The sequence below is a fragment of the Adiantum capillus-veneris genome, chromosome 5, assembly GCF_014529385.1.
Source record: "Adiantum capillus-veneris isolate H3 chromosome 5, ASM1452938v2, whole genome shotgun sequence".
Taxonomy (NCBI): domain Eukaryota; kingdom Viridiplantae; phylum Streptophyta; class Polypodiopsida; order Polypodiales; family Pteridaceae; genus Adiantum; species Adiantum capillus-veneris.
In genome coordinates, this window is record NC_140935.1 from 131,045,463 (window position 1) to 131,117,551 (window position 72,089).

General features: G+C 42.6%; 1 protein-coding gene and 1 long non-coding RNA gene across 2 annotated transcripts; one reads left to right on the forward strand and one right to left on the reverse strand.

The window, feature by feature from the left end:
• Positions 1–8,399: 8,399 nt before the first annotated feature.
• LOC147458119 (uncharacterized) lies at positions 8,400–43,443 on the reverse strand. The gene is made up of 4 exons (XR_015188017.1): positions 43,349–43,443; positions 42,919–43,072; positions 10,021–10,121; positions 8,400–8,571 (listed from the first exon to the last, which is right to left on the reverse strand). It is a non-coding gene; the product is annotated as an uncharacterized LOC147458119 (long non-coding RNA).
• Positions 11,774–15,483, forward strand: LOC147458120 (nitrate reductase [NADH] 1-like). The gene is made up of 4 exons (XM_086512864.1): positions 11,774–13,234; positions 13,383–13,514; positions 13,603–13,835; positions 13,931–15,483. Exons 1-4 carry the CDS (start codon positions 12,142–12,144, stop codon positions 15,332–15,334), a joined length of 2,862 nt encoding a protein of 953 aa, XP_086368990.1. The 5' UTR covers positions 11,774–12,141; the 3' UTR covers positions 15,335–15,483.
• Positions 43,444–72,089: the final 28,646 nt, after the last annotated feature.

Below are 72,089 nucleotides of genomic sequence, written 5' to 3' on the forward strand. Positions count from 1 at the left end.
ATGCCAATCACACAATATTGTGGCTCTAAATTTTATCTCTAGGATACATCCTAGTGGTTCTCTCTGGTTTTATCATGTCATGGTTCCCTAGGGTACATCATGGAGATTCTTAGAGGATTCAACACATCATGTTTCTCTTGGATTAGATGAAAGATGAAATTGCAACAAGACCAAATGATCCTTGCAAGTTTGACTCTCTTTTGGTGAGGACTTTTATGGAGGACATTGTTGTGACTATGTGAATAGGTGCTTTTTCAACCTTGAAAGAGAAAAGAAATGCATGTAAGATTACTAGTGGAAATAAAATGTCAAGCAAATGTAGACACCTAGATGCCATCCAAATTCAAGCTTGCCTATGTTTTGGTGCTCCACCAAGGAGAAGCCTTGGATGGGAGTACTAGAGTGTCTAGTTCACATCCATGGAGGCCAATCAACTTCAAAGGCTATTTTTGGCCGATTTCTTCTATGTGCACTAAAGGGGATCTCACACGTATAACCCTTGGTTGCTTCTTGATTGGAATAGGAGGCCTTTGAGTAGTTAATTAGGGGTTCTCTACACTAATATTGTATGTGCTCTTGATTGGTTACTATTGTCAATCCAAAGCTTCCTGGCTTAGTCGCTTTACGAGTTTATATTAATCAATATTATGTGCTTTCAGCTTCAAATGGTTTTCACTATCATAGCAAGATTAATACACTAGTTATGAAAAGAAAACCTATGAGTAATGATGAGGAAGTGTTGGCATATGCTATTGTGTGTTTTTGTGTGTGTATTCTGAGTGCAACCCATGTTGTGTACCCGCTTATTTTGATGTGTCTGATGGTGGCTGAATTGGCAAGGGAGAGGACACGTGATATTTCTGTGTGCCAATTTAATATTTCACCTTGAAGCTGACTCTACCACAAGGGGTAATGCGCCTGAGAGCTGTTGGTCACTTCAGTAAGTAGCATGCAACCTTAGCTAAGAGCTAAAAAAATTTTATGATAGTGTTAATTAATAGCCCAAGAGTTTCAAAATCTGATACCATTTGTAGGGGTTGAGTAGATTTGGAGGATGATAGCAATCAGACTCCATCAAATAAATATCAATTGCATTATGTCTCATGACCAAACTAGTAAAAAGTAATTGATGAAAACAAGGTTAGATCGAAAAAGTTGACCATGCTTGATTAATAAAACTAATAACTTACCAAGCCAACATTCCCTCAACAGACAGATGTATATCAAGTGACCATAGTTACATTAGCCAAAGCTACAAAGTGTATACTTTGCTAGGTTTTCTTGGAGCCAAGCTTTAGCTCTCACATCTATAAGAATTAAAGTGGATATTGTCAATTATGACCATAATTAAACCTTAACATGAGTTTAGAGGTATTGATCCCAAGATTGGACATCATTGATATCTACCACCTTTTTTCAACACTCTAGAAAAGTGTGTCATAAGTTATCAGTTATAAAAGAGCAAGTAATAAACTCAAGATTAGAGAATCAAAAAACTTTATGAGTTTAGAGATATTCATTCCAAGATTGGACAATCCAAAAACTTTATTGTTACTTATCAAAACACTAAACAAGCTATAGTAAACCTTATTTCATTAAGCTTGTCATATATGAGAATTTCAAAAAAACTATAGAGTTTTTGGTATAAAAACCAACAATTATGTGCTCAAGAAGCATTCCCAATAAGCAGCTAAGGGCAACATGACAATTTTCAAGTAAACAATTATAAGACATGCTATTGTAACGGTATCCCAACATTATGTTCTTGCCAGTAAGCACACAAAGCTAGAAAAATGAACTCAAGAAACTTAAAATACCTAAGAGGTCGAAATGGCCACAAGTTCTTCTAGCTCTGCCATAAGTGCTTGGTTTTGGCGAATGAAACAATGTGTGAAATGTAAGACTAAGTGAGTAGAAAATTGATCACCTTAAGTATCCTAGAGAGAGAGAATTTTAATCGTGCATAACTCCTCCTTCCATGATGATTGAGCAAGTTCAGTGTGAGTGTATGTATTATGATGCCTCCAACAATCCCCCAGAGGTAGGTGTTAGAGTTTTGGCATCTCAAGTAAATTGCCCAATGTGAACCCATTATTTATTTTGGCTTTTAGGTATTTATTTTACTTATTTGTCAAAGTCAGGGTAGAGAAATTTATTGAGGTTGGTATATATGCAACCCCTTGCCTCCATCGTATTACACATTCAGTTATTCATTGCCAAGGTTGATTGGCTCAAGAGACTCTCTCTCTCTCTCTCTCTCTCTCTCTCTCTCTCTCTCTCTCTCTCTCTCTCTCTCTCTCTCTCTCTCTCTCTCTCTCTCTCTCTCTCTCTCTCTCGCTGCATCATCGACTTTGACATGCTATCAGAGCCACTTGCTTGAAGATCCTTGGGGGAGGAGGAGCTACATAGCTGAGACCAAGAACCTTGTCGTCAACACCTTTGCCCCCAACCCTCTGTAGCGGCATCTCAAAACACTGCATTTGCTAGCCAATGTCGGTTCTCTCCCCCCTTCTTGTTCCTGCAAGCGTGTTGAAACGCCCGACGGGCGACAAATTCCATTGTGGTCAAAGACAATGTTTTGACACGCTGTGTCTTTCGCTAGTGACATCCCCCGTGCATTTTAGCACTCTGCCAACCGGTGAACTCTCCCCTCGTCGAGCATTTTGGAACGTTGCCTCCGAAAACCCTTAGCGACGTTGGTGTAAGTCCCCCATTGTCGAGCGTTTTGAAAAAGCTGCCTTGTAGAGCTAGGCAACGGCACAACAAGTCCCCCCTTCCCTCGTTGTAAAACGTTGTGCCTAACCTTCCTTTGACGACGATGATCCGTCATTTTCCTCGCCCACTATCGCCCCTTCTCTCATGGTGTAGTTACGTTATAAAACATTGTTACCAGAGGAGTGGATGCACCTTAGGGCAAAAGAGAGGGACTTGTTGGCATTGTCTTGAATTGAATTGGACGGGTAGTGCCAAGCTTTGAGCGGCAAATCAGTGAGATTTTGGAGCGGTTTGGAGTTTCAAACTTAAGTGAGGGATATCAGAGTTTGCGGAGCCCACTTCATGTGGAGCCTCTGTGTAGAGGAGTGGAGCAGCATGGAGGTTTATTTTGTGGCTTGGTTAGTGTGTTACCCTCTTGGAGTGCGAGAAGATTAACAAAGTTCCAAATCTTGCAACTTCAACATGCCCCCCCCCCCCCCCCCCCCCCCCTTGCTCGAGTGCCAGCAACAAATTGAACGGCTATAACTACACTCATTGGAATTTTATCATGCGACTCTCGTTCTCACAAAAAGGCTTACGGGATATTTTCGACAGCTTGGAGCCCCGTCCTACGAGGGATCCCAAGAACAAGTACACCCGCCTTCAGGATGACTAATATCTCAAATTCTGTGTTGATTGAGATGCTGCTAATACAAAAGTAATGTTGGCCGTTGCGGAATCTCTTACAAAGGACATTTCTCCAGCCATTCTGTAAAAGTCATATCTGCCATTACTTATTTTAGCCCTTACTTATAAGGTTTAAAGTCTAAAGTCAATTTTTGACCTTAATATTCATGTGGTTGTCTTGGGAGTCTCACCGATCATGGAAGTTACACAATCTAGTTTTCCTACATAACCTCCTGTAATCTTGTTCCGCACAAGCAATGAAGGAGAAGGGTTTTCTTGTCTTGTCTCTATCTATGTAGATGTTTGATAGCATGTGTATTTTCAGCTTATATTTCACTATAGTTAACATGGGCAATTGTGTTGGGCTTCAGCCTTAAGGGATGATTGGGAGAAGGCTCAGGGTCTTGGGGAAGAGGCTTGTTGCCATGAAAGTTGATTTTGTATAGGTGGATCTTTTGCAGCAGACAGAATGCTTGTAATTGGAGGCGTAGGCAGAGTTGCAATCTAAATTTCAGACAGCCAATGGCTATTGCAGCAACAAGAAGCGCCGAATGATGAAGGGCGAGAAGCACATAAGGGAGTAGGCATGCAAGCGTATAAGGGAGCAAGGGCAATTGAAGTAGAAATGAGATGGGATTTGCATTTCAAGAAGCGTGGATTTGAGGTCAAAAAGAGACAAAGTTAAACAGCATATGGGAGGCGTCGTCTCTTGCAAATCAGACAGAGAAATCTGAGGCTGAAAGGGAAGGGCAATGCTCTTGAGAAAGGTGTTTCCTAAATGGAAGTGTGCAAGAAAGGCGACAACTCGACATTATAGGTAGATTTCTCTATGCATTTGAGAGGCGATTCATACCCAAAAAAAATTATACTGCATGACACGGTTGTGGGGGGAGCGGGGTAATCAGTTATTTGGAGCAAACTCGGAAGTGGCAGAAAATTCAACTTGGTAAAATTTCATGATAGGAAGTAGATAATCCAGCATCTCAAAGCAAACAAATTCAAGAATGGTATTTTTACTGAATTTTCCAAACACAAAATACATCACTGTTCTAAAATATCTCATTCAATTTACACAGACAATTAAATGAAGTTGCTTGGAGCATCATGCTATAAGAAGATGGAAAGAGCTAGATGATTTTGAGGATGACCTGGAGAAGGCATATGAATGGTTAGATGATCACAAAGAGGAGATGAGAATATCATGTTCTAGCAGAAAAAAGGTTTGCATTTTGCAAAAAGCATGTGAAAGGTTGAGGGATGCATATGATGATGAGCTCAAAGGGTAGTCAAGTGATGATGATGATGATGGATGGGTTTGCATGTTCCCATGGAGCCATGAAATGGGGATACCAAAGATGGAGGAGAAGGAGGTCCAAAAGGAGGTTGGTCAAAAGAGCCTAGAAGAGCCCCTAGATACCCGTACCCTATCACTAGATTATGCTTATGAAGTGGAAGTGGAAGAACCATTGGCCAAATTCATGAGGGTCATGTCATATGGGAAAAGTAACCTTGTTTGTGACGAGAAGCATGTCATACATAATATGATATTCTTCATGTTAAAGAGGCAAATAGTGAGATGAAAGGAAGGAGGATGTGATTGAGTTGTTTCTAGGTTCCATAGATGATGTGTACAAAATTTAGGATAAAGAATCAAATAAAGAGACATTCTCTAAAATCAACTTTTGTTGAGGAGGAAGTTTTGGGAAACATATCTGTTCAACTGGAATTTCCACCAGAAAGATCCACATAGGAGAAATTTATTGTAGTGAGATCCACACAGGAGGATATGCAGCCAAAGGATGCTTCAAAAATTGTATCTAAACCATATAATCAGAAGTTGAAATCAAAAAAACAAAAAGAGAAAAATAAGCAAAAGCAGGTGGAATATCACAAACAACAACAGGTGGAAAATCAGAAAAAGCAACAGGTGGAAGGTCAGCATAAATAGAAAAAAAGTCAACAAAGAAAGGGGAAAATATCACAAATAGAAGAAAATGAGCAGAAGGAGTTGATTGAAACTAGGGAGGAATTTCCAGCAAGCAAGTTTATTCAAGAGGAATATGGAGGAATAGGAGCAAAATCTATTCTTGGACATAAAAGCATGTTTGTTATAGATAATTGTTATGGTTACATTTCAAGTGTTGCAAGAATACCAAAGGAGTGGAGAGATGTTGATTTTGATAGTTGGCAAATTTGGATGGAAAATCAGACCATTGTCTCAAATGTTACGGATGATCAGGAGAATCAGAATTTTGATTCCGAATGTTTGGAAGGACATATTTTAATGTCACAAGTGGATATCAAGCAAGAATATGTTTCAGTTGCAAAGAATTTAACCAAGTACATTGATCTGGATGAGAATGGCTCAGGCAAAATCCTCACTGAGAGCATTCAGCAAGTGGATTGTCAAGAGCAAGTTTTTTAGGAGTTTAAATCAAGTTTATCAGGTTTTGTGGAGCAGCGAAAGATGTTTGAAATGTAGAATGATAAAACTTCAAGTTTAAGTTCAATGGATGTGCTTTCTGAAATTGATGTGGGTCAAGTTGTTATCAATCCAAACATACTTATCTTAGAAGACGTGTGTTTTAAAGCTAATGAGACAGTAGAAGTGGATTCTTATAGGATGGACCGTCAGATGTACATGGTGGATTATCACAAATAAAATTTTCATGTGCTGCAAAATTTGGACTTGCTGATTTTTGGAAGAGGAAGGTGTTACAATGTACATAATGATCAAGATTTATTGTTTGTAGATCAAATTACAAATGAACAAGTTCAGAGGATCTCTATGGATTAGAAGCAGCTTATTTACCTGATTGTGGTGGATATTCAGAACAGACAAGCGTAATTGATAGATGGATTAGATGGAATGTACCTTACACAAAAGGATAATCAGATTTTTAAAAGGCGAAGTTGGAAAAATTTCAATAGAAGTGTGGATATCTTGCAATGCGAAAAGTCAGCAATGCAATGGATTTATCAAAAATCTATAGAGCAATCTTTTACAGATGGAAAGTCAGCAGATATATAGAATTTCAAAGAGGATGTTCCAATGGAGTTTGTGTGGAATTGTTTCACCAAGGAGGAATGGTTGTCTACACTTTACTTTTGGAGTAGAGAACGCATGTTTTGGTTGCATAAGTTTGTTTTGTATGAGCTGATTTGGATGTATTTGTATATGATAGGTTCCCAACCTTGGCATATTGTAATCAAATGGAGTACTTGTATTTCACATTTGAGTGTGAGGAGATGCATTGTATGGGATTGCACATGTATGGGACTTGATGGATCTAGGAGGTGTAATTGTGAATCTTGGATTAAGTTCCAAGCCCTTTGCTTTGCACACTCTAGTCTATCTAGTTAGATTACAAATCAAGGGATTGTGGGAATCGAGTCAAATTTTGAGAAAATTTCAAGCCACCGAGCAATGCTTGTGTAAAAGGCATATCCAGCTTTTACTTATTTTAGCCCATACTTATAAGGTTTAAAGCCTAAAGTCAATTTTTGACCTTAATATCCGCGTGACTATCTTGGGAGTCTCACATGATCACGGAAGTTATGCCGTTCAGTTTTCCTAGATAACCTCTTGTAACCTTGTTCCACACAAGCAATGAAGGAGAAGAGCTTTCGTGTCTTGTCTCTATCTACGCGTATGTTCCGGACCCTGTATATTTTTTGCTAATGCTTCACCATAGTTAACACATTCAGACTTTGAAAACTACCAACAATATGTGGTTCAAGCTCATTGGAATGTTTGATCGGGATTTTACGATGTGAGCAGTCACCCTTCTTAGACAGCAATATGCCATCCAGTTTCCACAAGGAAGTTCCATGAAATTGTTTCTTATGAAGGCTAAAGTTATTCATGATCAGCTATGAAAAGTACACTAACAAGTACTCAGTTAGCTGCTTTGGTCCTCACATAGTTTCTTGAGGCATATGAAACCGTTTCTAGGACACTTTGGCTACAAATCACAAAGGAAAAGCTGGAATTTGATTATCTTGGGTCTTTTTGCATTGAGGAGGAAGCTGTGTTGATAACTCAAGGTATAATTTAGATTTTTGAGAAAGGTGTGGAAGCACTTGCTGCTTTGGATTCCAGAAAGAAGACCAAGAACCGTTCTTACAATTGTGGAAAGCGTGGTCATTTGGCTAAAGATTGCAAATCCAAAGGCAAAGACAGAGATTCTACAAAGGACAAGGTAAACGCAAGCACCATGAGGAAATCAGTGATAGTGACTCAAGGAGGGACAACAAAGAGGCTATTGGTGTAGTGGAGTCTACACTGACACGGACTCCCTCCTTCTAGTCACATGGAGACCAGTGCATCCACCAGCTTCTTCAGCCAAAGAGAGGCTTGTGAGTGACAGAGAGGGGTAAACAGTGCTCCGTATAATTAATTTGGACCCTTGTGTGGAGTTCAAGTTATCAGTGTTTGAACTTGTTGCAAGGAGCAAATAAGACGTATCTAAAATACTATGGATGAGTGCACCAATCCATTTTTGTTGGTCAGATCATGGACAGGATGTGTTCCACAATTCATTATCTTGGAGTATTTTGGACATATGTGCTCACAGTTAACGAATGGGGATTCTTGGACGTAGTGTGGTCTACAGTTCAATTTTTCTAAAAGACAACCAATGCTCAAGATGGCATTTTTCCTAGGTACAAAGTTGAGGGTAGCAAAACCAAGGTTTACCTAATTGGTGGCCACTAATGGGGTGTCCATGATAGCTTCTTCATCGACTTGGTCTCACTAATTATGTCCACTATGAGTTGTAGAGAGGATCTTAGAGTTTTGGCATCTCAAGTGAACCGCCCAATGTGAACCATTATTTATTTTGGCTTTTAGGTATTTATTTTACTTATTTGTCAAAGTTTGGGTAGGGTAATTTATTGAGTATGGTATATATGTAGCTGTTTTGTATTGTTTTTAAACTAATTCTTATACACAATAGAACATATCAGTTCAAAAGACAACTCGCTTTAGAAAAGAGTAAGAGAAAAGCACAAAAACAACTCAATCTTTGATTCATTTTTGCACATTACAGTGAGAATGAAGTGTCATTCTAATGTTTTTGTACAACGGATATTCAAGAGTAGTGGTATCTAAAGTGACAGGCTTAGGTACACCAATGGCAGACAGCAGCTTTAAGCCAAAAAGACCCTAAGTAAAGATAGAGTCATCACCTGCATCCATATAAACAAGATAACAGATTTGTTGGCCTTGAATTACAAGTGTCAAAGAACTTATCAGTTGTCATCTATGTCCTACTTAAAATCTTTTACCTTAAACCTACCACCCAATATTGTATGAAGTCGTCTCACTGAGTTTTTCGAGAGGATTTTATCCATTTTAAATCATTTTCAATTTTTCCACGATCCGAAGGTCATCACTCCTTCAAATTCAATGAAGGAGATCATAAGTTATAAATAAAAATAGTAAGTATATCCATTTTTTAGAAAGAATTTATATTTATTTAAATAAGATAAATTTTGATCAAAAGGCCACTACCCTTGTGATCCAAATGTTTAACCAAAATCATTGTTTGATCAGAAGACCACTACCCCTTGTGATCCAAATATTTAACCAAAATCATTGTTCTAGAAATGTTAGAGGTAAGAGGTCTTTTGCCACATTTATGATCTTTTAATACATAAACGCTATCAAGTTAGCAAAATGCTCAAACTCTGCCATGCTTTGCTTTTATTGAGATTTTATGAAAACAGAGAATTTAGCGATGTAAAAAGAACTACTTAAAGTAGTACTGATCCAAGAAAGCACTCGGGTACGTAGACAAAGTGTGGTAAAAGTTAGCAATAATCTTTCCTTAGTAAGATAAATTTACTAGATGTAGTTAGGCAGGCACCTATATATGAACAATGCATGAACTATAAGCAAGATAGTTATGTGCTCTAGGGTTTTTTTTATAAGTACCATACAAGTGTAAGGAAACCAAACCTTTTTTGTGTGAACAGAAGTGGTAGAACGAACTTATTTAACCTAAATTATCAAACAAGATGAGTAACTTTTAACATAGGTCATGACCAAGACATTAGTATTACAATGGTGTATATTATTAAAAATTGTGTCTAGTTGAATGCCTAACAGCTAGGTGATCAACAAAATATCAATCCTCTAAATCATTTATGTTAGTAAGTACTATCAAAGACGATTACCCCACTCAGGAGTTTTTTGAATAAAATCAGCAAATCAAATATCAAACTTCACCAAAAAGCCATCGACTTACAACCAAATCAAGGGGAGGGAGCCACATTTGCTTAATCAATCCCCACAATCATAAAACTTTAATACAATCGCGATCGGCAGATCACCCACAATGCTCAAGAAAAATTATATACACCAAACGACAGAATCAGCAAGAGCATTTTAATTTCTTTTTTCAAAAAAATGTTGTGAAACGTTTAGAAAAACAAAAAAACAAATGTTTTGCTTTCAGAATATATGCGGCACCAACCTGTGAAGGAGGGTTTTGATCAACCAACTCCATAGCGTTTTTTTGAACAGGAAGTCAAGATTTAGTTCAAAGCGCAGCAGCAAGCACTCACCCACACTCAACTCACTTTCCAAAACACACATACATGTCAAGGCTAAGTGAGGGGAAAAGCATCCCTCACCTCTATTTATAGTGGTTGAGGGAGGTAGCACCATCAATTCTGAGAGGAGAGAAACCCTCAAGTCGAGCCTCCACAATCGGATCAAGGCCCGAGACAATCAGCTACACAGAGCAAGTGATAGGGTGAATAATACAAGTACAGAAAATACTAAGTGGCGTGATACCTTAGAGAGAAATGCCCGATGCATGCAGTTTGCAAACCACCAGGGTACAAGAGTAAAGGGGAGGGAAGAGACTATAGGTTAAGGGGTAGATTTCAAGAGAATAATTACCACGACAGTTCAGGGGGAGTGTATTCATTAAACGCCAAGTACCTATCAAGGTCAAGGTAAAAAAAACTCCCACCCATCTTTTTACAAGGGCTATAGGGTTTGTACCCATAGGAGAAAGAGTTTTTAAGAGATATTAGTACATGTAACAAAGCAATCATGCGAGTAGTTTATTATAAAAATACTCACCCATTGAATCCCACATGGCGCAGATTTCTAAGTGGGAAAAAAATGGAGGGGAGGAGGTGGGTTAATGTTTGTAACTAACATTCCCATTATCAGTTAGTGCCTTGCAAAACTGAAGAGAGGTCTTCCATATCTTTAAAGTGGGATATTTCGATGTGTAAGTTCCAATTTAAATAACAAACTTTAATATTGTAAGCAATAGTTAGTAATTGACAAATGTGTGTGTGTGTGTGTGTGTGCGCACGCGCGTGCATGCGTGCACACTACATATTTAGATGCACGTTTAGTATAATGTGGATATCTCTCTATATACTAAACGAAATTCGTTTAGTATATAGGGTTGGGAGCTCACCATCTGTCATGTGTCGCTCTCTCCCCGTCCAAAAGACACGTAACGCACTCGTTTATATAATATACAAAATGTGTCTACAATAAGTTGTGTGTGTGTGTGTGTGTGTGTGTGTGTACAAGCATGTTGGCACATGTACATTCATTTTGAATCACTCACAAAGTGAGTGGTCACAACCAATGTGAGGAAAGAAGCAAATAGGAATGGAGTGAGTTGATTTTTTGTGGCTCAATTTTCCTCTTAGAAGAGCTCTATTCACATTAGCCAATTACGTGTCTTGAATGCCTAAAGCTAAGGCCTTGGAAGTTGAATAGTAGCCAAGCCAAAAGAAAAAATCAGAAAAAGTATACTTGACGCATTTGTCTTTTCAAAAAGCGAAGGAGAGTTGTAATAGAAGAAGGTGAAAAGAAAGTTTATTAAGATGCCCTTTCAGACAGCCAACACAAAACGTTGCTACAGAGAGAGCCACACTATTTTTTTCTCTTCTCACATCATGCCTCTTACTTCATGGTAGGGTCAAAAATATGATCAAATCTATTACATTTTTATCATAAGGTTGCATCTCTCTCTCTCTCTCTCTCTCTCTCTCTCTCTCTCTCTATATATATATATATATATATATATATATATATATATATATATAATATATATATATATATATAAAACACCCCAAAACAATTTTAAAATACCTCTTTGTTTGAGATTTTGACTCCAATAGAAAAACTAGAAAACATTATAAAATTTTGACTTAAAAAATAGATCCTGATTCCTATATTACAAAATTTGACCTCTCAGAGAGCCACAAACAAAATATCTGGAAAAAGTGCGGAGAAAAGTGCATCCAGCGTGTCGCTTTTATTGGCCTTTTTCTACTTGTTTCCTTTTAGAAAAGAGGGTTGCCCCAAGAATGTGGGAGAACTTGGCCCCCGCGCATTTTCAAAGGTATGAGCTGGGACAGCAAATCGACACACGTTTTGCAGTGGAAAGACTAGACGCTCCACAGAGTCCCACTCCCACATACATACATACACTTTTGGTGGAACGTCACCACACACATGCACGCACAGCGCAGGGACGAGCCGCTCTCGCAAAGTATTATGATTGCAAACTGTCCCTTCCAAATGCGGGAGGGCGTCCTCGGAGGAGCAATAAGAAGCGCCCACTTCCGCTTTAGAAAGCATCGCTGCTTGTGATCAACTCACAACAGCAGAAAGCTTTCATCGCATACCACTCTCTCTCACACACGCACACACACAGATCACCCAATTGGGAATTCCTGCCACCTCTTCTTCTAGCTTTGTGAAATTCTGCGGTCACCATGATGACGATGATGCACACCGCTGCCCTCAGAGATGGCGTCCCCCCTACTCACTACCATCATGTTCCATTAAGATCTTCCAAGTCTCTTGCAGCTGATCATGAAGTAGTGGCTGCGTCTTCAATGATGAAGGAGCTGGCACAATTGATTTTCAACGAAGAGGAAGATATTGCTGCGGAATTCGCCAGATTCAATTCAGTCACAAAAGTTTCTGATGAGCTGCATGAGGACCCTGATGAGAATCCGAGTGATGAAGATGATGAAAATGATGATGATGACCAAGAGGATTGGAAATACCCAGAAACAAATTTCAGCGACTGCGGCATTGATCCAAGAGATGAGGGAACGGCGGACAAGTGGATCAAAAGGCACCCTGAATTGGTTCGCTTGACAGGAAGACACCCGTTCAACAGCGAGCCACCCCTCTCTTGTCTCATGCAGCATGGCTTCCTCACACCGACCAGTCTTCATTATGTGCGTAACCATGGGTATGTGCCACAGGCAGAGTATGACGAGTGGCGTGTCGAGATTTCTGGGCTCGTCCGACGCCCTCAAAGCTTCTCCATGAAGCAGCTGGTAGAGGAGTTCACACCTCGTGAGCTTCCTGTAACGCTGGCATGTGCTGGAAACCGTCGCAAGGAGCAAAACATGGTAAAGCAGAGCATTGGCTTCAACTGGGGCCCTGCTGCCATCTCCACGTCTGTTTGGCGAGGTGCTCGACTGTGTGACATATTGCGCCACTGTGGGGTAATACAAAAGAGATCAAAGCAGCATCAAGAGCTATTTGTGTGTTTTGAAGGTGCCGAAAAATTGCCTGGTGGTGGCGGCTCACATTATGGGACAAGCATCCCTCTAGAGATGGCCCTTGATGAGAGTCGGGATGTGTTGGTAGCTTATTCGCAGAATGGGCGCCAATTGGAGCCAGACCATGGATTTCCGGTGCGCATGATTGTACCAGGATTTATTGGCGGCAGAATGGTTAAATGGCTCACTCGCATTTATGTATCCGATGGCGAATCCAACAGCCACTACCATGTCAAAGACAACCGAGTTCTTCCTTCGCATGTTGATGCGGAGAAGGCCAACGCTGAAGGTAATGAACATGTGTCGCATGATTCATTACTGCTGTAGCCTGTACCTTCTCAAAGTTATCCTGCATTGTTAATAAAGCATTGACATAGGCTCAATAGTGCTTCTGTTCATTCATTTGAATTTACCTTCCACTTCTCCTTCTTGTTCAGACTGGTGGCCTAGGCCTGACTACCTCATCAATGAGCTCAATATTAATTCTGTCATCACCTCACCAGCCCATGGAGAGGTGGTGCAAATCACAATGCAAACTCCATACATTGTGCGCGGCTATGCTTACTCAGGTATTTCAAAAACAATTGCTCACAAATAAAATCCAGTTGTCTTTTATTGCAAGCCCTCAGATCTGATAAATGAGACTATGTAATGTAGGAGGGGGACGCAAGGTGATTCGAGTAGAAGTAACCACGGACCAAGGGCAAAGCTGGCAGGATGCTCGAGTGATCCGTACTGAGAAACCTACAAAGTACGGCAAGTACTGGTGCTGGTGTTTTTGGGAACTTCCCATAGATGTGGTCGATCTACTGCAAGCCAAAGAGCTGGCAGTTCGCGCCTGGGATGCTGCCATGAATACACAGCCTCAGAACCTCACCTGGAATGTATTGGTATTCCCTCAAACCTTTAAGACACATGGTACGTGTTAATCCAACTCTAAACATTTTCCTCTTACCAATCTGGTATTGCTTACCTATCTGTGCAGGGCATGATGAACAACTGCTGGTTCAGAGTGAAAATCAACATTTGTAATTTGAGCTCCACTTCCACTATAGGCCTAGCTTTTGAGCACCCAACCGTCCCAGGTAACCAAACTGGAGGCTGGATGCGGCCGCCTGCCAGCGAGGCTGGTAGTCCTGCTGCTGGAAAAGCAGCCGAGTCTAGCCTTACAAAGGTGGCTATCGGCAGGAGCCTATCAACACCTGCTTTATCAAGCCATGCAACTGCACGAACAATAAGTAATGCAGAATTCAAGCAGCACAACACTCCGGATTCTCCGTGGATTGTGGTTCACAACAGTGTGTATGATTGTACCAAGTTTTTGAAAGATCACCCAGGTGGGAAGGACAGCATTCTGATCAATGCTGGGTGTGACTGCACCGAGGAATTTGACGCCATACACTCAAGCAAAGCAAAGGCCATGCTGGAAGATTACAAAATTGGTGAATTGGGCTCATTCGGTAGTCATGTGATGAGTACGGATTCCACGCCTGACAACTCTATCCATGGAGGTACCCAAGTATTGAGCCATCTAACGGGCCATGGTGTCGGAAATGATCATCAGAATTTCCATCTAGCCACCATAAGTGAGGCGGTATGCACTGCCCTTGATCCTCGAAAGAAAATCCCCTGCAAGCTCATTGCAAAGCAAGTGCTTAGCCATGATGTACGCTTGTTCCGCTTTGCACTGCCTCGAGAGGACCAGGCTATGGGGCTTCCCTGTGGAAAGCATATTTTTGTCATGGCAAAGATTGATGGCAAGCTATGCATGAGGGCCTACACTCCTGTCACGAATGACAAAGAGATCGGCTACTTTGAGCTTCTGGTGAAGGTTTACTTCAAGGGCACAAATGGGAGCTTCCCTAGAGGAGGTCTCATGTCACAACATCTAGATGCATTGCAAATAGGTGATATAGTAGACGCGAAGGGCCCTCTAGGGCACATCCACTACCTAGGTAAGGGCACTTATCAAGTAGATGACAAGAGATGTCACATGAAAGCATGTGCCATGTTGGCAGGGGGCACAGGTATAACACCCATGTACCAACTTATCCGAGAAATGTTGGAAAATCCGGTCGATCAAACACAGATCTTCTTAATTTTTTCCAACAGGAAAGAGGAAGACATCATGCTACATCAAGAGCTAGACAAATGGGCAAGGAATCATCCCTCTCGCTTCAAAGTATGGTATATATTGAGCTCTCCTCCTCATACTTCCTGGAAGTATGGCACGGGCCGAGTAAACGAGCAGACCATCAAGGCCCATTTCCCTCCTCCATCAGAGGAGCTCACAGTTTTCTTGTGTGGACCTTCTCCCATGCTTAAGCAAGCCTGCTATCCAAGCTTGTCGAAGCTTGGCTACAGTGCAGACCGCATTTTTGAATTCTGAGGGCACAATCTGCATATTGCCTGTAATTAGTAGACTAAACAGCACTGCTAAATATTACCAATATAGATTCTTGTAACTATTAAACCTTTTTTCAAAGTAACAAATGGAGAGGTTTGTACTTAGCTAATGAGAATCAGGTTGAACCCTAATGAAAATGCAGTCGTGTGCATGAGTCCAGTCTTATACTGTTAAAGTCAGCGCAAATAAAATTGCTGATTTTGCATGTAATGAAGTTTACCTTTATACAAGTGGATGCAGCTGGTTTAAAGGCATAAAAACAACCACTTTACCATCTTCACACATCTACTCCTAACAGAAGGGTCTCAAACCATGAGTTCATGGCAGGTCTTTATCTTCTGCAGTCAATCCAATTTCATGGGCATAAAAAAGACAGTTCTCTATCTTTACGCATCTATTCCTTGGTTAAAACTTTTCAAAAGGCAACAGCTATTACTTTAAAAACAAAGATATGTGGAAATCGGGACGCCCATTAAGAATCGTTATGGAGGATCAAAATAGAATAATTTAGTAAACATAACTACACAAACGACTAAGAGATTCAATAATTAAGATTCATTGATTGGTATGACCACATAGTCATGTATACAATGACTATATGGTCATTGTATACAATGAAAGTTTGTAGGAATAATGACTAGTGATCAAAAATGGAAAATGAGGGTAGAGCATGGTTTCTTAAATAGATATCTTCCATGAGCTGAAAATGCTCCTTTTGGTAGGTATGAATACCTAAATTATCTCCCCTAAAGAGTGATATTTCCTCAATCATGGTGAGTTGAATGGCAGGCTAAATTCCAGTAATTGTGGTGGGTCACGTATGACCGAAGTGCATGGGACATAGGTGTAAAGACCGTATAAAGTAGTAATAAAGGACAATAACCATGGAAATCATTTACCAACATTCCCTCCTTAATTGCTGTCCATGCTAGTAGGCTTCGGGAAGCTACAAGCCTAGGTGATGATGTCACTCACACCCTTTTGCTTGCCCCCAACCGAGCTCCAAACGCATGATGCTTCATCAAGACACCTCACATGGGAAAGATGCCCCCCTACCCAAGGAATCAAGAGTAGAGTGGTAAAGCAATCCGCTGGTCAAGTCTGCAACTTCATGTGAGGGTCCATTACGAGGCTTGGCCTCATAGCCCCTCCTCAGCTCCAGCTTTCCTCATATCCCCAACAGCTCAGGCTCTTGTGATGGTGATCCTTGGTCTTGGCCCTCCACGAACCCCTCCTTTGTAGGTGATCCTGGTACCAAAGTGGTGTGTAATTGTGCACGAGGGAAAAGGTCTTACCCTCTCTAGGGGGGTACCGTCTAATTCTTAATCAAAGGATATTAGTAAACCAAAAGTATTTATACATTGATGATAATGGTTATTCTATGACTCCTCAAGGGCTTTACAAATTGGAAAACAGCAGTTTTCACCGTAGCTCCAAGAACTAGGGAAGTGAAAAGAAGGCTTTTGGTTGACAGCAAAAGATTAATTGATCACTCGCTCTCCCCTATGCATGGGATCAGATTTGATATTTATGAACACCTTAGGAAGCGCTTCATGGCGGCAATACCATACACATAAAAGCAAATTAAGCCTTAATTGGCATTGAACCCAACAACAAAATCGACAAAAGACTGAGAATTGCTGGTGATGCAACTTCTTAGAAAGAAGTTTAGACACAGCAAGATTAGCGAAGAAGGCTCAGCACACGGAAAACCTTGCAACGTCTGCTCACTGGTCTCCTACAAAGACTTAAGCTTGATCCACACGAGCTTATGCCTTGAGCCCTCCAGTGCTGCTCGTTTGATCTGAGGCAGGTTGTCTAATTCGGTAGGCGCTTGAAGTATGGTCTTTAGATGTCTTTAAGATTTGCAGCTCTGGTAGTGACAATAGTTTGATGAACTTGAATGCTGCAATGACTAACGGCAGCAATTAACTCGTTCGAAGGCTTCTCCCAGAGATGATGAAGCTCCATGTGTAGAGAGAGAGAGAAGGAGAATGACACCCGATGGGGTCCCAACCACCGCTCTCAAGGGACCCCCACACCATTGCCCATGTGGTATTTGCTTTTGATTGCGTAGATGGAATGTACACACATGCAATACCTCAATGCAGACACTATTGACTCGCATGGGGAATGTCGCCACGATAACCCTTCAAAAAAGCACCTCTGGGGCTGATTTTATGCACCTTTGATCCGTCTCAATGAGGGGTTGCTGATGGCCACCCAGGTAGATCTGGGGCTGATTTGCGCTCCCAATGTGAGAGGAAACAAGGGCTGAAAGCTCAAATGATGATGGAGCAGATAATGGACAGCAATGGAGCACTAGATACGGCGAGGGAATGGCCAAGAAGAGGCTCAATGGGCTGCCGAAAGACCGGGCTGTAGCAAGGAGATTAGCGTTAGCAGATCAAGAACATCACCGGCGATGGAAACGGCTGAAAACTGAAAACGCTGGGCTGTTTTGCTGGTCCAGAACAGGCTTCCAAGATGAGATTTAAATTGTTGGCTGATCTGCTCCTTTTATAGGGTAAGAATACTGCTTATAAACCCTTAGGATTTAGGTAGGGCAAACTTGGAAGACAAAGTTATAAAAATAAATCATTTGAAATGATTTATTAATTAACTTGTCCAAGCAAACTTTTTGGGTGAAACCGTCGCACATCTGCTTACCTGGGAATCCGACTGACGCGGGGAATGGCTCTTTGGATTTCTCCAACCTAAAACTACATGCATGTCATGCCATATGCCTCTGTAGTGTAACAACATCTGTCAAAACGCTTGTACAATCCATTTATGCAAGAGGGTTCCAAAACTATGCATGCCTTGCGAACACGCTCACAAAATTTGCAGTACTAATCCTCCTAGGATTCTAGACACTCTTATCTACGGATAGGTACAGATTTGACTCTAGAAGTCGACGAAGCATGTCCACGTGGCACATAGAGCCATGTGCACGTGACATCCACTCCTAATTGAGTTAGAGAAGTAACCTTGAACAAAACGCTACAACACACACTCAAACACTAGAGAGAAAAAATTCAAAGATTAGTGGATTAGTGCAAAATCTTCAAAGCTCTGATACCAATGTTAGGTGCAGCAAAATTGAAATGGTGACAAGATCTAGACTTTACAATTCCAAAAATCTTTACTTTTTTTCCTTATTCCAAAAATCTTTACTTTTTTTCCTTGCTTGAATGTGTACTACTTAGCACAAATGATGGTTCCTTTTATTTCTTTGCAAAGAGAGCATGAGAGAGGTAGAGATGTGCAGAGAGAGAGAGAGGAGAATTACACCCGATGGGGTCCCAACCACCCCTCTCAAGGGGCCCCCACAATGTTGTCGATGTGGTATTTGCTTTTGATTGCGTAAATGGAATGTACACACATGCAATACCTCAATGCAAACCTCTTTTGACTCGGACGGGAATGTTGCACGATAACTCTTCCAAATGAAGCACCTCCGAGTTTGATTTGATGCATCTTTGGATCCGTCTCGATGAGGGGTTGCTGATGACCACCAACAGGTAATCTAGGAATGATTTGCGCTCCCGACATGGAAGGAAACAAGGCCTGAAAGCTCAGATGATGATGGAGCCGATAATGGACAGCAATGAGAGCACTCGATGCGGCGAGGGAATGGCTGAGAAGAGGATCAATGGGCTGCCGAGAAAACCGGACTGCAACAAGGAGATTAGTGTTAGCAAATCAAGGACATGTTCGGCCATGGAAACGGCTAAAAGCTGAAAACGCCGGGCTGTTTTTCTGGTCCGAAGCACGCTCGCGATGAACGCTGGTTGATCTGCTCCTTTAATAGAGTAAAAATATTGCTTATGGACCCCTTAGAACTAAAGTAGGGCAAACTTGGAAGACAAAGTTAAAAAAATAACTCACTTGAAATGATTTATTAATAAACTTGTCTAGGCAGAGTTTTTGGGTGAAACCGTCTCACATCTGCCCACCCAAGAATCTGATTGACACAAGAAATGGCTCGTTGGATTTCTCAAATCTAAAACTAGATGCATGTCATGCCAAACACCCACGGTAGTGTAACAACACCTGTCAAAACACTTGTACAATCCATTTATGCAAGAGGATTCCAAAACTCGAAAACTTGATCTAATGAACTCGTCCAGACATGTAGGTCCTACGAACAGGCTCACAAAATTACACGTACTAATCCTCCTAGGCTTCTAAACACTCTTATCTAGGGATAGGTACAGAATTGGCTTTGGAAGTTGACGAAGCATGTCCACGTCACACTTGTTAGAGTTCATATTCATGTCCGGTGGTAGCTCCAGTATCTCCGAGGAGCAGATTAGGGAGTGAGGGTTGTAGTGTGGCTGTGCCCGACCAGTGTGAGGTTGTTCACTCATGTGGGGTCATGTCTAGCCATGTTTAGCTCGGGTTTTGGCTTGATTCCATGGCCTTTAATTGTTCTACAGGTCCCCCTCAGCCTATGGGCATTCAGTGCCTGCTCTCTACTTATTTTTCCCATATTTATTATGGTCGTGGGGCTGGAGGAGTGGGTCGGGCAGCCTGAGGTCAGCCCTATATAGGCAGGCAGGGGGAGGTCACTTTCAGTGTGGTGTGTGCAGCCCAAGGCAGGGCGCCCTCATGGGCAGCCCATTCAGCCAGCGTTTTGGCAGCCAGAGGAGAGGGGAGGGCCAACGTTTTTGCTCCTCCTTTCCCTTGCGTTTGTCATGGAGCAAGGAAGTTCTCTAGCGTTTTTGCCAGGCAGCAGTCCAGCGTTTTTGGCCTGAGGAAGGGGCAGCATGCACTCGTGGGCAGCAGGTCCTTTCCTTGTGTTTCTCCTTCTTGAGGCAGATGCATGGAGGCGCTATGACCTGGCACATGCAGAGCACCTCCATCATGGTGCAGGCATACAAGAGGAGCAGATCCATGTTCGTCATGGGGCAGCCACACCATAGGGCAGCGCCGATCCGGTTCCTTCTCCCTTTAGATCAGCCTTCCTGCCAAGAGGAGATCCCGCCAGAGCCTCGGTTCCATAGGAGGCTAAGGCAGCCCATGACGAGACCGTGTGAGTGGCCTCGTGTGTAGGAGCAGTTGGCAGTGTCAGTAGCAGTCGCAGTTGTGTGTCCTCGGGTCTATCCATTGGCATGTCAGTTCTATGTAGGACCACCATTGGTTACTTGTATGAACAGATTGTTATCAGCATGGAGAGCCTTTCCCAGATCTCTCTCTCTCTCTCTCTCTCTCTCTCTCTCTCTCTCTCTCTCTCTCTCTCTCTCTCTCTCTCAGATATCCCGTCTCTCTACCTCAGTGATCTCTCTTCTCCACAGGTGTGCCTTGTTCATGTGTTTGGCATTGCAAGTGTTCTAGAATGGAGTCGAGGTACCCACCGGATCACGAGCCAGGCCTTGTCTTCGTTGCATCTTTCGCTGCCACCTTTGACATAGTATCAAAGCTCTATGGTGTTACAACCACCTGAGTGCTCGGATATGGCTGATCCGGTGCGGTCTTGGACATGATTGAGAGAGAAGAAGCTTGCTGTTTTTTTCTGGTTTTCTCCAAGTTTGGGGCAGCTTTAGGTATGTGAAGGCCTTGGATCTTCATCTACGACTTCCCCGCCTTTACCTTGATTACCCCGACCTCTATTCACTGAGGGGAACCCAAAGAGACTCCAGGATGTGTAGTAGTGTTGAATTGATTTAGTTATCCCAGATGGAGTCATGTTACCGTGCTTTCCCGCAAGGGGAGCATGCGGTTGTTGGATCTAGAGGAGGAGCTACTCATTTCCGGCTTCTTCTACAGAGAGAAGCGTTTGGACAGCAGTAGGATCTTCTTCATCCCTTTTGGAGGAGCTTTTTGTGGCTGTGTTTTCTTCGAGAAGATGGATTGGCAAATTTGCTTTGCCTTTTGCAAATGCACGTCTTTCTTGTAATTGTCGACGGAGCTTCCTATCCTTTGGGTAACAGGTTGATGATTCAGTTGCACTTTTCCTCCAGATTGTGGATTATGGACGACAGAGGGGGATTTCTTTCCGACTTGAAGCAGGGGATGTTCCACGATTTTTCATTTTCCATCTATGGATGGAAGTTCCAGTTCCGGCTTCAGTAGACTCTTGTTTATCCGGTATGCAGCAGTTCAAGTGCATGTTCCAATGCATATGTTGGAGTTGGCTTTGCAGGCAGAGGGGGATACTTCTACCTTCAGAACCACTTCTTGTTTTATCATCTGACTGTCAAAGTCGACGATGTGGAAGCGTAGCGACCAAGGAGAGTGAGCACGAGAGAGAGAGAGAGAGAGAGAGAGAGAGAGAGAGAGAGAGAGAGAGTGTCCTGAACCAATCAACCTTGGCAATGAATAACTGAATGTATATACAGTGGAGGCAAGGGGTTGCTTATATAGCAAACTCAGTAAATTGCCCTACCCAAGACTTTGACAAATAAGTAAAATCAATACCTCAAAGCAAAACTAAATAATGGGATCACATTGGGCAGTTCACTTGAGATGCCAAAACTCTTAACGCCCTCTCTGCAACTCATAGTGGACATCAATAGTGAGACCAAGTCAATGAAGAAGCTACCATGGACGCCCCAATAGTGGCCACCAACTGGATACACCTCACTGTTGCTCTCCTCAACTTTGTACCTGAAAGTAATGCCATCTTGTGCATCGTTGCCTTTGTAGAAACTTTGAACTGTAGACCATACTACGTCCAATAATCCCCATTCGTGAACTGTGAACACATCACGTCCAAAATATAAAACTCCAAGATAATAAACTGCTGGAACACATCCCGTCCATAATCTGACCAACAACAATGAATTGGCGCGCCCATCCATAGTGTTTTAGACGTCTGATTGGTTCCCTGCCAGATGCATGTGCATTGAATTCCGACCTACAGGTCCAACAGCAATAACTTGAACTCCAACACAAGGGTCCAAAAGAATTATAGGGAGCATTCATTGTCCCTCTCTCCCACTCACAAGCCTCTCTTTGGCTGAAGCTAGTGGTGACGCTTGTCATTTGACTAGAAATCTGACACGTCGAGGCCACTATGGCCGCCGCCATGTGTGCCATGACGATCTCCTCTGTCAAATCTTTATTACCGTAATCTCTGTCCAGCTTGCCTTTATCCTTGTCTTCTTGCGAGTTCTTGCTTTTGCCTTGGCTTCGAACTCTCGAGCCAAACAAAGCGTCGAGTCACATTCATGACAACTGTGATCGTACCTCGTGGGTACCGAGGCAGCTAACTGAGTACTGGTACTGCCATCCTTGTCCAGCTTGCCTTTGCCACTCTCCTCTAGCAAACTTGACCATTTGATTTTGACTTCACAATCTAGAGCCAAACAATTTGCCGGGTTCCTTGAGAATTGTGCCGGTGCACAGGCTGCTAACTGGATAACTGACGATCCGTTATCCATAGCTTTTGGTTGGTTTTGGTCGATGCCGTTGGGGGTGCTCAAGCAAGGGGGGGCCATTTTGAAGTTGCAAGAACTAGAAACTTGCACTCCTCGCACTCCAAGGGCCGTTGTACTAATCCCAAGAAATTCCGCTCCACTGGCATTCCCAAAACACTCCAGAGATTGGGTACAAAACCCTCTCTTAAGTTCCACTCTCCGCTGCTTCATCTCCCAAGACGCTCCACAAGCTGCTTCATAAAATTTTCTTCTCCCAAGTTGCTCCGCACCTCCTTTTTGTCTCCCAAGCCACCGCTCTTGTTGTCTTTCTCTAGATCTCCAAAGGTGTCCTCCACAGCTTGTGGGAACCTCTCTCGAGCCACTGTTTTTAACTTTGCTAAGAAACCTTTGCAATCTCTCTGGGGTTTTAAAAAAAACGCAGCAAGAAAAGGAGGGAAGGCAAGAGGCCAGCTTTTCGAAACGCTGCAATGGCATTCCAAAAACATTGGGGTGTGTCTCCTGTTGGGCTGCGTTTTGGCAGCACTTTGAGATGCCGCAGGGAGAGGAAACGCCGACGACGAGGTAGTCTTCTCCTCTCTTCTGGGCTGCTCCACGTCCAAGGCCTTCAAGCGCGAGCTACACCAAGAAGCTCTGATACCATGTCAAAGTCGATGACGCGGAAGCGTAGAGACCAAGGGGAGAGAGAGAGAGAGAGAGAGAGAGAGAGAGAGAGAGTCTCCTGAACCAATCAAACTTGGCAATGAATAACTGAATGTATATACAATGGAGGGAAGGGGTTGCTTATATAGCAACCTCAATAAATTGCCCTACCCAAGACTTTGACAAATAAGTAAATTAAATACCTAAAAGCCAAACTAAACAATGGGATCACATTGGGCAGTTCACTTGAGATGCCGAAACTCTAACTCTGACTTCCTCAGATGAGGTTTAGAGGTGGAGCATGCGGTGCCAGACCCTTAGCCAACAATGACAGCAGTACGAGGAGGTTATGTTGGAGCATGGACCCTTCCTTTCTCCATGTTTTCTCCTTTCCCCAGTGGTAGTGTGGCCCTACTGGTTTGGTCACTTCCTTGCCCTCTTGTGAGCTTGTTAATATCAGTTGTGGGACAGTTTACGATCCTTCTCAGCTAGTCTACAACAGTTTTGGGACAGGTTTACAACCCTTTATGGGCAGTTTTTCTTAATGATCGACAGCAAATTTGTCGAGATCCTTTGGATGACAGGTTTGCACGTAGTGTCGGCAGTTAGTGGGAACATCTAGTGCCTACTCCCGCTGTCAGCAACATTTGGATGCTTCTTCCATACATCCCTTTGGAGAGCTCCAACCTTGGGGGCAGCCCTTCTTCAGGGTGTGCAGATTTGGCCACGGCTGGCTAGAATCGCAGTTCTGCCCTTGCAGTTTTGTGCCCACTTTTTTGGCATGTTACAAATCAGCCCTAGCGTTCTTCACGGGCTAGTTCCTTGAGCTGGTCCTTTACTCTGCGTTTGAGTATTGGAGTTATATTGTGTAGTGGATACTGATTGCACAAGTTTAGTAGTGGGTATGTTCTTTTCAACACAAGTACAAAGGGCAGTTTTTTTATGAAGATTTTAAGGAAGCAAGTTACAACAATGGCAGTATATGTGCTATTCCGAGTCTGTATGCCGTTTGGCATATTGTATTGGATTGTACCGACCAGTTTGATCTTGGCAGATGCAGAGATATGGCGAACATTTGATTTGATCTCAGGGAGTTTGCTTGAGTAGCTAGGTCTTTTTGGCATAGTTACATGGGGACGGGGACGGGGACGGGGACGGGGACGGGTCTCGGGGACGGGGGACGGGGGACGTGACAAGGGACGCGCTCTAAAAAACACTAGTTCTTTGCAAATTCAATACTGAAACAATAGTGAACACTAAGAGCACAAGATTGCAAAGAAAAAGTGGGTTTTGCACTCATATTACATAATACCAAAATATAACAAAGGGCGTGCGGCGTGCGCGACACCGTTGGTGTGATGATCAATCATCAATCATCCTCGCCAAAGGGCAAAACATAATGATGTATGAGAGAGAGAGAGAGAGAGAGAGAGAGAGAGAGAGAGAGAGAGAGAGAGAGAGAGATGGCCCATGTGGCATGGATGATGGCCCGCCGCCCATGGGACTCGGGAGCACTTGGAAGTTAGAAGGGTAGGCTTGCCAAGGCCTTCCCTTGTGTGCCCTTAAATAGCAAACTATTGCCCCCAAAACTGGCCTTTAAATAGCAACTATTGCCCCCAAAAATGGTCCGTCCCGCCCGCCAGCCCGCATCCCATGCAACCCCATCACCGGGATCCGCGTCCCGGGACGCGTCCCGCCCACATCCTTTGTGAGGGACGTCCCTGCGTCTCAAATAGGCGTCCCGTCCCCCGTTCCCGCGTCCCCCATCACGTCCCGCCTGTTTAGGGCCGCGTCCCCCCGTTCCCTGTTTCTATGCTTTTTGGACCCCGACGGCTTCTTTGGCAAACATGATCTTCAGGTGACGACCATTCAGATCTTCCTATTCTTTGCAGTCCGAGTTTACCGGTGGTGTGATTCTCTTTGAGTCTCGAGTTTCATGAGATTCAGGCTTTTGCTATTCATTTTCAGGGGAAGCAGTTTTACTCCACGTTGTCTCATATTTCTTTCTGATGGTACATATTCTCTTTTCCAAGGATTGAGAGGGAGGGGGACTTCCTATCTTTGGGGGGAGTTCTCAGCTTTAGCTCTTGAGCTTTAAGTGTCAGTGTTTGCTCTATTCAGACGTGGGTTGAGTCACTTGCTACCTCAGAGCGTACTTTTGAGGATTCTTCTCTTTTGGAGGGGGCTTCTAGGTTATTATCTTCAGTCGACTACCGCTGCTCCATTCAACGGAGTACCACGCATGGTGTCTTTCAGTCCTAGGTTTCCCTTGCCCATTCCTTGCGGCTTTGGATGGTGTGCTTGAGCCCACAATGCAGTTATTATCTTGGCGGATGTTTTCCCTTAGCCATTTCGGTGGTTGCCCGTCTTTCGGATTTGTGGTGTGACAATTGCTCTTCAAAGTGCACCCGAGCAATAGTTCCTATGCCTCGTCTTCCAGATTGATCCGTGGCAACTGTACCATACAGGACACATCTACTTCCCTTATCCTTAGACCGGCATGTTCTCTTTTGTACAAGTGGATAGTGGTAGGAACCAGTTACAGCTAGCCATGGCATTCTTCAAAGAGGGGAGACAATCTTCTTGCTTCTCCCAGATTTGGTTCCAAGTTCCACAGGTATATCATTATTATTTTCGCTTCGGATTCACCTATCCTTGATGATCCAGTTACACAGGCAGAGACAGTTGGAGAGTTATGACAATTATCCATGGTTCGAGTGTTCTCCCTTCAGAGAGGGATATGGAGCCAACTTGGGAGTCGATTTCTGCGGACTACTTCCTTTCAGTTATTGTGATTCCATGTGCAGCAGACCGGATTGACAGTCTATTTGGTTGCTTTCTACAACACCCTGTTCTTCTCTTACAGAGCTTGGGAGCAGGATCTTCCTTTGATCTTGCCATGTTAGTTGTAGTCTCAGTATTGATGTGTGTTTCCATTCTGCTGGATGTTTGATTCCGATTCACTCTGAGAGTGGGGTGATATTCTCTCGGGTGGTGTTCCAGACAAATCAGTTACAGTTTCACTCTCTGTTCCGATGAAGTTCCTTCAAATACAGTTAGCAAATCATCATTCTATATGATGGTTGGTGCAGTTCTTTGGATCCTCATCTTCAGACATATAGTTCCATAATAGCCTCGGATTGTTCACTTTCTTGGACTTCCGTAGCAGCTTGGAGTTTCTGACATGTGGTATATGATCGGAGGTAAAGATTTCCGACTCTTTCCTCAAGGGTGGAGACTTTAGAGTTGGGAAATGATCCTAATACCAGTCTTTTATGCTTTTTACTCTCAGTTCAGATACATACTCTTGGAGCGGTCAGCAGCAGTACCTTCTGCAGATGCTAGTTGTCAAACTAGTGAGTCGGTTGGCTTGAGGAGATTCTTGATAGAGCTGGATTTACTTTCAACGGCGGACAGTATTATACTTCCCGGACGTCTTTCGGGGGTAGTGGTTGGATGATACAACGGCCGTGTATTGATTCAACCCCACAGTTCTATAGCAAATATCCTCGTCCACGAAACCCTCTCTTTACAGTTGCAGATTGCTCACTCCAACTCCTTGGACTCGTTTGTCATCCACGATCTGAGAGGGGGTGTTAGATTTCATATTCCTGTCTGGTGGTAGCTCCGATATCTCCGAGGAGCAGATTGGGGAGTGAAGGCTGTTTTGTGGTTGTGCCCAGCCAATGTGAGGTTGTTCACTCATGTCGGGTCATGTCTAGCCATGTTTAGCTCGGATTTTGGCTTGTTCCATGGCCTCCAGTTGTTCTGCAGGTCCACCTGAGCCTATAGGCATTCAATGCCTGCTCTCTCCTTATTTTTCCCATATTTATTATGGTCGTGGGGCTGGAGGAATGGGTCGGGCAGCCTGAGGTCAGCCCCATATAGGTCCCCCTGAGCCTATAGGCATTCAGTGCCTGCTCTCTCCTTATTTTTCCCATAAATATTATGGTCGTGGGGCTAGAGGAGTGGGTCGGGCAGCCTAAGGTCAGTCCTATATAGGTAGGCAAGGGGAGGTCACTTTCAGTGTGGTGTCTGGAGCCCATTCAGCCAGCGTTTTGGCAGCCAGAGGAGAGGGGAGGGCCAACGTTTTTGCTCCTCCTTTCCCTTGCGTCTGTCATGGAGCAAGGCATTTCTCTAGCGGTTTTGCCATGCAGCAGTCCAACGTTTTTGGCATGAGGCAAGAGTAGCATGCGCTCGTGGGCAGCAGGTCCTTTCCTTGCGTTTCTCCTTCCCGAGGCAGATGCATGGAGGCGCTATGATATGGCAGATGCAGAGCACCTCCATCATGGTGCAGGCATACGAGAGAAGAAAATCCATGTTCGTCATGGGACAGCCACACCATAAGGCAGCCCCGATCTGGTTCCTTCTCCCTTCAGATCAGCCTTCGTGCCAGGAGGAGATCCGGCCAGAGCCTCGGTTCCACAAGAGGCTAGGGCAGCCCATGACGAGACCGTGTGAGTGGTCTCGTGTGCAGGAGCAGTTGGCAGTGTCAGTAGCAGTTGCAGTTGTGTGTGTCCTCGGGTCTATCCATTGGCATGTCAGTTCTATGCCGGACCACCCTTGGTCACTTGTATGAGCAAATTGTTATCAGCATGGAGAGCCTTTCCCAAATCTTTCTCTGTCTCATGGTTTGCGGTGTGCCATTGGTCAGATACACACATCCTTACATCAGCTTGAGATTGAGACTGATAGATTTAGAGGGATACCAGCAGACAGCAGGATATGCCGCTTATGCCAGTTAGAGCCAGAGACAGAGCTACATTACATATGTCATTGCACAGTGTACTATGAGATACGGGGCCGTTTCCATTGCTTGTTCAGAGAGGGTTTCGGTCCTTTCTCTAGGGTCATGAGTTATGAGGATCAGAGATGTCTTGGGCTATATCTACTTGAGTTACACAGATATAGACACTTTACTGGGGAGAGATAGAGAGAGACAGTCCCAGAGACAGATTACAGATTTCTTTTCACTAGATATGGAACAACCAGAGGAGCAGTCATAATTGCAGAGCTCGACCCACACTCATTCGGTGTTAGGTGCAGCGGAATGATTGTTTGCGCTTTGCTCAAGATGAGTGCTCCGAACTATGCTCAAGGTTCCTTTTAGTTCTTATGGAAGGGAGAGCCTTCCGTTCTTAATGGAAAGTGCTATGATCATGAACAAAGTGAATGGACACTGTGCGTGCAAGTGTATGAGACTGAGAGATAGAGAGAGAATAGAGATACGACACCAGAGACGTTGTGAAACCCTCCTCCGAAGGCCCCACTCTCGTCGGCCAGATCACTGCTAATCTAGACTGACTGGACTGACTGAACCCTGATCATGTTGTAGCTTGTCCATGGACACATAGGGTTGGATGTGTCACGTGACATCCCCTCCTTTTCAAAGTGAGATACTGGTACCGAACTGTATGGTGTCGAGGGAGATCGCCAATAGCATCTGGAATCCTGGAAGGGACTCTTCGCCGGCCCACTCTGATGTGTGGGTCGTGCGGTACTTGAACTTCATAAAGGCCTGCAACGCTTGCTTCTTTGGGCCACGCCGAAAGCGACACAAAGTCTTATGTGGCTCCATGAATGCTTCAACTTCGTCGAGAGTCATGCTTCTTTCTTCTTCAAGAATCTCCATGGTTGAAAATTCCTGAAACCATTTCCAACACAAAACCATGAACATACCTATTCCATGTAAAGTTAGTGGAAAAAATCCTCTCTTCCTCAAAGACTATGCATGCAATGTAGATGGCCTAGAGACGGAGTGAACACCCGGTCATCAAACACATGCAAACAATGAGATCAAATCTTTCTCTTATGATCTAGAGCAATCAACTTTGGCAATTCACAATGGAAATGCCCGTGCTTGGTGCTCATACTGTCATGTGCTCGTTCGGAAACTGTGTCATGCCAAGGAAGAGACATGGATGTGACTTCCTTACATACATACTTTTCAGCTTTTCACGAAAAATCCGCATACATTCGTGCTCATCCATGAGAGAAACGTGCTCAACATACAATATGTCATGCCTAGAAAAAGGGATCACATAATGATGCACAGGAAACGATCACGAATGAAACACTCGAACAATGCATGCATATCAATCATGCGAACACATAATACTTCCTGTAAGGGTTCTTTGGACCTGGGCTCGAGAGCCAAGATCAGTTCTTCCTGAATGATCGAATCGTCCTGTGGGGGTTCTTTGGACCTCGACTCAAAAGCCAAGATCGGTTCTTCGTGATTGATCAAATCTGTGACGATGTTAGCTTCGCTAGAAAAAGCATCCACTAACACATCATCCTTGTGAACAATCACATCATCTTCATGCAACTCATCATGCTTGTGAGAAATCACATCTTGATCATGCAAAACATCATGCTTGTGAGAGATCACATCTTGATCATGCAAATCATCATACTTGTCATTGTCATCCAAATCATTATGCAAATCATTGGCATCCAAATCATCATGCTTATCATTGTCATTCAACTCATCATCATGCTTCACACAATCATGCAAATCCTGTGTGTCATGCTTTGGAGAAGAAGAGACTAAGAGAGTCTCCTTTTCCCGATCCTATTGAATCTGTGTCTGCATTTGAGAAAAGAGTCGCAACATCTCTTGCATTCTTGCTTTGGTCTCGCGGTCATATTCTGCTTGTCTTGCTTTGGCTTCCAAGCGGGCTTGCTCGCTCTCACGCGCTATGGTTGCCATTCTTACTTGGTATTTACGATCTATGGCTGCCCTTCGTTCTTCGCACGCCTTTCTTTCTGCTTTTCTTTCTTCGCGTTCTAACTTTATTTCCTTAAACAACTACTTCAACTCCTCCATAGGAGTTAGTGCAATCTTTGTCGTATATGGGGAAGGGTCAGAAAAACATCCTGATGGAGAAAATTCTTCTTTGCCTCTCTCATGCTCATCACCTCCAAGCAAAGTATCCATTCCGCTTCGAATGATGACCATTCTGAAGTCATGGGTTCTTGTGGGTTCTTGTGGTCTTGGGTTCTTAAGTTCACGAGGAACTTGGGTTCTTGGGTTCTTGAGGTTCTTGAGGTTTTCTTTCGCTTGCAAACCGCGTTTGAGAAGGATCTTCTCTTCACTCGAGTTCTACTCTTTTCCGCAGGCGCACCCCTTGGCGGCCTTGCGCTCACACCAAGGTTGCTTTTTCCCACCTCACGTTGATTGGCAGGCCGCTAAGTGCACGGTCCGCTCTCAATGAGTGAAAAGAGACACAAGGGGAGGCTGGACAAGCCCTTCTTTCTTGGGATTCCTGTCACTCTTCAAAAAACACAATTAAGAATCGACACGCCCAAGCGAACTTGGGTTCGTGCGACCGTAACAAGCAAAAAAAATTCTTATGATTCTTGTAGTTTTTTCCTTGAGAGATACAAAACACTGCCAAAGCTCTGATAGCAATGTTAGGTGCAACAGAATGATTGTTTGCGCTTTGCTCAAGATGAGTGCTCCGAACTGTGCTCAAGGTTCCTTTTAGTTCTTATGGAAGGGAGAGCCTTCCGTTCTTAATGGAAAGTGCTATGATCATGAACAAAGTGAATGGACACTGTGCGTGCAAGTGTATGAGACTGAGAGATAGAGAGAGAATAGAGATACGACACCAGAGACGTTGTGAAACCCTCCTCTAAAGGCCCCACTCTCGTCGGCGAGAGTGGTCTACTTATGATTGCACAAAGTGGTACAATGCGGATGCAATGGACTGATGCAACTTAGGACTATGCCGATGACGACGACGACTTTAGGGCTGAAATCTGTGTTCTTCTATCTGCTGAATTTCGGGGCTGTTTTGGTGGCTGAAAATGACTTTTTTGGCTGCGTTTTTATGGGCTGAAAATGAGGTTCTTCTGCAACCAACTAGGGCTGAATTTGCTGCTATGGAGACTGCTGAAAAACGCTGCTGCAACCGCTTCGGAATGGCTGAAAACCAAAACGCTGAGGCTGCTCTGTAGCGTTTACAAAAACGCTAGCCTAGATCTGGAACTGCGAGTAGCGTTAGTGAAAAACACCAGAGATCTGATGTGCTACTGCTATCGATCTGCAAACGCCAGGGCTTTGGAGGACTGTCGGCGATGATGCAAACTAAAAACGCTGGGCTGATGTGTGGCGAAGGTGGGGGAACCAAAAACGCCAAGGTTACTACTGGGGTTCTGCCAAGAAGGTGTCTGTTGAGCATGTGCTCCTGCTGCCTCTTCTGCCAAAAAGTGCTAACTTTGGGTTTGCTTATATATTAACCTAGCAAAATTGCCCTACCTACTTTTGTTGGAAAGTCACTTAAAAATAATAAGTGAAAAATACCAAAAATAGGAAAAATAGGCTAAATGCACTGGAAAATTCCCCTGACTGTCTCTGATGGATTCTGAAGAGAATATTGATGATCATGTTGTGTGCAACCAGAGGATCTGCATCTACACTAAGTGATTGGGCATGCACGGTCTACGAATAGACTCACAAAAGTGCCAGATCACTGCTAATCTAGACTGATTGCACTGACTGAACCCTGATCACGCTGTAGCTTGTCCACGGACACATAGGGCTGGATGTGTCACGTGACATTCGGTCACTATTGGCACTCTCATCGACCGAGCACTGGCTACAGAGATCCAGATGGCCACGGTTGAGGAGAGGAGCTACAAAGTATCGACGGAGACTACAGCAGAGGATTCGAGCCATACTCTCTCGATATCCAGAGTGCAGATGAGGATGGATTCTAGTAGTAGTATCTAGTTCTTTTGTACCCAGACATGGTATTAGATTCACCATTTTGTAACAGGTTGGTCTCATAGGTCATTTTGGCCTTTTGAAGACGTTAATATAACATTTCATTTCATTTTCCCTCTCTCTCTCTCTCTCTCTCTCTCTCTCTCTCTCTCTCTCTCTCTCTCTCTCTCTCTCTCTCTCTCTCTCATTCTTAGATATCACGTCTCTCTACCTCAGTGATCTCTCTTCTCCACAGGTGTGCCTTGTTCATGTGTTTGACATTGCAGGTGTTCCAGATCGGAGTCGAGGTACCCACCGGATCACGAGCCATGTCTTGTCTTCATTGCATCTTCCATTGCCACCTTTGACAACACTGACACGGATTCGTAGCACCTGGTTACACTGACACAGGTTCCTAAGACCTGGTGGACACTAATGGTGTTAAGTGCAGCGGAATGAATGTTTGAACTTTGCTCAAGATAAGTGCTCCGAACTGTGCTCAAGGTTCCTTTTTATTCTTATGGAAGGGAGAGCCTTCCGTTCCTTCAGTGAGAGAGTACAATGGGCACAAACAAAGTGAATGGACACTGTGAATGGAAGTGCATGAGACTGGGAGATAGAGAGAGAAGAGAATACGACACCAGAGACGTAAAATCCTCCTCCGAAGGCCCCACTCTCTATGCGAGAACGGTCTACTTATGATTGCACAAATCTTTACAATGCTTGGACTTGTTGACGATGTCGACGACAATGACGAGACGGGCTGAAATCTGAAAACTCTAAGGGTTGAAATCTGCAAATCTTCTATCTGCTTTATTCTGACTCTATGTCGATGACGACGGTGATGACGACGATGCAACGACAACGCGCTGAAAACACAGAAGCTGAAATCTGCGTTTTCCGGGCTGAATCTGTAAACCTTGCGGAAACTGACCGTGCGACGAGGATCTGCTGCGGGAAGGTGAGATCTGTGAGGTTCGGGACTTGATCTGCGGGGTCTAACTGCTGAAAACTGAAAACGCTGATGTTCCTTGCTGTTCCGTCGCGGTAAAGCTGCAAAACGCCGGGGCTGATCTGCAAACCAAAAACGCTAGGGCTGAAATTCTATTGTTGTCGCCGGTTGCTCTACAAAATGCAAAACGCTAGGCTGATCTGAGGTTCTGCTGTCTCGCCGGAATCTGCAAAAGCAAATCGCTGGCTGATCTGGTGATGAAAACGCTAGGTCTTGCCTTTTGCTCCAAAAACGCTAGGTCTCTTGGGGGGGGTTCTGCTAAGAAGGTGTTTGTTGAGCGTGGAGCTCCTGCTGCCTCTTCTGCCAGTTAGTGCTAGTCTAGGTTTGCTTATATACAAAGTTACTCAATTTGCCCTACCTACTCTCCAACAAAAGTCACTTAAAAATAATAAGTGAAAAATGTCGAAAATAGGGAAAATAGGCTAAATGCACTGGAAAATTCTCCTGAAGGATTCTGATGAGAATGCTTATGATCATGTTGTGTGCAACCAGAGGATATGCATCTACACTAAGAGACTGGGCATGCACGGTCTGCAAACAGACTCACAAAAGTGCCAGATCACTTCTAAATCTAGACTGGCTGGACTGACTAAACCCTTGTCGTGCTGTCACAAAAATACGGAAGCGTAAACTGACGTTTAATTGCACTTCAAATACTCAAGAGAATTAGAGGGAGCGAGAAAACTTGACACTTCATTGGGGACCAGAAGATGGGCTGGTCCCCCCCCATAAAGAGAATATCTTTATTACTAAGGGAGAATCTTTACAAGCACAGGAACGGGGCATACGCCCGTCCTCTATTCTTTCTTCTGTTCTGTTCTGACTACTGACTGAGAAAGTGTTTCCACTTTCTTACTGCTTAGGGGATTTCCCCTCTTCTGCGAGACTGGTTGGAAGCTCTCGAAAAGAGAGTCTATCTTCCGAAACAGCTCATCGGAAGCTCTCACAGAGGAGAGTCCATCTTCCGTTATGTGTTGCCTTCATGCTCATTCCTTCATGCATCGAACACAAAAGAGAAACAAGCAAAATGCACACGCACATGCTTGCTGTAATTTTCTGCACATAACCTGAAATTCTTACCTGTGCACACCCCTACGCCGAAACAGAGGTCTTCTTCGCGATGGAATCGTGCCAAACTTGATGTAGACTTAGGATAAGGAGAGAGAAGAGAATTTCTATGGCTGATCTGCTGAAAACAGCCCTAATTTAGGTGATTAGGGACTGAAAACAGAGAATTACAGCAGCCGCACTCTGCTAAGAGAGCGTCTACGGCAGCTTCTCGCGATGAAACTTCACCAGAAGGTGTCTATGACTGTGAGATCCCTTGTTCTTGACAATGGGAGCACAAAGCTACCACATATGTCGCAAGGGGCTGCTCTCAAGCTTCAATGGAGGGCTCCACCGCGTAGAGCACGCTCACATTAGGGGGGGTAGATGCACTGCCAGCCCTGAAAATGGGGGAGGGGGGCTCCTAAATAGCCATCAGGGAGAGGGGGCGCTAGGAAGAGAGAGGGTGAGAGTGAGAGTGAGAGAGAGTTAGTTTGCATTGGTAAGTGTGCCACTTGGCACACTTACTTTAAAAACTTAAAAACCATTCAACTTTTGACTTTAAAAACTTCTAGCTCATTAATTAAAAAAAATGTGCAACTAACTAACAACTGCTACCAATGATTCTTTTATGAGAACACCAAAGATCTGCCGGCGCAATGCCGCACGGGCACTGCACCCCTTTACCTGTTCACACTTGTCCGGCCGCCCGCCTGGGCACGGACCGTTAAATTTAATTTCACGAAACTTTCCCTAAGGCTTTATTAGCCTTAGGGTCACTGTTCTAAGGACCCCATCTCATTCATGTGCTTGTACTGACGCGCGTATTTTTCTGAGCCTAAAATCTGAGGCTACTGCTTACCCCTTTCTGAAGACCCGATTTCCCAATCACTAGGGCTTCAGGGTAATTTCTGCTAAGGTCCCTCTGAGGTGTTCCAGCCCGCATTTAGGCTCACATGAGGCCTTAGAACTGCTAGGTCTATTCTGGTGTGCACACAACTAATTAGATAATTCTTTTCTCGTAAATAAATTAATTATTTACAAAGTCTGACTTAGTTACATCCCTCTTGGTTCTAAACAGTTGACCTCAACTGTAGAGCGTCAACATAACTGTGCAAGATGTCAGGGTAGTCCTTGAGATCGGACTCAGTCATCCACTTTGCATCTAAAGGAGTGTAATTCTTGAACTTGACTAAATACTTTCGATGTAGACTCCCCGACTTGAGTTGTCTCTCCGAGTGGTGTATTATATGTTCAGGTTGAAGTATTTCCTCAGTCTCTTCGACTTCTGGAGGATCTTCTTGTACGGGCGCCACTGGAGGAGGTCCAACATATGGTCGGAGGAGACTGACATGAAAAGCATTATGAATTCGCCAATTATAAGGTAAATCCAATCTGAAAGTCACATCATTGACTTTATCTGTAATTTTGAAAGGGCCGTAAAATCTATGGGAAAGTTTGACAACTTTCCCTTTGCCGACCCGCTTTTTCAATCTAGCTTTCTCAAACCGAAGCAGGACATATTGTCCTTTTTCAAGATTGAGATTCCTTCTGTGCTTGTCTGCTTTTCTCTTCTGTTGCTCTTGAGTTCGAAGAATCGCTTGCTTTATTTGTTGATGGGCAATATCAATATTGCGCACAAATTCATCTGCGGCGAAGATGTTTTCTTTGGTCACTATAATAGGAAGTAAGAGTGGCTTCCCATAAATAATTTCGAAAGGGGCTTTACCAATTGAGGAATGTATGGTATTATTATACGCAAACTCAACTATTGGTAAGTACTGTTCCCATTCGGATTGTCGTTCCGAAACATAGCACTTGAGGAGATCTAAAACAGTGGCATTAGCGATTTCGCTTTGACCATCTGTTTGAGGATGATAAGCTGATGAAAAATCAAGCTTAGTTCCCAAGTTTTCAAACAATGCCTGCCAAAATAGACTAGTCATGCGGGGATCTCTATCGCTGACAATAGTCTTTGGCAATCCTTGGTGTTATAAAATCTGAGCTAGAAATATTCTAGCCATGTGATCAGCTTTGATCGTCTTCTTTACTGGAAGAAAATGGGCTTGCTTACTGAATCTGTCTACGATAGTCCAGATTGCATCATTTCCATTCTTGGATCGAGGAAGATCCGTAATAAAATCCATGGCAATACTTTCCCATGGCGTGTTAGGCACAGGGAGCGGCTGAAGCTTGCCATAAACTTTATGTCTGTCATATTTCACTTTTTGGCATACTAAACACTCACGTACATGTTTTTCAATGTCCGCACGGAGTGTTGGTCAAAGAAATACCTTTCGAGGACACTAGTGGTGGAAGCAATTCCCCGATGCCCGGCATAAGGAGAATTATGTGCTTCATCCATCACCTTTTGTCGTAAGGGCTGAGCTATGCATATTGCTTGTTGACGATAGAGTGTATTATCCCTGATAGAATAAGGTGGCTTTGAGTGACCAGCTTGAAGATCTGCCCAAATTGTGGCGAAATCTGGATCTTGAGGATACATCTCGCTGAGAGATTCTAGTTCCTCATGATAAATTGTTGTTAGTGCATTGATCTTTGGACGCCTGGAGAGAGCATCTGCAGCTGCATTCTTTGTTCCAGAAGTGTGTAAAATCTGAAAATGAAACATTGAAAGAAAGTTGGCCCATCTCATCTGCTTTTCTGATAACTTTCTCTGTGTGAGAAAGTAGCGAAGACTTTGATGATCTGTCTTGATAATAAAATCAGCTCCTAATAGATAGTGTTTCCAAATGGAAAGAGCATGAATTACTGCAAGTAGCTCTTTTTCGTATATGGAGGCATGCAACTCTGCATCTTTAAGGCGCCGACTTTCATAGGCTATCGCGTGACCCTCTTGGTTCAGAACTGCTCCTACACAATCTCCATATGCATCGCAGTATACCTCGAAAGGTTTGCGAAGATCAGGGACGGTGAGAACAGGTTCGTGACTGAGTAGATACTTAAGCTTTTCGAAAGCTTGTTTTTGTCCAAACCCCCAATGGAATGGAATCCGCTTCTTTGTCAGGTCATGGAGGGGACCTGCTATCGCGGCAAAAGCTCGAATGAAACGCCGATAATAAGAACAAAGGCCAAGGAAACTTCGTACATCATGTACTGTAGTTGGCGTAGGCCATTCTACAACTGCTTGAATCTTATCAGGGTCCATTCTCACCTGGTTGTGAGATACCATATGGCCCAAATAGTGGATTTCTTTTAGAAAGAACTCACTCTTCTTAGCATTCACAAATAATTTGTGTTTGCGTAATTCTTCAAACACTAAGGCGAGATGCTTATAGTGTTCGTCTTCCGTCTCTGAGAAGATTAAGACGTCATCAAAGAAAACGCCTGTAAAGCTTCTATATGAGTGGAAGATTCTATCCATCATTCTGTTGAATGTAGCTGGTGCATTAGTGAGTCCAAAAGGCATCACTAAGAATTCATACAACCCGAAGGTTGTTCTAAATGAAGTCTTATGCACATCCTGAGGAGCTATGCGGATTTGATGATAACCGCTCTTCAAGTCTATACGACTAAAGACACTGGCTCCTTGTAACTTATCAAGAATGTCGTCAATCCGAGGGATTGGAAATCGATTCTTGATTGTGATCTTGTTTAGAGATCTATAGTCTATGCACATACGGAATGTGCCATCCTTTTTCTGTACTAGCAAGACAGGTGAACAATATGGAGAAGTACTAGGCCTTATTAAGCCCTTCTCCAAAAGTTCGTTAACCTGCTTGAGAATTTCCTCTTGCTGCATTAGACTAACTCGATAAGGGGGCTGATTTGGAGGAGAACTTCCTGGGATCAAATCAATGGTATGATCCTCAGGTCGCGAAGGTGGGAGTTCATTTGGAAGTTCATCTGCAAAACAATCTTTATATCTTTCTATTAACTTAAGTCTTTTTGCTCTAAAGAGGAAGAAAGTTGTGAAACAGACACATCTCTCTCTCTTGCAAAAATCAAGTACGCTGAAACACACTTTTTCATTTCTTTCTTGATGGCAATGTGGTTGGCGATAGGAATAAGCCAATCACCTGCATCTGCAAGTACAAGATACTCCCTTCCTTTATGAGCAAAAGATAAGGTTTTCTGAACATAGTCAGGAATGGGATGCATCTTGTAGTGCCAAGGCATTCCCAAGATAACATCGCATCCTTCAAGTGAAGCTAGTAAGAAAGACTCTTGATCCTTGTAGCCGTCAACCTTTAGATTCAACTTCCCTATGATTGGAGTAGAGTTTGAGTTCTGCCCTTTGAAAGCAGATTGCGCTTGAATAGAGACTCCAAAACGATTGGGCTGCAAGTTCAGGTGGTCAGCTAGCTTGGTAGAGATGAAGTTGTCTGTACTACCAGGGTCAAACAAAATAAGAGCCCGCTGGTTGTTGATACTACCCCATGCTTTGAGAAGAGCTCTTTCTTTTCCATCCTTGGTTGTATTTCCCTGTACATCTGGGACTGCATTGGAAGAGGGTGGTTGTGGAGGTTTGGTTGGACAGTCACCCTTCATATGACCAACTTGTCCGCACTTGAAGCATCTTCCTTCACTAATGTAGGTCCGCAACTCAGCAGGAGAGAGATATCTCCCTTTCTTGGGCTGATTTGGCTTTGCTTCTGCTTCGGAGGCGGTTCTTTTCTTCTTTTGAGAAGAAGTAGAGGAGGTAGGCTGCTCATGGAGAGCCTTCTGCTTAGCATGGTAAGTGCTTTGCTCCATCTTCCTGGGAGTACCCTTGTCATGTATTCCATCAGCTATGCGGGTTGATTCCATAAGTATCTGCAAGTTACCTCGAGGGTAAAGCTTCATTGCCTTTTGCAAGGCTTCATGCAAACCTGTTTCAAACTTGCGCATCTTCTCCGAATCGTCAATCTTCTTGAATGGAGTGACTTTCAAGAGAACATCCCAAAACCTATCCACATAGCGTGGAACAGTTTCGTTCTCTGACTGTGAAAGTCGATCCCATTCTTTCTTTACCTCTTCCTCATAGTCTCGAGGAAGGAACTGTGCGTAGAACTCCTTCTTGAAAGCGGTCCAATCTTGGGGTTTGCGATCTTCCAGGATAAGGGTTAACCACCAATTGCTGGCGGTGCCTTTCAGGTACAAACTAACATGGCGAAGCTTGGATCTTTCTTTAAAATTCCCTTCAGCAAATGCAACTTCAAATTGGCGGATGAAAGCCAAAGCTTTGTCATTATCACGCCGTCCATTGTAGGTGTCGAATTTCACATCTCTATCTCCCGACTTGAATGTTTTCTGCCTGTGGTGCTTCTTCTTATGGTGCTCCTTCTTTCGATGCTTAGACTCCTTGGGGACAGGAGTCCTTTCCCTTGAATGTACTTCTTGCTGCGACGGATCGTCGAGAAACATGTCTTCCGGAGAAACTATGTCTTCCAGATCCTTCATGAAAGAGAACTGAGGAGAATCAGGGGGATCCTGCTCTTGAACTTTTGGATTAAACCGCACATGACGTTCTGGAGACTTCTTCTGCCTCTCGTGCATGCGGGAAGTTCCAATCAAAGGATCTTTTCTTGGTTGTGGCGCCTTTGGGTTCTGCGGAATTTCTCCTGACCCCATCGGCATTTTCTCCTTCCCTTTTTCAAGAGTATGGAGAATCTTTTGGACTTCTGGATGGGAGAGAGCTTTCTGCAACTCTTCCACCTACTGTGGAAGGAGAGAGAACTCTATCTCGTGTCCTCCCATTTCTGCAGTCTGCCAAGAGTCGTCAAACCCTTCAGGAAGAGAGAGAGGACCTTGCTCTGATACCACTGTCACAAAAATACGGAAGCGTAAACTGACGTTTAATTGCACTTCAAATACTCAAGAGAATTAGAGGGAGCGAGAAAACTTGACACTTCATTGGGGACCAGAAGATGGGCTGGTCCCCCCCCATAAAGAGAATATCTTTATTACTAAGGGAGAATCTTTACAAGCACAGGAACGGGGCATACGCCCGTCCTCTATTCTTTCTTCTGTTCTGTTCTGACTACTGACTGAGAAAGTGTTTCCACTTTCTTACTGCTTAGGGGATTTCCCCTCTTCTGCGAGACTGGTTGGAAGCTCTCGAAAAGAGAGTCTATCTTCCGAAACAGCTCATCGGAAGCTCTCACAGAGGAGAGTCCATCTTCCGTTATGTGTTGCCTTCATGCTCATTCCTTCATGCATCGAACACAAAAGAGAAACAAGCAAAATGCACACGCACATGCTTGCTGTAATTTTCTGCACATAACCTGAAATTCTTACCTATGCACACCCCTACGCCGAAACAGAGGTCTTCTTCGCGATGGAATTGCGCCAAACTTAATGTAGACTTAGGATAAGGAGAGAGAAGAGAATTTCCATGGCTGATCTGCTGAAAACAGCCCTAATCTAGGTGATTAGGGACTGAAAACAGAGAATTACAGCAGCCGCACTCTGCTAAGAGAGCGTCTACGTCAGCTTCTCGCGATGAAACTTCACCAGAAGGTGTCTATGACTGTGAGATCCCTTGTTCTTGACAATGGGAGCACAAGGCTACCACATATGTCGCAAGGGGCTGCTCTCAAGCTTCAATGGAGGGCTCCACCGCGTAGAGCACGCTCACATTAGGGGGGGTAGATGCACTGCCAGCCCTGAAAATGGGGGAGGGGGGCTCCTAAATAGCCATCAGGGAGAGGGGGTGCTAGGAAGAGAGAGAGGGTGAGAGTGAGAGTGAGAGAGAGTTAGTTTGCATTGGTAAGTGTGCCACTTGGCACACTTACTTTAAAAACTTAAAAACCATTCAACTTTTGACTTTAAAAACTTCTAGCTCATTAATTAAAAAAAATGTGCAACTAACAAACAACTGCTACCAATGATTCTTTTATGAGAACACCAAAGGTCTGCCGGCGCAATGCCGCACGGGCACTGCACCCCTTTACCTGTTCACACTTGTCCGGCCGCCCGCCCGGGCACGGACCGTTAAATTTAATTTCACGAAACTTTCCCTAAGGCTAATAAAGCCTTAGGGTCACTGTTCTAAGGACCCCATCTCATTCATGTGCTTATACTGACGCGCGTATTTTTCTAAGCCTAAAATCTGAGGCTACTGCTTACCCCTTTCTGAAGACCCGATTTCCCAATCACTAGGGCTTCAGGGTAATTTCTGCTAAGGTCCCTCTGAGGTGTTCCAGCCCGCATTTAGGCTCACCTGAGGCCTTAGAACTGCTAGGTCTATTCTGGTGTGCACACAACTAATTAGATAATTCTTTTCTCGTAAATAAATTAATTATTTACAAAGTCTGACTTAGTTACACGTGCTGTAGCTTGTCCACGAACACATAGCATAGTTACCCGGAACGGGAACGGGAGGGTCCGGAACGGGGAGGAGGAGGGGGGGCCGGAACGGGAACGGGGCTGGAACGGTCCACCTAAAGTAAGGATTGAATTACCTCCATTTAGCTTAGTCCCAAATAAACTCCTAAACAACCCCAAATCTGCCCCCTAACCTGTCCTCAAACTGCACCAAATATGTTCCGCGAACAACCCCAAGTCTGTCCCCAAAAGCCCACTTTTTTCCCCCAAATGCCTACTTTTGTCCGTTCCGCCCTGCGTTTCACCATTCCGCCTCATGTTCCGCCCATTCCGGAACACCGTTCCGGTTACACCCCGTTCCGGAACGGCGTTCCGTTCCCATCTCCGTTTCGGGAACGGGACTCGTCCGGAACGCCATTTCGGAACGTTTGGGCTGTGTTCCCCCCATTCCCTGTTACAGTGACACATAGGGTTGGATGTGTCACGTGACAAATGGCGATTGCTAGCACTTATTGCCATAGTATTGTCATACGTGAATAGGTTTGTCTATCTTGGGCCTTGCGGTTCTCTGTAGAGAGGTATACTTGATACAGTAGTTAACTTAGCTTGCAAATTCGTTTTTCCCTCTTTTGAGGCACCAAATCCCAGGCCTTGTGTACCCAAGACCTGAGAGAGGGTATTTGAGTTTTGGAGATCACCTCCTCAGTTTTCCAATCTAGATCTGGAGAGTGAGAGCTTCTTTGTCATTGTGTCTAGCCTTGTGAGGCTTTCCCAGGTTCTAGGTATGTGGGGATGATCTTTCAAATTTGATTCCTGAGACCACTTGTAGGCCTATTAGGTAGGCACTGATTTTTTTGCCATTTATGCCTCCATTTGTGGGTCGTGGGGTATTTGATGTGGGTCGGGCATCTTTGCAAGCTCCCTGTTTAGGAAAAGGAGCTGCCTCCCATTCTAGCATAGTGCTCAAAGCCGTGTACTCTCTTGTTTGCAACGCTTGTACCCCGTAAGGCTTGTGCCACACTCCATCTTCTCTCTCTAGCGTTTTTCTCCCTTTTTTGCTCTCTCTCTCTCTCTCTCTCTCTCTCTCTCTCTCTCTCTCTCTCTCTCTCTCTCTCTCTCTCTCTCTCTCTCTCTCTCTCTCTCTCTCTCTCTCTCTCTCATGTTCCCTTGTCATCATACCTCCCACTACATATTGATAGATTTTGCCAATAAATTTGCCACATCATCATGGCATGAATAAAATGTGCCTCGTTAACCAAAAATATGCCACATCTAGATAAAAACTAGTATATAGACATCATGGACTAAAAAGTATATTCATGCTATTGTGGTCATGCAACCATTGGTGATGACACATCTTCAACAATATACGTGTTTGAACGTAAAGGCTGTGACATAGAGGTTGTTATGGAACCAAAGTGGAGATATGCAGAACAATCTTGTCATGAAATGGAGTACTAGCCAGAATTTGCATTTTTGTGAGCCGTCAAGTGAGACTCCTTACCATTTTCTCCTTTGATGGAGTAAATGAAGCTTCATTCCAACATGGACCAAGATATTTAGACTTGCCAAACGGCAAAGCTTTGCAGCAAAACTCCATCTGACAAGCAGAAGAGAGCATCTAAAGCAGCATTCATCCCTTCTTTGCTTCTACTTAGCTGCAAGCATTGTATCGACCCATCAATTATATTCGTCTCTACTATGATCAACGGTTGTTGGCTTCAAACTTTGGTTTTAATCAACAACAATAGTCATATCAAAATTTCATTCCAGACATACAATATGCCTATTGAAGCATTGTAGAGTCATTACATCTGCGTCTATGGCTCTGGGAGAAAAAGGTCGACCTCCAAGAGCAAGAAGACGGACATGGAGAAAGCTAATATGCAGGGCGGAAGCCAAATTAGACTTCATAAAACGCAAATGTAGCTTACCTGAGGCGTCCATGCCAAAGCTACCAGGGTCTGAGCGCTCTCTCTCTCTCTCTCTGAAACTCATACCGCACTGCTTTTGAACGTTTTGAACAAAAATATGTTTTAGCGCCCACATTGGTAGCCTAACTTTTTTTTTTCCTCGTCACTAATTGACACCTCAGTGTTAGAGGGGATCTATGGTTGAAAATCGGCGTCGCTTGTGACGAAGATCACAACCGTTGATCTCGAATGTGAACTTGATGTAAAGTAGGTGTAAATTTCAACGAATGTGAACTCGTTGTGAACAATGTGAACTATGCAGGCTGTGTGTACTATATTATGGTGGTGTGAACTTGTTGTAAACTCGATGTGAACTAGGATCATGGTGGGCCAAAAATACACAACATAATGCTACCATTTTCTTTGCTTAACAAAACGCATGCACAAGCGTAGCGGTAAGGCACTTGCCCCATGACGGGAAGGTTGTGATGTCAAACCCCACCTATCTCCTATCTTTTCCTCCAAATGGATCAAACGGCCCACGATCAACAATGACTTGGGATTGTAGATCTCCTCCAAAAAAGGAGTTGTCAAATAGTGCCAGGGTTGCATCCCTAGCTTCACAAGTGAGTGTAGGTGCTCTCTCTCTCTCTCTCTCTCTCTCTCTCTCTCTCTCTCTCTCTCTCTCTCTCTCTCTCTCTCTCTCTCTCTCTCTGTGTGTGTGTGTGTGTGTGTGTGTGTGTGTGTGTGTGTGTGTATACTACAGAGTGTAGGCCTCTGTTCTCTCTCTCTCTCTCTCTCTCTCTCTCTCTCTCTCTCTCTCTCTCTCTCTCTCTCTCTCTCTCTGTGTGTGTGTGTGTGTGTGTGTGTGTGTGTGTGTGTGTGTGTGTGTGTGTACTACAGAGTGTAGGCCTCTGTACCACATGCGATTATTCGAGCGGAGGTAGCCGCCCCTCCTATAGAGATTGAGGCTCTTACCAGATCAGTGTCCTTTATGCACAGTCTATGGGATACACATAGCGGCAGATATACTAGACTGGCTCTTGAGTCTTCTAGACAGTTAGCGATGCAGGGAGATGCATCATGTTGGTACGCACAGATGAACTCATGGTTTCAGAGGCATGGTCTCAGCATGGATAGATTGCCTCCCTTTCAGTACTCCCTGGATGCACCCTCCCTGCCAGTCACACGGACGGAGATCACTAGACTCATTCGTCAGGATCTTATACAGTTGGACACCAGGAGGACATGGGTAGAGCCGATACAAGAGTTGGGCACGAAGATGGCTTTCTACAAAGAGCACCTTCTCCAACTTTCAGGAGATGGGTTGTGACTCGTCCGAACTACATGGACACTCATTTATCTCATGGTCTGCGATGTGCTATTGGTCAGATTCGCACATCCTCACACCAGCTGGAGATTGAGACGGGTAGATTCAGAGGGATACCGCCGGAGTCTAGGATATGTCAACTATGTGGTAGAGAGCCAAGGACAGAGCTACAGTACAAATGCCACATGCACTGTGTATTATGAGATACGAGGGCGCTTCCATTGCTTATTCAGGGAGGGTTTTGGACCCCTAGATAGAGTCATGAGGTATCAGGATCAGAGATGCCTTGGTCTATATCTACTCGAGCTACACCGACATAGAGATAGTCTGTTGAGGAGACATGGAGTACGACAGCCGTAGAGACAGATCACAGACTTCTTTGGATCGAGGGAGCCAAGAGACCAACCACCAGCACAGGGTTGTACCCGCATTCATACGAAAGGCACCCTGATTGACAGGGCGATTGAGCTCGGGAGATCGAGACGACCACGACCGAGACACAGGAGCACACTACATCGACGGAGACTCCAACAGAGGATCAGAGGCATTCTAGCACGACACCCAGATTGTCATTGAGGGTCTATTCTACATTTTCAGATTTCACATTTCACATTTCACACTTCATTTTCAGTTTTCATTTTTTACTTTCAGTACTTTTTGTACTTATAGTTCAGACATTGTATTAGATTCACCACTTTGTATTTGATGGTCTCATAGGTCATTTTGGCCTTTTGAAGACGTTAATATATCATTTCATTTCTTTTCTTTTCTCTCTCTCTCTCTCTCTCTCTCTCTCTCACACACACACACACACACACACAGTGTCCCACCTACCCGTCAATGTACAACAGACCTAGATTTAGATTTTTGGTTCACTTTCTATTTTCATAGCTTTTCAAACAAAGTATCACATTCTATTGGGATGTAACTTTTGGTCCCATTCGTTATTTTGGCCTTTTGAAGACATTTAGTATAACATTTCATTTCACCATCTCTCTCTCTCTCTCTCTCTCTCTCTCTCTCTCTCTCTTTTCATTGTGCAATCGACTGCGAGGTGAGAGGAATCTTTGGGCCAATATCTAGATTAATGGACTACCCAAATGAGACATGTTTTGGCCTTTATTTGCTAGAGATACAACATCTCAAAGAGATATAATTTAGAGAAAGTACACCAGAGCATCAAATTTTAGTTTAGTGCAGACATATATTTATTTACCCCTCCCATAGCCAGACCAAAGATTACAAACATGACTACATCTAGAGAGGGCATTCAAAGTGATAGTGTTACGCAATTAAGAAGTTCTAGATGGCACAGGTTAGGAGATTGTTATATAGAGGTAGTCTACACATGCCACAAAATGTGTGTATGTAATAGAGAGAAAGAGAGAGGAGAGGAGAAGAAGATGGGGGCGGCCATAGATCTATAAACAAGAAGATATGTAGAAAGAACGCGATTAAAAATAAAAAAGAAAAGGGCATATATATTTGATGTTTAATTTTAACAAGACGTCGGTATTGGCATTGGTATAACCGTTGAAATTGTGTCGGCATGGTCGTCGATATAGCCAACAATAAGTATTTTTTAAGCCCTTCCCCCTTGAACTCACCTTTTGTCAAACATATCAAAGCCATGACTTGTTCGTCAATAATCAAAGCGCCAGTATCTGGGCGACCTCTTGTAGTGTACAAAATGCTTGGCTGTAAAACGATAAAGAATCGGCAAAATAAATGCCACTTGAATTGGTTTGCTATGGTTCATAACCACGCTTGTTGATAAGAGAGAACATCGTTTGTTGCATACATAGAAGAACGCTTAGACTCCAGCATAAATGAATCATCGTTCATCCATAAACGCAAAATTTATGCTTAGAAGAAAATATCCATTTCCAAATATCATAAGAAATGTGCTCAAGCAAAATAAACACCAATTGCCAATTTGTTCTAATTTGTTGATATGTGCGTATGTGCAAGAAACTATTTTTTTTTTTGGGTTTTTTACAGATTTGATGTAGATTTTGTTGGGGTATAAAGCCCAATGTGGTCGCACAGGTAAGTGGGCGGGCCGTCAGGTATGTACACATATTCTTTTGTAAAAACCTAATAAGAACTCACTATGCTCTACACATTACAGTAGAGCGAGTTCACCATATCGTCGTGCTCTTCTTCTCGCACTCTCTCTCGCGTCGCACTTCCCCTCGTACTCCTTCAACTGGTATCAGAGCTCAAATCGAGGCTCGGGGCAGCACTACATGAGGCTAGAGTCACCAACTGAGATTGGAGTGAAATTCGACAGGCGAAGACACGGCCCCAAATCTCGTTGTTAGAATTTCATTCTAAGGTCATCTCGGCCACCGTTCGGCTTCGACAAAGGTCTGCGCAGGCCATTTTCGACTACGTGGTCTCGACGGGTGCAGATCCGACTCTGCAAATTTGGGGTTTTTGGCCTACGACTGCAGGTGCTGAGGATATCGACACTCCCAGAGTGTTGATTTGTGGTTGTCTACACATCGAAGGACGGCTCACAATTCTTGGAGGCGTGTCACATACGACACGGGTGCATCTACACACAGACTGTAGGCGACATCCACTAGTTCATCAGGTAGCTTGTGTTTGCTGCTAGATATTCCAGATTTCATCCTGACATTGTAGGTACTTCCACATGGGATGTATTGTCAGAGATGATGTATGTCTGTTGAGGGTTTGCTGGCTGTGAGTCACGCAGCAAACAACCGCCGTAGCGGTTACAGCATACAGTGGGAAATTTGTGGATGTATGACTTTGTGGGAAGTCTATGTACTGTCAGATTTACTGCAGCCTTTGTTGAGGGTCGAGTGAGGTTTTATTGAGCTGGGGGATTCTCGAATGTTGAGATCCTTTCGGTGATACAGGTCTTGGAGCGATCCCTCGAGCACCCTTAGATAGGCAGCTAGGATGTATTGACTGTGAGTTAGACAGTTGGGATTGCATCTTTGCTTTACTGCCGTTGAGGCATTGTCGCAGTCTATGCTTACAAGACAGTGACAGGACAGTCAGAGACAGTACAGGTGCAGGACAGGTTTACCCGCAACTTACAGTGTCAGAGAGACAATGTTTTTTGAGTTGTTTTTTGGTCTGTTTTTAGTACACCAGAGCCATTTTACAAAGGGACTCTGCCAAAATTTCTGCAGAATCTAAAGCTTTCTTGGTTCATTTGACAGGTTGATATTGGTTCAGAGGTTAGTTTACAAGGGAAACTCTGTCGAATTTTTCCCAAGAAAGTAAACTACTGTGAAGCGTAGCTATGGTTGGATCACAGGACACTGCTCTTTACAATATCAAGAAGCTGGATGGAACCAATTTCCCATTGTGGAAGAAGCAGATTTGGCACGTGTTGGTACAAAAGAAGCAGATAAAACCTATAAAGCTCAAGGGGATAAAACCAGAAGATATGGACGAAGATGAATGGAGCGAAATGGATGAATTGGCACTTTCTACCATTATGCTGACTTTGGCAGAAAGCGTTTACTTCAATGTAGCAGACGAGATGTCGGCTTATCAAGCATGGTTAAAGCTGAGTGATCTTTATGAGAAGCAAAGTGCAGCTTCACAGGTATACTGGCTTAAGAAGCTTGTTGACTTGAAGATGAAAGAAGGGACCCCTATGTCCAATCATCTGAATGAATTCAACACCATCTACAGTCAGTTGTCAGCTCAAGGTGTCAAGTTTGATGAACCTGTTAGAGCTATGTTCCTGTTGATCACATTGCCGGAAAGTTGGGACACTTTTCGCACAGCTTTGAGTAATTCTGCACCTCCAGATGGTTTGAACATAGCAGGTGTAGAAGGAAGTCTGCTTACTGAAGAAACCAATAGAAAGACAATGGACAAAGGCAAAGGAACAGCCTTAGTTGTCAGGGGAAGGACCAAAGAAAAGTACAAAGGTGGAAAGAGGAATCAGTCTCGTAGCAAGTCCCGCAGTGCTAAAGGCAAGAGTGACATAGAATGCTACCATTGTGGCAAGAAGGGTCACATGAAAAGAGACTGCAGAGAATGGAAAGCAGAAAAAGGCAAAGAGAAAGATGAAGACCATGGTGAGAAGAACAAGTCCTCAGTGAAGATTCAAGAAATAAATGTGACAAACACTGTTGCAGAGGATGACAGTCTAGTGTCAGGAGACATCTACTTCTTGAAGAATACAATGGACTCAGCTCTTCTTACAGCATCTGATGGAAATGCACTGAGTGACTGGATTATAGACTCAGGGGCATCACTTCATGTGTCTCCAAACAAGGAGTGGTTTACCTCTTATGTGACCACTAAAGATCATGTTCGGCTAGGCAATGGGCAGACATGTGAGATCTTAGGTGTTGGAGATGTTCAATTGAAGTTTCAGAATGGCTCTTCTTTCACACTGAAGAATGTGAGACATGTTCCCGCAATTACAAAGAGCTTGATCAGCACAGGTTTACTTGATGATGCTGGCTACGTCACCACTTTTGGACAGAACATGTGGAAGATATCCAAGGGTTCTATGACAGTAGCACATGGAGTAAAGTCTGGAGGACTTTACATGATTTATGTATCAAATGTCTCTAAAAATGTAATCAATGTAACCGAGCAGCCGAACGTTTCTTTGTGGCATAGCCGGTTAGGACATATGTCCAAGAAGGGAATGGAAATCTTGTCTCGTTCTGGTTATTTTCCTGGCTTTTCATTTAATGATTTTGAATTCTGTGAACATTGTCTGTATGGTAAGCAAACATAGCAGCCACATAAGCATAGAAGCAATAGAAGAGATACACAGTTGGTACTTGTTCATAGTGATTTGTGTGGACCTATGCCTAACCTATCTCTAGGGGGAGCCTTCTTACTTTATGACATTTATAGATGATTACTCGAGGAAAGTATGGGTTTACTTTCTCAAGCACAAGGATGAAGCGTTTAGTGTTTTCAAAACGTTTGTGACACTTGTGGAGAATCAGAGTGGCAAGAAGCTTAAATGCTTACGCACTGACAATGGTGGAGAGTATGTTTCAAAGGCCTTTCAGGACTTTTGTGAGTCAAAAGGTATAAAATGTGAACTTACTGCTCCTTACAATCCTCCTCAAAATGGTGTTGCTGAGAGGATGAATAGGACCATACAAGAGAAGGTCAGAAGTATGTTGTCTAATGCACAACTGCCAAATGGGTTTTGGGCTGAAGCTGTATCAATAGCTGTTCATCTTGTAAATAGATCTCCTAGCAAGGTTTTGCAGAAGGATTCAGTGCCAGAGATGGTATGGTCAGGCAAGGTGCCCTCATACAAGCATCTCAGAGTCTTTGGCTGTGAGGCATATACTCACGTTGCAAAGGAATTTAGGAACAAACTTGAGCCAAAGAGTAGAAAGTGCATCTTTCTAGGCTATGGTAATTCTGGTGAGATGGGGTACAGACTTTGGGATCCCGAATCGAGAAAGGTTATCCGCAACAATGATGTTCACTTTAATGAAGCCAAATATCATTCTAAACCAGAGAAAGTTGAGGAGATTAGAAGAGTCGTCTTCCAAGAAGATGGACCTGCACGTGCAAGACAAAATGTCGGGGCTCAAGAGGAGCAAGGACAGGATAGATTGGAACCACAGGTTGTGGCTGAGCCTGAGCCACCTATTGTGCGTAGATCTGGACGCGTCACGCGACCTCCTGATAGGTTTGTTCCATCTATGAACTATGTCATGTTGACTGATTGCAATGAGCCTTCATGTTACAAGGAAGAAGTGCAAATGAAGGACTCCGGGAATTGGAAATTGGCCATGCAGTCAGAGATGACAGCTCTGCATAAAAACCAGACATGGAAGCTAGTTAAATTACCACGGGGCAAAAAGGCTCTACCCTGTAAATGGGTTTACAGGTATAAGATCACCGCTCATGATAGTCAGCCAAAGTACAAAGCAAGGCTTGTTGCCAAGGGCTTTAAGCAAGAACAAGGCATTGACTTTGATGAAGTCTTCTCTCCGGTGGTCAAATTGACTACATTGAGATGCTTTCTTGCATTGGTTGCCATATTAGATTTGGTGTTGCACCAAATGGATGTCAAGACAGCGTTCTTGCATGGTGATTTAGATGTGGAAATTTACATGCAGCAGCCAGAAGGGTTTGTTGAGAAAGGCAAGGAAGATTGGGTATGCCAGTTGTTAAAGAGTCTTTATGTCTTAAAACAATCACCGAGGGCATGGTACCATAAATTCCACAAGTTTATGCTTTCTCAAGGCTACAAACGTAGTGAGTTCGATCACTGTCTATATACAAAGAAGGCTAAGGATGGCAATTGGCTGATCCTTATTTTGTATGTGGATGACATGTTGATTGCTGGCAAGCACTTGGAAGAAATTTCAGCTTTGAAGTCAAAGATGACAAAATCGTTTGACATGAAAGACATGGGTGAGGCAAGTCATATACTTGGTATGTGCATTGAGAGAGACAGATCAAAGAAGTTGATTTGGTTATCTCAAACAGAGTATATTGACAAGGTTTTGCAACGTTTCAATATGGAGAAGGGAAAGGCATTGAGTGTTCCATTGCCACCATATGTGAAACTTAGCAAACAAGATTGTCCTGTGTTTGAGGAAGAACAGGCTGAAATGGATAAGATTCCATATGCGTCTGCAGTGGGTAGTTTGATGTATGCAATGATTGCTACTTGCCCAGACATTGCAATTGCAGTGGGAGTAGTAAGTCGATACATGTCAAACCCAGGCAAGAAACATTGGGAGGCAGTGAAAGGAATATTGAGATACCTGAAAGCTACAAAGAGTATGCGTATATGCTATGGGAGTCAGGAGCTAAGTGTAAAGGGTTTTACAGACTCAGATTATGCAGGTGACTTAGACAACCGAAGGTCTACGTCAGGGTATGTCTTTACATTGGCTGGTGGAGCAGTATCATGGCGTTCTAGATTACAAGATTGTGTTACTCAGTCTACTACAGAGGCTGAATATGTTGCAACATCAGAGGCATGCAAAGAATCAATTTGGCTTAATCGACTAGTAACAGATTTGGGAATCAAAGAAGAGATGCCTGTGTTATATTGTGATAGTCAAAGTGCTATACAATTGGCTCGCAATCTAGTTTATCACTCAAAGACAAAGCATGTGGATGTGAAGTATCATTTCATCAGGGAAATGCTCGAGGATAAGCAACTTTAGCTTGTCAAAGTTCACACCACAGAAAATCCTGCTGATCTACTTACAAAAGGACTTCCCTCAGAGAGCTTTGCGCATTTTCGCAAGCAGTTAGGTGTAGGGTAGTACATCACTTCTCTACATCTCTTGTATATTAGCTTGTATAGTAGCTTCTCTCACACTTAAAGTACCACATTGGACTTTAAGTGGGAGGTTGTTGGGGTATAAAGCCCAATGTGGTCGCCCAGGTAAGTGGGCGGGCCGCCAGGTATGTACACATATTCTTTTGTAAAAACCTAATAAGAACTCACTATGCTCTACACGTTACAGTAGAGCGAGTTCACCATATCGTCGTGCTCTTCTTCTCGCACTCTCTCTCGCGTCGCACTTCCGCTCGTACTCCTTCAGATTTAACACACGAAAAGAAGAGTTCAACATTATGGAGTGTAACATTTAATGGCCTAGTAACTTGTGTGTAGCGGAAAATAGCATAGACATAGTGAGCATTTCATTAGAATAGATTCCTAATGAGCATAGCAAGAGTGCTTGGGTGGAGAGAGCAACAAAAAGCATAACACCTAGCTAGATAGGCATGAACAACAATACTTCAAAAGAAAGAGAAATTAAGCTATTGACAACAGTTGAGGACCGGATTTTCATGGAACCAGTCCCCCCTCCAAAAGGCTTTGTATTATAGATTTCCCCCATCAAGAGAGACATTTTACAATACAATTGTTTGTGTTCCTTCAATAACTAGCTAGTGCAATGAAGATGGAAGCTTCAAGCACTAAGCAAAACACTTATAAAACACAACATCAATTCCCTCACGGTCTCAGACCCAAGACCTCACATACCCTCGAAGATGGTGAGAGCTAGCGGCGTATGAGAGTAGATTGAAAGCAAGAAGGAGTAGTCTTACGAGAAAGATGTACATCTCCTCACATAATCACTCATATTAGCATAGCATAGCTTAGTAATTAGCATGGTAGAGGAGATGAGCATGCATTGAAGCTTAGTTGGGTTTGCATCACAAAGCCAAGAGTTGTTGGTGTAGGCCTCCCTTCTCACAAGCTTGGAGTAGGTGATAAGCTTTTCATTAAAGCTTGAGAAGGAGAGAGAGAGTCTTCTTGCTTCACACCTGAGCTAGTGTGAGTGTGTGTGGAATTTATGACTTGAGAAATTCAGCCCCCTCTCTCTCTTGGTTGACCCCTCTTGCTAATTACTCTTGCTAGCACCTGATTGGACCTCTCCCAGCTTAGCCAATGAAAGTTAAGTAGCATAAGTGGTAGCCTTCTGACATGTGTCCCCCTTTCCCCTTTTGTGAGAGATTTAGGTAATTAATTAGTGCAACCAAACTCTCATTGGACCCCTTTGTCTCCTGGCCAATACGAATCAGGCAAGCCATTGGGCTGTTGAATGCTCATTGGACCCCTTGGGAGACTGTCCAATAGTCTTCTAGAGCTTAATTCTTGGGTTCTTTTATTAAGTGTTTTTAAATGAATTAAACTAGATTTACTCTAGCCTAATTCTCATTGGTCCACCTCTATGGTCATCCAATAGGATTTGAGTACACCTTGGGGGCAACTGGACTAGGGATTTGACATGTGTCCACTATGCCCTTTGTGTAAAGGGGCTTGCATGAGTGTGTGTGTGTGTGTGTGTGTGTGTGTGTGTGTGTGTGTGTGTTTGTGTAAAGGGGCTTGCATGAGAGTGTGTGTGTGTGTGTGTGTGTGTGTGTGTGTGTGTGTGTGTGTAGGGACTTGACATGTGTCCACTATGCCCTTTGTGTAAAGGGGCTTGCATAAGTGTGTGTGTGTGTGTGTGTGTGTGTGTGTGTGTGTGTGTGTGTTTCTCTCTCATCCCCTATCAAAAGGGCTCGCCCCCTCCTATGTAATAGCTTGCATTGACTTTTGTGTAAACTCAAAGCATCCAATTTTTCCCTAGGGTTAGGGTTGGACCATTGGACATAACCTTTGAATTTTGGAACCTTAGCATTTTGGAAGTCTTAATGGGCTGAACCATAGGGTCTTTGAAGCCCATTGTTGCACATTGCTCTTTTGCAGATGGCCCCCCCTTTGGATCCCTATTTTCCCTCCTTTGGATCCCTACTGTGGCCGGTGGTCTGCCAGCTTATCCAATATTCTAGTTTTTTCTCCCCTGTCACTTCCCCATATTAAATGATCAGTTTAACATGAGAAAATCATTTAGGAGAATTAGATATTAGTTATTATGACATGGAAAGTCCATGTGAGTGCGTTACTTATATTTCACGCACATTGATACATTTGAGTGCACTATTTACATTGCATGCACATTTACACATGCATGTTCACAACACACACAAAATTAAATTAAATTTGTTCTATTGAAATGAATTAAACTAATTGTTAGTTTATTTGATTTTAATGTATTTGTATGTATTTATGTTAATTGAATCATTTTAAAGAGAGTATTGAAATAAATGTTAAATACTATAGTTTATTAAATTAGCTAAGAGTTGTTTTAGTTTTTAAATCGATTGCATATTGGTTTATTTGAAAAAAAAATTGAGTAAATAATTGTTATAAAAATGTATCTTATATTTGTTCTAATGAAAGTAAGTAAACAAATTGAAAAGAGAAATAAAGAAAGAGAGAAGAAAAAATACAAAATAATAAAGAGAGAAAAAGACAGAAAGAAATTAAAAAGCTAAAGAGAGAGATATATGAAGTATAGATTGAAATAGAGAAGCGAGACACACACACACACACACACACACACACACACACACACACACACACACACACACACACACACACACACACACACACACACATAGAATGGAGGAGATAGAAAAAGAGTTAGAGAGAGAATATAAGGAATAGAGAGAGAGTTAGAGGAAATAGAAAGGTAAAGAGAGAAAGAGAGAGCTGAAGAAAAAAAAATGACTAGAGAGAGAAAGAGAGCTAAAGCAAGAAAGAGAGAGAGTAAAGGGTAGAGAGAGAGAGAGAGAGAGAGAGAGAGAGAGAGAGAGAGAGAGAGAGAGAGAGAGAGAGAGAGAGAGAGAGAGAGAGAGTCAAAGACAGGACTAAATCTAAAAGATTAGAGGTGCAGAGAAACAAAGAGAGAGAGAGAGAGAGAGAGAGAGAGAGAGAGAGAGAGAGAGAGAGTCATAGATAGGACTAAATCTAAAAGATTAGACGTGCTGAGAAACAAAGAGAGCTAGAGAGAGAGAGAGAGAGAGCGCACAAGTTAAAAAGAAAGCTAGAGAGAGATCAAGAGCACCCAAATGGATTGTTCAAACCATTAGTAGGCACAAGAGCAAGCCGTTTTTGAAGTGTTTGCATTTTTGTGTAAAAATGCAAACGAACTTCAGAAATGGCTTGCCACTTTCCATTTTGTGCTTTGCGACTTGCATATGGCTTGCAGAAACTATCAATACGCTCAAAAGCAATCCGTTTGTGCTTTGCGGCTTGTATATGGCTTGTCAAAACCATCAATAGGTGCAAGTACATGACTATATTTTGAACAAAATAAGCCATCAAACTTTTGAGAATTTATTGTTTATGGTTGGATAAGTTTTGACATACTTTGCTATGGTTATGGTTATTGTTTTTTGAACCAAATTGTCACAAACCTTCTGAGACTGTCGGTAAGGTCGCATGATGTTATACTCTTTGATTCGATAGAGGAGTAAGGATGAATAATATGGTCTAAGCGCTCATGGAGTTCAGTTTAGCCACACATATACATAATCCTTTTTGTGAAGGAGATTAACACGGATACTCGAGGTATTGACATCAATACATGAGACATATTCCACGTGCGGAGAGTGTGGGTTCTGATGAATTATGACATTGGCACTATATTTTCATGTGTCATGATGGGTCCTATGATGTTGTTCACTCTTCTTCTATGAGAGGATCATTTTGACACTCTCTTTAATTACATGGCCAGTGTTTTCTATTTAGATATAATTAAGATTTTTTCTGCAAAGGTGGCAAGTTAAATAGTGTGGCAGTCTTATGAGTGGTTGTCGTGTAGCAATTCTCATATTGATAATATTTACCTAATGTTCTTTTTAATAAGTGTATCAAGATATTCCACTTATGAAGTGTTTATTTTGAGCATTTTGAATTTATTTTAAATCTCCTTAATTTGCATGCCTATTCGTGGAGACTATACTTTTATGATGCTTACAAAGTTTTATGTCAAGTGGAAGGCCAAACCTGAAGAAGGTTCCACTTGGGAGAACATTAGGGTGATCATGAAAATAATTTCAATTTTCTTTTGAGGACAAAAACTCTTCTGCATGTGTGGAGTAGTGTGAGGAAAAGGGTGTGGACAAGGATGTGGCCGAGTGGGAAGTGTACCTAGGGCAAGCCTTGCCACATGTCAGACATGTACAGGTAAGGGGTTTTATATGGAAGCTATGTAGAGGATGGTTGGGAGGAGACTAGCATGCTAGACTACCCTTGGTCTTACACTTCTATTTGCGTCCATCACATAACTATGCTATTTCAATTGTTTGCGGGATACATATGTGAAATAAGAAATCATCTAAGATTGCCTCCTCGATGCAACAAGAAAATGAGTTGTGCTATAGGTAGCTCTCTTATGTACTTCTACCTCCTAGCTACACAAGCTATCCTTTAATCCTCCTACTCGCCTCGTATAAGTGCCACTACTTTCTCTACACCCCTACCTATGCTCTGGTAGATCTCAGCTCTAGGAGGCATGATGCATATGAGGTTGTTCTATGTCCTCTTATCTCTCTACGCTTGTTTAAATTATGATAGAGCTCTACTCCCTCGTGCAAGTCACCATTAAGAAATGTAGTCTTAATGTCCAACTTATGTACATTATGACCTATCAATGCGCAAATGTTATGGAAGGTAATAATATGGACAATGGGAGCAAAAGTCTCATCAAAATCAAATCCCTTCTCTAAGCATAATCTTTGTCCATAAGTCTAACCTTATAGCAATCAAAACTCCCCGCAGGATTACATTTCAACTTGAAAACCCACTTACTACCAATGACCCTTTCACCACCGAAAATTTTCATACAACAGCCATGTGCCATTCTTCACAATAGCATCATACTCAAATTGCCTTGCATTTAATCAAATTCAATTAATGTTTTGTGTTGCATCATATCACAAAAGTTCCTCCTCATCACACATACTTAGATTGGACCATAGCATGACAAGATGATGCATAAGGGGCATGTTAAGAACTTGCACAAGTATGGCTAGACAAAGGTACATACAATTTACCATCACATAAATTTGACACCATCATTATGGCATACCCCTAGCTTGCTCATTTTCTTATCATGTACATATTGTATGTTTGGATCAATAATGGGCTCTTTCATAACATAATTTGAATCCTACATAGGTTGTACATAAACCTCGTTTACAATTGTAATACCACCATCAAACATAGGTGACAACATACCCCCGGGGCGTTCACTCATTAAAAGCTTCATATATTATGTGGCCTATTGGAAAAGCCCACACCCCCTCTAATGTATACAGAAAATTATACCTTTTGAACTATTAATAATCCTCTCTGGTTAAGTCACGTGAGTTGATATATAGTTTGAAAAGTGGCTGCCCTGAGAACATATCATAAATGTTTTTAAAGTCCAAATTTTCCTGCTAGGGTGAAAGCATGGAATGGTGGAATACCATCTAAACTATGTAGTTTCATTTTATAGTGGAACCCATAGGGAATTAAGATATATAAGCTAAACATATAGTGGTTTAAATTGTACTTGCCACTCAAAAGTAGTGAAAGTAGTGATTACTTCATGTTATCATGAAGACTATTACGAGCATCACCAAGTTAAAAAATGGTAGGCCATCTAACTAGATAGTTGAGTGTCCATGGACATCAACTATTGAGTCATCATTCCATGCTTTCACCCCTTACATGCTAACAAAGATTGGAACGGCATCTTCCACAAAAAACTACATCTTGACCAATCAAGATCCACTTGATAATAGATGAGACAACTTGTAACCATGATTCTTGAAGTATAACCAGCCAAAAAACTTGATTTCTTTAGTGGGACACTTGTTATCACATATGCAACACATTTGACAGCCTTAAGCCAAAAGGCATGTGGTAAAGCTTGACTTTTGACCATACATAATTACATCTCCATATGTCTTTCCTCTTAGCAACACTATTTTATTTAGGGGTATATGATGATGTAGATTGGCCTCTCATACAATGAATCATGAAAAGTGCATTGAGCTCTTTAGACGTACATTCCCCTCTAGATCAAAACAAAGGGTGCCCACAATATACCAAAGTATAGTTTTAGCCATAAGCAAAAATTGCTTATGGTATATAACTTATTAGGACTAGACATTAAGTGGATATATCCATGCATGCGTAGATTAAGCCTCAATACAAGTCACATAGTATAAATTCTCCCAAAATATGTAAACATCAATATAGACTACCTCGCAATTTGCAAGTAGCATGTACAAAACCATCCTTAAGGAACTTACACAGTTCGTTTTGTCCAAAATATAACCTTCACATACATGTTTCAATGGTGCCTTCAGAGGGGGAAACAAAAGAAGCAACCATATTAGATTTCTATAAATTAAAAATTTAACAAGATTCAGATGACCAAAAAATGCATGGCAAAGTTTTGTATGTGAAATAGCATTAGTATAAAAAACCGCACATGCTAATTTTAACACACCTTTCTTGTAAGCAGTGAGCTTATACAACTCATAAAACAACGTGCCACATATCATAATTGTATCACCAAAAATGAAATCAGCCAGAAATTTGACTATAAGACCAAGTTTTGTTAGTGTAAATATAGACAAAAGATTCTTCTTGATCTTTGGTACACATGAAGCACCAATGAGGGTGAAAGAACTACCACTTGCAGATTCTTCTTGATCTTTGGTACACATGAAGCACCAATGAGGGTGAAAGAACTACCACTTGCAGTAGTAAGCACAATTTTACCAACTCCCTTAATTGGATAAGAGGTATTGTTGAAACATGTGACATTTCTTGCTAGGAAAATCTTGACAGACAGAAAAGAATCACCAGAATTGGATAAGAGGTATTGTTGACACATGTGATATTTCTCATGCTAGGGACAATCCCAAAAGACATTAAAAAATCAGCATAGCATGTAATATGTTTGATTGTACACCACACCTAACAAATATGGTCCATAGACTGAGCGATACATGCATCGTGAATAGACAAGCCATTTTGACACTGTGCTCTAAAAACTCATTCAACATCCTACAACATTTGTTGAATCTGCATTTGAAGAAGCATTTGAACTGGCTAAATTTGTTGGTTTTTGTGAGCGTCTTTAGACTTAATTTTAGGAATGGCTTGATGACTGATCATTTTTCCTACAAGAACTACATTTTAACTTTTTCTTACCTTTATAACCACACTTTTCAAATGTATTGCTATCGATAGAAGGATCATGCTTGTTACACAAAGGAGCATTATAAAGGGCAACATTAGTATTCTTCGTTTGAGTGGTACAAGATCTTCAAAGTTAATGAGATGTCCATGACTTACAAACTATTTTTTAAAAGCTCAAAGATGTTATAAGTTACTCTTAGCACAAAACAACAATGCAAGTTAGCTGCTAATAAGTACCACCACACCTTATCTTTTAAAGAGTATGATTAGGTATTGCTCATGAGTTTCCAAAGGCACTTGCCTAAAACATGCATCATATAAGAAGTGCCAAAATGAGCACACGGAAAATCTGTATATTTCTGACCAATGTTATGTGCAAGGATAAGTTACAACACATTTGCTACTTATTTGACATACCAAACAAGTAAATTTGAGTATAAAATATGCTTATAACTGTTGCGTCCATTGGCGTAGATTTTTCTTGCTCATATGTGTGGCTTTATCTTGAAGTTCTTGAAACATATGACAAAAGCATTCAAGCTGGAGAGAAAAATGTGGACCATAAAAGAGGAAAGCAAGACTACTTGATCCACATAAAACAAATAATTAGGAGGTACCTCTTCTTGAAACATCATGATAGGTTGCCAACCAAAACCATGCACAACTTGGTTGCTAAGAACAATAATGGTTCATAAAGAAAAGGATAGCGTATCCTCCTTAACAAAGAACAACTCTTTGAATAAACCTTGATCAAATTAGTATATCTTATCACCACCTTTACGCAAAGGCTTGCACTATACTCCTTGTAGCAAGCACCCTATATGTGTAGCATAAGACCGCCCTTTGTGTGTAATAAAGGGCTATGCTAACTAAAAAATTTTGTTTAATTATTGCATATATAGTAAGAGCATCCTTCCAAGTGGATTCCAAGAAAGCAATGAAACCTCATACACACACTACTTAAGGACATAATCATTGTACAATCATCAATATGTTAACTTTGACCATTTTTATAATTAAGTATAATTAAACATACCATTGCAAGTTGATTCCAAGTTGGCAAGGTCTACTAGCTCATGAACAAAACAATGCAATCTCATGTACACACTTGGGGACATGATTATTACACAATCATCAATATGAAAACTGTTACAATTAAAGATACCATTGTAATTTCTTTCTATCCCAAACTTAAGATCACCCTAGTAACTAAGGTATAAAAAGTAATAAATACAAGGTAAAGTTTTTCATCACTTGAAAAGATTTACTATTTCAAGGTTGTAAAGTGAAGATAGTCCAAAGGCTAGGTTTGAAATAGCTATATTATAGTCCAAAGCAAAAATAACATTGCTTATAATGCACACTTGTAAGATCATAGAAAATCCCATTTATCCATAGTTGTGCTTTGCATAAGTATAGAAGAAGGAATTTCTTCAGTAACTTAAGTAAGTCCTTATGTACATAGTGAAGGTAGATTTCATGGGTTGCCAAACTACAAGATGACAATTGATGTCAATTTGACAAACACTCTATTGTCATCTTCAGTGTAGATAAGACGTATTTGAGTCTCAACTAGTACATATGTAGTAGTTATAGTGATACTACCCATGACATCCTATGCAAAGTTGATAGTATCAAGTATCTCCATAAGTCTCCACGTAAGCTTGAAAAATAAAATAAAATGAAGGAAGAAAATACATAAATAAATGATTCTTAATGCCATTGTTAAGATAAAATTATAACTAGTTATAAAATCATGAACAATATTGTACTTATATAATACAAACTGACCTTAAGAATTTTAGGGATATCCTCCATTACGTGCACACGTTGAGGGACGCTTTTCAAATTTTGCTCCACCTCTCTCTTGGTATGCACTTGGTGGCAAGGATTCAAGGACCCTACGAGGAAGAAGGACGTGATGCATGAAAGTCACAAAAAAATCTATGTATTTATTTTGTACATAGCTATGGTTTTGACACATTTGGATCTTGGAAATAAAGAGAGGTAGGAACAAACCCTATGAAAAGGGGGAAAAAAAAATCATTGTATGTTGATTCTACCCAACGGTCACTACGGATGAAGAGTAAAAGTCAATAGTAAAAGGGAGGAGAATTCGAGTTGGATTCAACAAAGTATTATCAAATTTCAGCACAATTCACTTGTGGACACAAGGTTTGCACTTGGAGTCCAGAGGGGACCACTTGGAAGACTTTTGGAAGGGAAAAGACGGACATATTTTTTTGTGGGATTTTTATCTTTTTTTTCCACTTCGAATTGGAAAACATTTTCAACAGCAAAGTTGTAGGCGTTGAACTGATCTTTTTGTCCCTATTTTTTTTCTAATTTTTAAGGCTACGGTATGGGAGATATGGCCAAAATGGTGGAGCCATCTATTCACATAAGAAAAAGTGATGGTTATCCAACTCCACACACATAATTTCTTATAGTTTTCTCTCCATTATTTCTTGATTTTATCTTATCTTATCAAGATTATCTCGAATATTATAAGCAAGCTCTTGGACTCAAGCTATGGAAGGTGCCATGGAGACAAAGCTCGCCATGATGGAGGCGGTTAGGAGGAAATTGCTCAATAAGCAGGGCATACAGAGCTCTCTCATTGGTGGGATGTCTCTAACTGAGGTTACTTTGTAATAAGTCCTTTTGCTCATAATCTCTTCCCTAATTACTCTCTTGGCCTATAAAAAGAGACATTCTCTTTTGTAAACGGACACAAAGCCAAACACTACACACACACACACACACACACACACGCCTGTGCATTCTACCCCATATGCACACTATCCCATACCCACATACCCACACACCTATACATACACACCCTTGTGATATATGCTAGTACCATGAACCCTAATCACATAATCACAACACCATCACCATCACCATGCACAAAATGAGCACCATATCTCCACACATTTGTAATGAAGGATTGAAGGCATGATTTGAAGAAGAAGAATGATGGCTACACTCACGATATTCCTCGCCATCAGCTCCCGTCCCTCCATTATGCATCCTACATCCTTGTTCCCTTCTCATCTTCTTGCCTGTGCTACCTATTGTATTCATCTTTTGCAAGCAATCAACACGCTCCATCTTGGTGCCATACCTTGTGTCATTTAGGATACACTTCATTGTGAGTATGGTTTATGCTTGTTCTTTCCATTTTGCTTATGTTGAGGTGTGCGGATTTGCCACCATACTCTCTCTCTCTCTCTCTCTCTCTCTCTCTCTCTCTCTCTCTCTCATATTCCTATCATTTTGCTACTTGCATCTTAAGGTGTGCGGATTTTCCACCTTTGGCATCAGAAATAAGCATAGTTACATGTTTTCCTTACCTCATTATCTTCCTTACTAGATGCACGAGTAGTAAGCCCATTGTCAATCACTCACAATTCCTCTCAACTTGTTTTCCAACCACCCCATCCCACGCTTGGGACGTGGATCTTTAAATAGTTTTCCATGGCAAGTTTGATTGTGTATATGTATGCGTCCTAGCCGCATATCTTGATAGGTGGTGCCCCTATTGTGTACGTCCCATGATAAGGCCATTGTGCATAGTCTTGGTGTAGAGGCCACCAGATCTGTTGCGCTTTCGCCTCTCATTTGGTGCCTCACTGAGGAGGGATTTGCAAAGACCTCAGTCAACAAAGAGTAGCGATGCATGCCATCAATCATGGATGAGTGGCTACAAGATTTTGCAAATTGGAGGATTGAAGAAGAGGAGACTGTAGAAGCACTCAAGGCCTTCATCGAAGTGCTACTGCCAGGTTGTAGCGTCATCGATATCCAAGAGATAAGCTCCCCATCTCGCATTTAAGAAATGTCATTACTAACTATTGTCAACCAAAGGATTCTGTCAATGAGTGCCGACAAAGGAGTTAAAGAAAGAACAATGAGTTTTGCTTTTGAGAACCGCATTAGCACTCTCACATCAATTAGATTCTGTGTAGCACCAAGTGTTTTCTCTCCAAAGGTCAGAGAAGAGTCATCAACTACATCAACCACAAAGTCCAAGACACAAAGCCTAAAGCATTTGGTGGAAGCATGTGGGCGTACACTCTCTCTAGGCCTAGAGAGTTCAAGTCAAGTATGACTACCCAAGCGACACTGGTGCATGCAGAATGGAAAGCCGATTGAGGCAGACTCTTCTCACCCAGTCTGTTTTGAACCCAATATGGAGGATTATGTGGAATTCAATAATAGGTAAAGGAATGTGGTGAAGGTGTCACCTTGTCAACACTTAATGTATGCAACTCTAGTGGTCAAAGCCTCGCCCTACACCCAACATGGATAATAACAATAGACCAGAAGTTTTTCCTTTCCATTTCTTGCAACACATGCATGTAAATGGGTACATTGATAGGAATATATTCTACTAGCAAAAGATTGTTTTTCTATTGGAAGCAGAGATGCTTGATGAAATCCTTAGATCCCCATGTCCCATCATGTTGCCCATTCTTGATTACTACCACTGTTTTGATGTAAGCATCTTTATTCTATTCTAGCCTTGTGCTCTTCTTAGCTCCTACTCAAGTCTTCCACCCATGTATAAACCTTTATGAATCACTAAGTCATTCCCAAAATAAAATAAAACCCAATATAAAACCTTTATGAATCCCAAAACCTTTATATATATATGTATATATATATATATATATATATATATAATTGTCTACTCATTGATTTACAACCATGGCAAGTGTCTCTTTTCCCGCATTCAGTGGCAAGAAGAAAGAAGACATTACCACTGATTTTCGGGATAACTTTAACATCACTTGCGTGGTTTCCAACAAGGATGATGACACCTCACGGCTATGAATTTTTCCTCTACTGATGAAAGTAGAGGCCAAGTCTTGTACAATGCTTTGCCCAAGCTACCAAGGATAAATGGGACTTACTATGTGCTGCCTTTGTGAAGAGGTTTGGTGGAGGAACAACCTCAAAAAAGTTATGGCAGCTGCTGACATAGTTAAACGAGGGAGGTCTGCTAGAGTATGCCACTTATGAATCCAAGTTTGTGGATTTGTGGGAGCAATGGGTTGCCTCTTTGGAGGAAGGGGAAGGAGCACCTAATTTCCTGAACAAGGACCGTTTCAGTGCTGGCCTGTGTGGTCACCGCTTAAAGAGAAGGTGAAGTGGATATTCCCTGCAACGTATGAGTTGGCAGTGGAAGTATCCCACCTTAAAGACAAGAAGTTGCACATGCAAGCAAGAGGTAACGAGTCATAGGAATCAAATCAGTCCGATAACCCCAGTAACTGCAACAGCTGCTCAGAGAACCCAACCACAAGAGGCATCAAAAGAGCAGCAAGACCTGTTGAGTTGCATCACTGCTCAACTTGAGAGTCTATCTGTGCATTTGGTGCAACAAGGACATGCACACAACCGCAATCAAGACCAAGGGAGAGGACAACAAACGCAAAACCAAGAATACCATTGCTATAATTGTGGGGAAGATGGCCATGGCATGTATTACTGCCCACACCCAAGGAGGCATAATTTCAACAAAGGATCAAGACAAAACGAGATTTCACCACCAAGAGCAAGACCACCACCACCAAGGGCACCACAACAAGCACCACCTGCGAAAATCCTACAACCACTCATTCAACCACATCCACCACCACCACAACCTCTCATTCCACCCTTACCCCCCCCCCCCCACCACCAGTCGGTAACAGGCAGTAGTAAGTGTCATTAGTCTTGAAGGTAAGGGAAAGGAGAAGGTGGAGGAGGATACCAAGGGAGTGGCAAAAGGTAAGACCAAGGTTGAAGGAGTAGATTCTATGGGGGTAAAGCACGCTAGGCATGGCGAATCTTCCCAAAAGGAAGAAAAGATGGAAACTAAAGGGGAATCTAGCAAAAGTCCATCCAAGTCCGGACGTAAAATTGACATTTAGATTTCTCTTTGGGTGAATGTTTTAAACCATATGATTTGGTTCAAGATGTTAGCAGGTTTCATCTATCCCGTTGAAGACTTAGAGTGGGTCTCTCCAGTGGTAGTCACACCAAAGAAGAATGGTGAGTGGAGGGTTTGTGTTGATTATTATAAGCCCTTAAATGCAGCCACAAAGAGGGACCATTTTCCTCTTCCTTTTTAAGATGAAATTCTCAATGAGGTAGTAGGACATGAGTGCTACACGGCATGTGATGGCTACTTAGGCTACTTCCAAATTAGCATCACTGAAGAAGATCAAAAGAAGACAACCTACATCACACCATGGGGACGTTTTTCTTGCAGAGTTATGCCTTTTGGTCTCACCAATGCTCCAACCACTTTTTAGCGCTATGTGACATTTGTTTTTCAACCATTATTTGGAAAATCAATCCATGTTTTTATTGATGACTTTTGTATCTATAGCTCCCACCCTCTTCATTTGGAGAAAGTTTATGAAGGTCTAGCCAGGTTGCAAGCTTTGGGTGGCCAACTCAATGTGGAGAAATGCCACATTGGTGAAAGCAAGGCTACCGTTCTTGGCCATGTGATCTCTGCCAAGGGCATTGAAGCTAACCCAAGCAAGGTTCAAGCCTTGGTGGCTTTGGCCTCTCCCACCACAGCAAAGTGGTTGGTCTCTTTTCTTCAAAAGGTGAGGTATTTGAGTAGGTTCATTCACCTGCTCTCTCAAGTGGTTCTTCCTTTACAATAAGCTACCCATCAAGAGATTTTCACTTGGAGTGAAGAAAATGAACAATAGTTTAATGAGATAAAACAAATTCTAGCCTCACTTCCCACCATTGCACCTCCAAAGTGGGACGATCCATTTTATGTAAACCCTAGTGTGGGCAATGACACACTTTGGGCAGTATTGATGCAAAAGTATCCTCAATGTGGCAATGACACACTTTGGGCAGTATTGATGCAAAAGTATCCTCAATTAAATTCTTTCATGTGCCCTATCTACTTCTCTAGTCGCATGATGACTCCATCAGAAAAGGGATACACGGAAGTGGAGCACATGGTGCTTGCATTAATGTTTTCCACTACCAAATTTTGATCTTATTTACTATCTAGACCATTCATAATCTTAACAATGGAAGAAGTATTTCCCTATGTAGTGCAACACATGGATGTTTCTTCTAGGATTTCCAAATGGCTCACAAGGTTGCAAGAGTTTAAAAACAATATGCAAGTGGAGAGCTCCACAAGAGTTTAAAAATAATATGCAAGTGGACATGCAATGGTGGTACAAAAAAGGACCTTTTTTGTTTGTACCTAGTTGGTACTTCTACAAAAGCAAGAGGTTGTTTTGGAGGGAACCGTTTTCGACCTCTAAAATTAAATGGTGTAGGAGGGAAGCTAGTAAAAATCAAAAATCCAGTGACCACTCCGTTTGAAGTGACATGGTGGGTGGGGCCAATGATGGATTGGAGTTACAACACATTTGAACTCGTGTGATGTAGCATGTGTGTCCTGCGTAGTACGAGTGGCTTTTTGTAGTGGTTCTCGACTGTGCAACGCTATCACAAAGGTCTCATGCATCACCTTCATGATTCCCCTGTGCAGCTCCCGCGCCACAATGAGGACGCCCGTGAGGAAGTCTGCTCTGCTGCCAAGGGTTCACCCGACAAAGGCAAGAAGCCCAGGACAATGGATGCAACCTCCCCCCTCAAAGGCACAAAGTCTCCCCAAGCATCAACACACCAAACACAAGGGCTAGCAAGGGGAGCATTTCTGTGGACAAATCAGGAAAGTCTGTAGCACCTTTTGCCGAGGACAAGAATCGGTCTTCAACTAAAACAAGAGGTTGGTGTATCTACGCTGTCATGTCCTATAGCTATGTCAAAGGTTGTAAGGTCATTGCATGCAAGTTTATGTACTATTTCTTGCTCAAGAGCCTTGCATTATGCATTCATGAAAGCATATGTGCCTTGAACCGAACACAATTTTAGGAGAAATTTCAACTATTGCACGAGTGTATTGTTTCATCTATGCATTGCATGTAAGTCAATGTTTTGTTTCTTGCTCAGGAGCTTTGCATTTCTATCCTTTTTTCGCATTGCATGCATTCATGATTCAAGCATATGTGCCTTCAGCTGAACACAATCTCATGAAATTTTTCAACAATTGTGAATGTATTGTTTCATCTATGCATCTATGCAGAAGGGTCTTCTTGTATCCCTATTATCATACAATGTAGGACAAGAGGGTTTACTAAGAAAATGAGGAAGTTTAGAGTTCAAAATATGGTACTGTACACTACCAAGTTTGGTACTTTACAATACCAAATTTGGTATTGTACAATTATAACTCTGTATAGCCTCAAATTTGGTCAGTACCAAATTGTGCATTGGCAAGATCATTTGTGTGACCAAAGGGTTGTTTAGGGTGTAGGGTTTAGTTTGACATTGCTGAAATGTTGCTAATAGAAGGTCATTTAGGAAGCATGCTTAGGTATTTTGGATTGGTAGACGGAGGGCATGTCTAACATTTGAGCTTTGTGTTTCCATATTGTAGGCAAAAACAAAATGGAAGAATACCCTATTTTGACCAAGTTCTGTTATACAGCCAAGGAGCTTCACGAAGAGTATGGTCTTAGCATGGAGGGGGTGCTTGCAAAGGATCTTAGGGATGAAGACCTCCCTCACGACGAGTGGATGACGGTGTTCAAGAAAAGATACCAGAAGAATGCAAAGATCTACTTGAATCATTTACACCCAAGACTCCTTGAAGATTGCAGGTTCCTCTTCCACAAGGTATATCAAGCCCTTCCATCTTGTGGCGAAATCACTGCGAAGTTTGCGTGCTGCTATGCTTTTGAGAGATGCCATGCAACAAAAAAGGACCCTGCACGCCATAAAGTTGCATGGGTGAGGTTTGGAGAGGCAGTACTGAACATGTGTGCCAACCGCCGCCAGAGAGGGTTGGAGCGGAAGGTCGAAACTTGGCGAAGGGCAAACGGTGCCTCCCACGACAGTTTAGGGTCATCTATTAAGAAGCCCCGCCTTATGCAAAGTGGTAGTAACCTCTATACAGAGTTAGACCCCCCACAGCTTCATGTAGAGTTGCCTGATTATGTTACAGAATTGGAAAGTATTGTTGAGAGAGTGCCTCCAAAAAGTGCAGCTGCATCGGACAGGCTGAAAGAGCTGAAAGCATCTCTACAGCAGAACAAGGAAACATTGTTGAGAGCCAAGGTTTCCAATGTTGTTGTGAAGCGGATAAAGGATGACATAGAGCACTATGAAGTGTAGCTTGCAAAACTAAAGCAGAAAAATCCTTTCAATGATGAGGACATCAAAGAGGTTGAGGCTGATCTAGGAGCCAATCGACACATGCTTCGCCAACTTGGAAACAGTGAGGACATGCTGAAGCTAGAGAAGGAGGTTCATCTACAACAAGTAATTCCTATCATGTCTTAAGAAAGTGGTTTTGGTAGTGCATGCAGCTTTTTAGTATCTCTATAAATGCTGCATTGCTAGTTTGACAGAGTTTGGTGGTTTTGCTTCTGTATGGCAGTTGCATATTCTAGGTAGATTGCTAGGTCTAGGTGGATTTTTTAATTTTTCTCTATGTTATTTTGGTACTTTTTGTCCATACTGGTATCTTTTGGGTTTTTTGGGATATACTTTCTTGTTTTGGTATCCTCTATCATGTTGTTTTTAGTAGTTTGGCAGTCTGATAAATCTGTTGTTTTGGTAGTTTTGGTTGTGGTGCTAGTATCACTAAACCCTTACAGGTAGCTTTTGGTAGTTTTTGGAGTGGATCTAACAATGTTCTTTGGTAGTTTTGGTTGCTTTTGGGTAGTTTATTGGTGGACTTGGGTGTATTCGTAATGCATTTGGTACTATTCTGGCACTCCCTTTGGTAGTTTATGGTTCTTTTGTAACGACATTACTTTGAATGTCCTGGTTATGATTTGGTATAATTTTGGCAGTTTACAGTTGTCTTCTTGCATTGATGACCTGCTAGTTTTTGGTACTAATTGGTAGTATGGTGGCTTTCGTACTGTCTGCTAGGTTTTGGTACTGATTAGTAGTATGATGGCTTTGGTACTGTGTGCTAGTTCTTGGTACTAATTGGTAGTATAATGGCTTTACTATTGTCTACTAGTTTTTGGTACTAATTGGTGATGGCCTTGGTACTATCTGCTACTATTTGGTACTAATTGGTAGTATGATGGCCTTGGTAACGTCTGCTACATTTTGGTACTAATTGGTAGCATGATGCCTTTGGTACTGTCTGCTAGCTTTTGGGTTCTAATTTGGGACTATTTGTATTGTTGCTGGTTGACAACAGGTTGAGTATGATGTGCTGGAGGCAACATGGAAGGAAGCACAAGGCCATGTCTATATGTGAAGCAGATGATTGCTGATGTTCAGTGTGGGAAGAGATTTATGTTATATCCTCGGCCCCAGGTTGTTGATTTGGGGGAGATGATCCATGTGTTTGGAATGTGTGTTGCATGTGGTGAGCTCTTGGAGTCTGTAGGAGTTGTAGGAACCTTTATGCTTGAGTGCCGACATCAGTATCACCCCCTTTGCTTTAGTGCTTTGGTACTAAGCAGGGATCATTGTGCCAAACCTGGTTGTAACATGGTGATCCCTGAGGTGGCAAAGTCTTGGGTCGGTGGGTATCGTGGTGTGAAGAGTAAGTATGTGTGTGTTCTGCAAACCATATGCTTTCCTGCACTTAATGTGAGGTTGTTTGTAAGTATATGATGTCTTTAACTGTTCTTGCAGAGGAAGAGGATGCTGCAGCGACGGCTGGGCACGGTGGGAAAAATGGACAGGCAGTCAAGGATGGACCAGATGCCACAAAATCTGTTGCAAGTCATGCATGGGAGGAGGATGAGGATACTGCACAGATAATGGATGTTCTCTGGGATTTAAAGCATGGTGGTGTGGAAGGGAAACGGACTGAGAAGGGACAACATTGTGAGACCATGCGGGACAACGAAGAAAACAGTGACTGTGAGGACAAAGATGCTAAAAGGAATAAAGACAATGTTGGAGGTAAAGTGCCTCACATAGTGGAACTGGATGGATCAGATGCTGCTGTGAAGGGGCTTGAGGATCAAGTCACTAGCGAGGACGAGAACAGGCAAAGGGAAGGTGCAGGGGAAGAGGCCACTATGGGGGAGGAGGACAAGGATGGGGTTGAGGGCGAGGCCAAGAGGGGGGTGGAAGCCAGGGATGACAAATGTGCAGAGGATGCCAAGAAAGGGGATGACGGGGAGGCTAGGAATGGGGAAGAGGTGGAAAAGGAAAAGGCAGGCAATGCGATGAACGGGGACGGGCCCGAGGATGCCAAGAAGGAAGTGGTAGTGGAGGATGCAAAAGTGGACAGTACTGATGGGAGTGCGGATCCTGAAGTTGAAGATGCTGTGCAAAAGATGTCAGGTGATTCCACGGATTTGGTGACCCTGTCGGAGCTTCTTAGTCTGCAAAGAAAGAAGCGCAACCACGCCTGTGACCATTTTTCTCGTGCATGCAAGCTGTAGCTCTTCTCATATGCTTATGTATTTTTCACAATGTGATTTTCATTCTACCAATACAATCAACTTTTGGCCTTTGTCTTTCATCAGTTGTGTTCCAATGTAACTGTTCACTATAGTACAATACAGTTTTGCAATGTTACTACTCACTATGGTACAATGCACTTTTCCAATGTTACACTTCTACAATGCAATACAGTACCCAATTTGGTATTGTATAGTACCAGATTTGGTACTGTATAGTACAATGCAGTTTTCCAATGTTACACTGCAGTTTGGTACAATGCAGTTTTCCAATGTTACACTTCTACTGTGCAATATTGTACCACAATATGATATTGTATAATACAAAGCAGTTTTCCAATGTTACACTTCTACTGTGCAATATTGTACCACAATATGATACTGTCTGTATAGTACCCAATTTGGTACTGTATAGTATCAACTTTGGTACAATACAAGTATCAAATTCTGTACAGTACAATATCAAATTTTGTACTTCTTGTGTCATAGTGGTGCTCTGTTTTTTATATAATGTTTGCATTGTATATTTGCCACCACTCATTTGGATTGTTGGTATTGTAGTAAGATCTTGGTGGCAAGATGAGGCACAACCAAACACAACACTTGCAGCTGATCTGGCTACTAAACCTGGCCGGCTGATTGTGCTTGACCTTAATGGGGTCTTATTGACAAGCTACACAGAGCTGTCAGAAGGCCTTTGGGTTTTGGCGGATGAGCACCAACCACGGATCGTCCATGTCAATAGCTCGCTGGTTTGTTGTGTAAGGCCAGATGCTGACAAGTTCATACGAACTCTTAAGAAGAAAGCCAAGATAATTGTGTGGTACTACTGCTGTAGAAGGCAAAAAATGATAAATATGTTGAACGCTTGCTTCCCCCAGCATGTGAGGCAGAATTATTTTGCAGGTAACAATGCCTTGAGTGCTTTAGATGTTAAGCTACTCAGACTTCTAACCGCCTTTATGGCATGGCATATATACTATCACAAGAAGACTATGAGACCTGGCGGCAGAGTATGGCAGAGGTGCCGCATGTGCCAACGTTGTGGCCAACAAGCCTGTTTTTTTGAAGAACCTACGGACAATGTGGGCAAGTCACCCCCATTTTGATGCTAGCAACACAATACTGGTCGATGACTACAGATACAAGTCGTTGAAAAACTACTATGAGAATTGTCTTGCCATTAGATCATATGAACCTCTGGTGGTTGAAAAATATTACCCTTTTTACCTGATGGGCCGTATTTTGCCCTGGTTGCAAGGATGGATACATGATCGGTACCCAACAACATACACTCGCAAAAACTCGATTTTTGACACACAAGATGATGTCTCTCCATATGTTGCTGACTACTTCATACAGATGGAGGGGTACTCTTACAGATTAGATCCCCCTGACCTAGGAGAAAAGTGT

What these genes read in the sequence shown, in the direction of transcription:
- LOC147458120 (XM_086512864.1), top strand. Translation starts at nt 12,142, where the DNA reads ATGATGACGATGATGCACACCGCTGCCCTCAGAGATGGCGTCCCCCCT. An exon ending in GGAGAAGGCCAACGCTGAAG is followed by an intron (nt 13,235 to 13,382) that starts GTAATGAACATG and finishes CTTCTTGTTCAG; the next exon opens with ACTGGTGGCCTAGGCCTGAC. An exon ending in GCGCGGCTATGCTTACTCAG is followed by an intron (nt 13,515 to 13,602) that starts GTATTTCAAAAA and finishes TATGTAATGTAG; the next exon opens with GAGGGGGACGCAAGGTGATT.